At 35.8% G+C, this 72,089-nt stretch overlaps 2 protein-coding genes, 1 long non-coding RNA gene and 1 other non-coding gene across 9 annotated transcripts in view; 2 read left to right on the forward strand and 2 right to left on the reverse strand.

Annotated features, from left to right (window-relative positions):
- LOC125673676 (midasin-like) overlaps positions 1-6,082 on the reverse strand; it is a 111,545-nt gene extending 105,463 nt beyond the window's left edge. For all 3 annotated transcript variants that reach the window (XM_056159350.1, XM_056159349.1, XM_056159351.1), the window contains exons 1-6: positions 5,960-6,082; positions 4,152-4,214; positions 3,001-3,206; positions 1,865-1,931; positions 961-1,088; positions 600-839 (exon numbers count right to left, since the gene is read on the reverse strand). In XM_056159350.1, coding sequence (XP_056015325.1) covers positions 600-839; positions 961-1,088; positions 1,865-1,931; positions 3,001-3,206; positions 4,152-4,214; positions 5,960-5,971 — 716 coding nt within the window. In that variant the 5' untranslated portion in view covers positions 5,972-6,082. The remainder of the gene's footprint in view (positions 1-599; positions 840-960; positions 1,089-1,864; positions 1,932-3,000; positions 3,207-4,151; positions 4,215-5,959) is intronic.
- Positions 6,083-6,290: 208 nt separating this feature from the next.
- Trnac-gca (transfer RNA cysteine (anticodon GCA)) lies at positions 6,291-6,362 on the forward strand. The gene has a single exon. It is a non-coding gene; the product is annotated as a tRNA-Cys (tRNA).
- Positions 6,363-18,454: 12,092 nt separating this feature from the next.
- On the reverse strand, positions 18,455-34,722 carry LOC125673744 (uncharacterized). 4 transcript variants are annotated; one of them, XR_008801403.1, is made up of 9 exons: positions 34,251-34,722; positions 31,687-32,738; positions 29,447-29,573; positions 27,186-27,368; positions 26,853-26,956; positions 26,575-26,684; positions 21,152-21,281; positions 20,307-20,803; positions 18,455-18,544 (listed from the first exon to the last, which is right to left on the reverse strand). It is a non-coding gene; the product is annotated as an uncharacterized LOC125673744 (long non-coding RNA). The 4 variants fall into 4 exon arrangements; XR_008801406.1 differs by lacking the exon at positions 26,575-26,684 and having other exon boundaries at positions 27,194-27,368; positions 34,251-34,721; XR_008801404.1 differs by lacking the exon at positions 26,575-26,684 and having other exon boundaries at positions 34,251-34,720.
- LOC125673682 (E3 ubiquitin-protein ligase Midline-1-like) lies at positions 18,461-21,121 on the forward strand. Its single transcript, XM_056159352.1, has 2 exons — positions 18,461-19,041; positions 19,153-21,121. The coding sequence occupies exon 2, from the start codon at positions 19,183-19,185 to the stop codon at positions 20,842-20,844; it is 1,662 nt and encodes a 553-aa protein (XP_056015327.1). The 5' UTR covers positions 18,461-19,041; positions 19,153-19,182; the 3' UTR covers positions 20,845-21,121.
- Positions 34,723-72,089: the final 37,367 nt, after the last annotated feature.

Genomic DNA, 72,089 nt, shown 5'->3' on the forward strand with positions numbered 1-72,089 from the left:
CATACGGAGATGTCATCATTGCGGGTGAAGGGCTACAAAATTTAGGCCTATGCTCAGCACTTTGAGCAGGGAGGGATCTTTATCATGCCACACCTGCTGTGACACAAGGCCTCGATTTTTCTCATCTGAAGGACTATACAATTTAGTCACCTCTTCCGACAAGTAAGGGGAACTGAAGACCTATTCTAACCCAGATCCCCAAGGGATCAGTCCGAGCTTAACAATCAGGATAATTTGTGTCTCTTTAATAATGGGGATTACACAGGTCTTTGTTGGTATTCAGCCAACCCTTTGTTGCATCTATATAAGACATGCACTGACATACATTCCAAGTTAATTAAGTCCAATGTCCAGCAAATCAGTAAATTTAAGTCCCCAGTACAAAATTACATTTATTTGATTTAATGTCAATGCTTATTTACAAAGGGAGAATATTCTATGAAGACTTTTTGAAAACTTTCAGACAGATGGACAGATAAACAGACACACTTGCCTCCCCCATTGTACAGCTTGTATGGAGATCAATATCAAAATGAACCAACAGATTAAAATCTGAAACAGGGCAATGATTTCTTTTCACATTCTACAAATCATCATACCTAGCGAGCTCCAGGTCCTGGTCAGCGTTGTCCAGAGACCTTAGCCCCCCAATGTTCAATTGACCGTCTCCACTGTTACGGCCACCTCGGTCCTTCTTGCTGAGTTTCTTCTTCTTTGGACGGGACACTCCACTCTCTGACCCGATCTTCGTCATCTTTAATGACATCATCTTTAGTAACAGGTTCTTCTTCTGTTTCCCTGACAACCGAATTACTTCCCCCAATGCACCTATGATATTCCTACAGCAAGAACAAGGATAGTATAAATAGTGTAAGATGACATAATATAACAATATTACCACTAAAAGTAACAAAATCATGACTGAAAATGAAATTTAACACAATCATCGCTGTAATTCACCATAATATTTTTCCTTCAGGCTTGTTTGCTTCTCCTGTCATGAATTCAAGGAGCGTAAGTAGGTCAAATGGAATGCTGGGAAGACTGTGAGTTAAGGTCAAGGCTGCTTTACTCAGGTCGATGACAAACTGCAATATGTAAAAGTTGTAATAAATTTATGAGAATAGACTTTTGTTTTGTCACATTCCAAGCATTTTATATTTTTTTTTATCACAACAAAATAGATAGTATTTCAGAATTTGTGCAACACATTTGATGCAAGTATATTCACTATAGTCAAAAGTATCTTACTGGTCCTATATCAAATAAAAAAAAGTACTCATTGACACTAAAGTACTCACTGACACTACAATAAAAAAGTACTCACTAACACTACAGTAAAAAGTCCTCACTGACTCACTGACACTACTGTACAGTAAAGAGGTACTCATTGACTCACTGACACTACTGTATAGTAAAAAAGTACTCACTGACACTACTGTACAGTAAAAAAGTACTCACTGACTCACTGACACTACTGTACAGTAAAAAAGTACTCACTGACACTACTGTACAGTAAAAAAGTACTCACTGACTCACTGACACTACTGTACAGTAAAAAAGTACTCACTGACACTACTGTACAGTAAAAAAGTACTCACTGACACTACTGTACAGTAAAAAAGTACTCACTGACACTACTGTACAGTAAAAAAGTACTCACTGACACTACTGTACAGTAAAAAAGTACTCACTGATTCACTGACACTACTGTACAGTAAAAAAGTACTCACTGACACTACTGTACAGTAAAAAAGTACTCACTGACACTACTGCACAGTAAAAAAGTACTCACTGACTCACTGACACTACTGTACAGTAAAAAGTACTCACTGACACTACTGTACAGTAAAAAAGTACTCACTGACAGAGGTAAGTCATCTCCATCATGAAGGAAGTTGTCACATGACCTCACATAGCCGTCTGCAAACCTGTAACACAGTTTTTTTAAATGATTGGTTATAATATTGCAACTATTTAGTTGTTATATATCCAGAAATATCTAATTTCTACATCTATACACTACAGACACATCATAACGTACTACTACAATGGATTCTTGCAATAATTCAGACAAATTAAAAGATATCAGTCTCATGATTATTCATTATCTCCAGTTATCAGATCGTGACCCTCAATGTGATGTCATTAGATCTTAGTGTAGCATCTGTTTCTGTACCAGAATGATAATGTCAAAAAAGTACAAACAAAATTAAGTAACTAGACATATGACAGAAATAAAATTCAATGTGTAAATTTGATTTAACTTATATATGTTATAGAATCTCTGACAGTGTTTATAAGATTCTGATTTGTTTACTACTTTACCCTGTGATGTAGGGAGTGGTCAGTATTCTGATTTGTTTACTACATTAAACTGTGATGTAGGGAGTGGTCAGTATTCTGATTTGTTTACTACTTTACCCTGTGATGTAGGGAGTGGTCAGTATTCTGATTTGTTTACTACTTTACCCTGTGATGTAGGGAGTGGTCAGTATTCTGATTTGTTTACTACATTATCCTGTGATGTAGGGAGTGGTCAGTATTCTGATTTGTTTACTACTTTACCCTGTGATGTAGGGAGTGGTCAATATTCTTATTTGTTTACTACTTTACCCTGTGATGTAGGGAGTGGTCAATATTCTGATTTGTTTACTACTTTACCCTGTGATGTAGGGAGTGGTCAGTATTCTGATTTGTTTACTACATTAAACTGTGATGTAGGGAGTGGTCAATATTCTGATTTGTTTACCACTTTACCCTGTGATGTAGGGAGTGGTCAGTATTCTGATTTGTTTACTACTTTACCCTGTGATGTAGGGAGTGGTCAGTATTCTGATTTGTTTACTACTTTACCCTGTGATGTAGGGAGTGGTCAATATTCTGATTTGTTTACTATATTATCCTGTGATGTAGGGAGTGGTCAGTATTCTGATTTGTTTACTACATTACCCTGTGATGTAGGGAGTGGTAAGTATTCTGATTTGTTTACTACTTTACCCTGTGATGTAGGGACAAGTCTCCAGCACCCTAGCCAGGACCACACAGAACGTCCGCTGTTTCTTGACCCGAGAGTTCTCGTCCTGTATCTCGCTGATGACATCTCGAGCCCGATATATGAGATCTAGGATGTTCCTTCTGCACAACTGACAAATTCTCTCCACATGCTCTGGTTCTGTCAGTAACCGTCCTAATGTCTGCAGAGTCTAGAAATTCCAAAACAACACGATTCAGTGTTTGAAAGTGTTCATATCAAATAATTTGTTGTTCACCATGTCATAGAGAACTTGGTCTACTTCATTTGAAATACAGCTGAACTTTGGTATCTCAAACACCAATATATCAAATACCATGAATATGTCGAAGTGATTCGGAAGTCCTATTACCACTTATTCTTTAAATCTTTTACCCTCAATATCTTGAATCCTTGGATATCTAAAATTTGTTTCATTGAGTTTGAGATAATGAGGTTTGATCACATATCAACAACAAACGTTCCAGTAACATCTTAGAGAATCTTGGAGTGGACAAAATTTCTGTCATCTTTATTTCACTCTAGCTGTTACTTGCTGACTCATTACTAGCATTTTAGATCTGACAAGGTAGTTCAATTTCAATACTGATCTAAAATAGCTAGCCAGGAAATGATTCACAACTAGTACCTGAATATAGAGCATTTCTTAAAATAATGAAAATGTGAGCTCCACTAGACCAACTGACCAGTGACATAGAAATGTGAGCTCCATTAGAGTCCAACTGACCAGTGACATAGAAATGTGAGCTCCATTAGACCAACTGACCAGTGACATAGAAATGTGAGCTCCATTAGAGTCCAAGTGACATAGAAATGTGAGCTCCATTAGAGTCCAAGTGACATAGAAATGTGAGCTCCATTAGACCAACTGACCAGTGACATAGAAATGTGAGCTCCATTAGAGTCCAAGTGACATAGAAATGTGAGCTCCATTAGAGTCCAAGTGACATAGAAATGTGAGCTCCATTAGAGTCCAACTGACCAGTGATATAGAAATGTGAGCGCCATTAGAGTCCAACTGACCTGTGACATAGAAATGTGATTTAGACCAACTGACCAGTGAAGACTGCCTACCTGACTACATACTGATTAAATCAGAGTCTGTTGAGAATCTTACCGTGTCTGTGTCCCTGCGTTCATTTTGAGGAGTCATTTCTCTGTTACTTCTGGATTTCTTCATCTGCATTATAAAACATAATGATCACGACACCATTACTGTGATCTACATTATAAAATCACGACACCATTACTGTGATCTACATTATAAAATCACGACACCATTACCATGATCTACATTATAAAATCACGACACCATTATTGTGATATACATTATAAAATCACGACACCATTACTGTGATCTACATTATAAAATCACGACACCATTACTGTGATATACATTATAAAATCACGACACCATTACTGTGATCTACATTGACCAAATCAATAATCAGGATGAAAGGAACAAAAAATATGTCATGTGATCTACATGGACCAATCATTGATCAGGATGAGAGGAACAAACAATATGTCATGTGATCTACATGGACAGGGTTTCAAATTACCGCTCACCTACTTGCATTGGCGACTATACTTTTGCTTGTGGGCAACTCAAATTTCTGTTCTCATCACCTGTTTGGGGACTGTAATTGTCGGATCAACAATTTTCTCTCTGACTGATCCGAGTCTTAACATAAACGAAGTTTGATTACTGGTTGAGATTTTGATACTTTGCAAGCCATTCCTGGGATATCAAACCTTCCAAAATGTAAACCAAGAGAAGTTGAAGAACGCAAGGGTTACTTCAAACAAATAGAAGTGTCTGTTTTTTCAAAGTAGAAAGAAGGAAGAGAATATGACTCGAATATGGTGAAAAGGGGATATGACATGTGCTGTGTGTACAAAACATGACACGAAAGTCCAATCTTTGTGACATCTTGCCCAAGTCAGCATTGTAATTCTGAGAACTTTCGAAATCACATAAAAAAATCTAAAGAAGCGTGTGTTGAAGTTGGACGCCGCGAAGATCATGAAGTCCATGAACTGTGATATTTTTGCTAGGTTTACGAAATGAGAGTGGAAACTAAAGAGAGAGAGAAATGGTTGAAACAATTACGGAAATAGAAATAGAATTTGAATATTGATATTTTAATTCTGTAATCAAATTGCAATGTGACCTGATGTTTCTTTTTTCTTGTAAACAAAAACATGTTATTCAATTTCATATGTGTGGGCTAATAAAATTTCATGTCCCGGGCTAAAAATTTTAAATGATTTCTTATTCAGAGGTCCACTTCGCCCCACAGGTATTTAGTCGAAGTTGGAACCCTGCATGGACCAAATCAATGATTAAAACGAGAGGAACAAACAATATGTCATGTGATCTACATCAGGGATCGACACTATACAATTATTGCTGTTTTTGATTAGAGAGCTAGGAATTATTCAATCATATAATAATAACGGTTGTCTGATTGCCCGAGGTAAGTGAAAACCCAGTTCGGACAAGTGAAACTCAATACACACTTGCCCGATGGGGCAAGGGATGATTTAAGTTGGAAATGTTATTTTTATTAAATATAATAATTGTGTTAAGCTTGATTATGCATATCAAATATTAGAAAGTTCATCCCTGATATATGATTTAGTGAAGTCTAGTAATTGGAGAGAGAGCTCTATCAATATTTTACGTTTCTCCTCATACAGTACTGTAGTTACAAGCAGAAAACTCACAGGTGCTTGCTCCATAGGCTTCGTAATCTATGCTTTTTATAATATTATATAGAAATCTATTAAACAAGCGCCTGTGCCTGTGCTATACATATAACTGGATCCACAGCAACATGCATACCCCCCCCCCCCCCCCCCCCCCCCCAAGTGGCAATCCTGTTAGGCGAACTATTTGTTTTCCGTGGCTTAATCACTTACCCTGAATGTCATTTGTTTATAAAATTGCTTCTTCTCTCCTCTGTTCCTGTTGTCGTTTATCCCACTCCTGTCATACCATGAGTTTTTTGACCCACGTGTTATGGCAAAATAAAATGTAAATTCCGAAACCGGAACGGTAAGTATTACGGATATGGAAGATTACAAAATTACGAATGTACTGTCCAATCTTTCCGTTTATCAGAATCATGGATGATAATTTGACAAATATCTAAAGAAAATAATGTGGTCTTTTTAAAATATTGTATGAAAGGAGTAGTCAGATTATGCAAATCAAGAATTTGTTTTTGTTTACGTTCGAGATCCTGGATATGGGGATATAGCTCAGTGGTAGAGCATTCGACTGCAGATCGAGAGGTCCCCGGTTCGAACCCGGGTGTCCCCTAATTTTTTTTTTTTTTTTTACCAATGTCACAAATCTCGAAAGAAGTACGTTGTATCGGGCAGACTGAGTATAAATATTGACATTTTGCGCATTGTAATCCATTTAATTTAATGATAAGCTGAAAATTGTTTATAGCAAATAAATCGGAATATAACAACCCCACCACACACACACTTATACAGTACTTGGCCATAGTAAGTTCCCACAGAAAATGTTCTCTATATATTTCATGTAAATCCATCTTTAATCAAAATCTTTTCTTGGAGCCAATTTCCCCTCTATGTGGATGAAATAAAAACCATTTTGTTTAAAAATATCAAAAGTAACTGTTATATTTAAAACAATGTTACAATGAAATATTGCAAAGAGATAACATTTTATTCATAATGTAATTTTTTTTAATTCCAAAATTACACATACACATACTTATATAAAGAGTAAGTACTCTCAAATTAAACTTCGGATTAAAATTGTCATATCTTTACAATAGATTATCATATATAATTATTCTGAAATTATTAGATGATATTGTGATTCATACTTCTGAGATCAGTGCTTTTTATTTCATCAGAATTGATTGAGAAATGCGTTCAGAAAAATTGTTTGAAAATATATGGTTTTGTATGATACATAGTGAAATCTTCTTCGGGAACTTACTTATGGCCAAGTACTGTATACACACACCACCACCACCAGTGACCACTACCCACGAAACTGGTGTAAAAAGAGATTGACTACCGCCCATGCATGGGACAATTGAATGAATAGTATTCCATGATTGAGATTTAAGGTAATTCCACCCTTCTAGAATTATAGGTTCAATCCTATATTTGATTGTTAATTTTTCAAATAATATATCTTAGTTACAAATAAAAATGATAAAATTGCGGTATCGATAAATGTTTTATCAATTAACACACATAACTAGAGCGATTCACACAATTTGCCTCAAATACAAATTCGTTCATATTGACCATGAACAGCTCAGATGTGATATTCATTTTTTAAATGGACGTGGTAGATAATTTAACAAAAACAGTGTTATTGCCCTTGGATTCAATTTTTGAAAACATATAATTAATCATTCATATATAACTTAGACTTTTGAAATATCTTAGGACTAACAAGATTTTTTACAATAAATATTGAAAAAGACTCCAACAAAATTTATATTCCTGCCATGCATAAATATTGTTAAATCACTGAAATTGCGAAATCTTATGACGTCACAGGAGAGTGGAATTTCGTTAAGGATGCATGACACCTCATCATATTGGCCGGCTTCCTTTCGAGACACGTGAATGGAAACCGGCTTGAAGAACATATAGTGTGTCCTAAAACTGTCGAGGCATTCAAGACCGCCCTCGACAGTCTGTGTCAAAAAGACCGTCACACGTGTAGCTCTCTCACCGTCGTAGAAAAGCCAGAATTGGTAGCTTCGACGTACCCATACAGATACAGATGGGGGTGGGGGGGGGGGGCTCTGTGGCCGAGTGGTTAAAGCATCGCACTCAATATCACACGGCCTCTCACCTCTGTTGGCGCGGGTTCGAACCCCGCTCGCGCCGGTAAGTGAGAAAGTTTCCCAGTTTACTTTCGAAAGGTCGGTTGTCTCTTCCCAGGTACATTGTATCTGGGTTCTCTCTTCCACCAATAAAACTGGGCACAACCAGATAATTGAAAAATTCTTGAGTGTGGCGGAAAACAGCAAAACAATCAATCAGATACAGATGGACAGGTGCGTAGCCAGAAAGAAAATGAAGTGTACACAAAATCGGCCTGGGGTCGCATTGAGGTCCTGGAAACTCCTGGGTTTTACGAATAAAATCACCCTTTTTTTTCTTCTTTAGTTTGAGTGCATAATTGATAATTTGAAATTTAAAAAGATTACATTTGATTGAATGGGCATTGTGATGTTGATTAAATTATGAATCGCAACTATATAACGCAAAGTTATTTTTGAGGCATAAAAATTTTAACGACAGCCCTCTCTCTCTCTCTCTCTCTCTCTCTCTGAAATGATGTGTATGCAGCAACGCGACTGATGGAGTATAGACATTAGTAATATATATAGTGTAGTAATTTTAATCCTGACTGCCTGGCGCATAGATCAGAGATTTTTAACATGTGACAGTGTCGAGTCGATCTGCGCTGTTTGAATCTCGCAAGGATTCTGATCTTGTCTTTCAGCACTGCCGTTGTATCAACCTTTAATGTTCTCAAACAAAAGAAAAAAATCTGCTGAACAAAGAAGTCTGATTCAAGATAATATTATAGGATTAAACATTCTTTTGAAGAATTTATCGACGTGTAAACTCTGGAGATTTTACTCACAAACTGAATAAAAGTGCGAAGAACTTTTCATCCAAAGTCAATCAAAGTGCCCCAAATAGTTTCAAAAATGGATGAGAATTTTCATCACTGAAAATGAAGGAAATGTTTTAATTTCGATAGAATTAGAAAACACATACGGTAGCTCTTGAAAGAAGGGTTTATATTCTAAACACATCTGAAAGAAATCCAGTGTCATTTTGACAGTGAATTACGTTATTTCTTTAGATACTGTTTTAAATTTGATCGGATAACTTTTAAATTTGAAGACTCGAAACCAGTTGCACAGACTGTGATAGTTAAATTGTCAATAACTCTTACAGAGACTGTGATAGTTAAATTGTCAATAACTCTTACACAGACTGTGATAGTTAAATTGTCAATAACTCTTACACAGACTGTGATAGTTAAATTGTCAATAACTCTTACACAGACTGTGATAGTTAAATTGTCAATAACTCTTACACAGCCTGTGATAGTTAAATTGTCAATAACTCTTACACGGACTGTGACAGTTAAATTGTCAATAACTCTTACACATGTACAGACTGTGATAGTTAAATTGTCAATAACTCTTACACGGACTGTGATAGTTAAATTGTCAATAACTCTTACACAGACTGTGATAGTTAAATTGTCAATAACTCTTACACATGTACAGACTGTGACAGTTAAATTGTCAATAACTCTTACACAGACTGTGATAGTTAAATTGTCAATAACTCTTACACATGTACAGACTGTGATAGTTAAATTGTCAATAACTCTTACACATGTACAGACTGTGACAGTTAAATTGTCAATAACTCTTACACAGACTGTGATAGTTAAATTGTCAATAACTCTTACACAGACTGTGATAGTTAAATTGTCAATAACTCTTACACAGACTGTGATAGTTACATTGTCAATAACTCTTACACAGACTGTGATAGTTAAATTGTCAATAACTCTTACACAGACTGTGATAGTTAAATTGTCAATAACTCTTACACAGACTGTGATAGTTAAATTGTCAATAACTCTTACACATGTACAGACTGTGATAGTTAAATTGTCAATAACTCTTACACAGACTGTGATAGTTAAATTGTCAATAACTCTTACACGGACTGTGATAGTTAAATTGTCAATAACTCTTACACATGTACAGACTGTGATAGTTAAATTGTCAATAACTCTTACACAGACTGTGATAGTTAAATTGTCAATAACTCTTACACATGTACAGACTGTGATAGTTAAATTGTCAATAACTCTTACACATATACAGACTGTGATAGTTAAATTGTCAATAACTCTTACACATGTACAGACTGTGATAGTTAAATTGTCAATAACTCTTACACAGACTGTGATTGTTAAACTGTCAATAACTCTTACACAGACTGTGATAGTTAAATTGTCAATAACTCTTACACAGACTGTGATAGTTAAATTGTCAATAACTCTTACACAGACTGTGATAGTTAAATTGTCAATAACTCTTACACATGTACAGACTGTGATAGTTAAATTGTCAATAACTCTTGCACATGTACAGACTGTGACAGTTAAATTTTCAATAACTCTTACACAGACTGTGATAGTTAAACTGTCAATAATTCTTACACAGACTGTGATAGTTAAATTGTCAATAACTCTTACACAGACTATGATAGTTAAATTGTCAATAACTCTTACACATGTACAGACTGTAATAGTTAAATTGTCAATAACTCTTACACATGTACAGACTGTGACAGTTAAATTGTCAATAACTCTTACACAGACTGTGATAGTTAAATTGTCTCAATAACTCTTACACAGACTGTGATAGTTAAATTGTCAATAACTCTTACACATGTACAGACTGTGATAGTTAAATTGTCAATAACTCTTACACAGACTGTGATAGTTAAATTGTCAATAACTCTTACACAGACTGTGATAGTTAAATTGTCAATAACTCTTACACAGACTGTGATAGTTAAATTGTCAATAACTCTTACACAGACTGTGATAGTTAAATTGTCAATAACTCTTACACAGACTGTGATAGTTAAATTGTCAATAACTCTTACACAGACTGTGATAGTTAAATTGTCAATAACTCTTACACAGACTGTGATAGTTAAATTGTCAATAACTTTAACACATGTACAGACTGTGATAGTTAATTGTCAATAACTCTTACACAGACTGTGACAGTTAAATTGTCAATAACTCTTACACAGACTGTGATAGTTAAATTGTCAATAACTCTTACACAGACTGTGATACTTAAATTGTCAATAACTCTTACACAGACTGTGATAGTTAAATTGTCAATAACTCTTACACAGACTGTGATAGTTAAATTGTCAATAACTCTTACACAGACTGTGATAGTTAAATTGTCAATAGCTCTTACACATGTACAGACTGTGATAGTTAAATTGTCAATAACTCTTACACATGTACAGACTGTGACAGTTAAATTGTCAATAACTCTTACACAGACTGTGATAGTTAATTGTCAATAACTCTTATACAGACTGTGATAGTTAAATTGTCAATAACTCTTACACAGACTGTGATAGTTAATTGTCAATAAGTCTTATACAGACTGTGATAGTTAAATTGTCAATAACTCTTACACAGACTGTGATAGTTAAATTGTCAATAACTCTTACACAGACTGTGACAGTTAAATTGTCAATAACTCTTACATCTATAAACTATAGACGTTGCCATTTGAATTTTAATTCATACATTTATATAGCTTTAACTATAGACGTTCACTATAATGTAAAATTTTCACTCTTACATTTACATAACTTTAACTATAGAAGTATACTACAATTTAAATTTTCATTCTTACATTTACTATCGTTTAGAATTTAAATCAAAGTAATTTGCGCGGTTACTGGACTCTGAAATAACAAATTACGTTATTTGTCCTTCGTAATATTGATTAACTTAAACAGAAGTTTAATGAAACCATTATATTTTCAATTCTAATACAATGCAACTTTGTATTGCTAGCCGAGTATGGAGGTTGGGGATATACTTGATACACACAAAAGAAATGGATGGATAGATTGATATATACATCCCCTAAAAGTTGAAATATATAATTTATTACTCCGTTTACCTGATCAATTAAGATGTAGGACTCACGGCGAGTGTGACCGGTCGACAGGGGAGATTTACTCTTCCTAGGCACCTGATTCCACCTCTGGTATATCCAGGAGTCAGTTTTCCCCAACTCTTTATTTTGTATCCTTCGAGGAGTTATAAAATACGCAAAAAAGCTTGTTCTGCGTATGATCAGTTTTTCAATCGAGATAGGCTACTTACAAACAAGTTGATGTTAAAGGGGTTTCAACAGTCTCTATTAAAGCCAGTTTTTTGCAAATTTTATGGTCGTTGTAATGACCTAGCCTGCCAATACAACCTATCGCCGGGTCACATGCTGTCTGACGTATTTCATACTGATTGTTAGACTATTCCTGGCACACTGATTTTGACTACGGATAACTCTGTTTACCTGATCAAGACATAGGACCCACGGCTGGTGTGGTCGGTCAACGGGAGATGCTTGCTCCTCCTGGGCACCTGGTCCCATACACCTCTGGTTTGTCCCGTGGTCCGTGTTTGCCCAACTCTTTATTTTGTATTCCTTGTGGGAGTTATGAGATTGGTCACTGTTCGATATGTCACCTTTCATTACCCCATCCTATATAACTCTATATCAATCTTTTTTATTGGTTTAGAGTTACTGGAGAATTCATGGGAATAAATTACCTTCCATTGGTAAATTGTATTGATTTTACTTATAAAAACATCAGTTTTTATCATTTTTGAAAAAAAAAATGTTTGTAGAAATTATTGTTGTTAAATCAAATTGCAGGTTAAACCAACACAGGTAGAATCAAAGTACTGAAAGTACTGAGAATCGCTGGGCTTGGCTTGCAATGATGCTGTATGGATATATACAAGTTATGGTAGTACTATTAAAGGTCATAGGAGACGATTTTCAAAAAAAAAAAATGTTTTGCACGAAAATGTGTTCTTGTTTAATTACTTAACATATGTAAATAAGTCATTCAGAAAAAATCGTAAGGTAACAGACGTTACAGACCGTCAAATGTTGCCGTGGTGTGAAGTATCAAAATAGTAAGATGACTTATCTCCCTTGCTTGATGACGTCAGGAGACCAGCTGACGCAAATGTGTATTTGTTTATACTAACAACTGCGGGTTTTAGCAATCAAAATGTGCAATGTGCTTACATTCAACTGTACTGTAGCAAGTCAGGTATTTTTTTTTTTATACTTTGTTTAAATAATCCAACATTCAGAAAGACTTGGGTGTGAAATTTACACCGAGAACACAGAACTCAATGTTGTTTTGACAATGATTTTACGCGATCACGAGGGTTGATGAGGATCAGTTTCGTTATCGTATGCACTCTTACTATTTTCGACTACAGACCAACTCCAAGCACGGCGAAGACGAGAAAATCCTGCAAAACGTTGACTGTATAATGACGTACGTTAGTACAGATATTCATAATTTAGTGTAAACATGATTTGATTTGTTTAGAAATTAAATCATATGAATTCAAAGCTCTTCTGATCAGAATCTTTTTCTCTGGATATATATGAAAAGTAAATGAATAACGTTGTTGAATGGCGTCGCGAATATCTGTAACGTTATTTGTTAAATACTGTTGATTTGGTGGGTTTTATCAAACTTTGGCATCTTTTCTTTAAAAAACGAACTCGAATACCCCATAATTTTTTTTTCATAAACATTTTTCAAATTATTTTTGTTTCGCTTTGATATTAATATTATCAAGATGAACAGCACCAAATTCTGTCTATTTTAAGTTGAATTATGCAATGAATAAAGTCAATCACTATTATTTTCTATATAATTTAATGGAAAACAGTGTTGCTACCGTTAAAACAATGCTATGTTGAGACGTAATTACAAAAAACTGTGCTGTTGAATGAAAAACAATTTTCACAGAGTCGTATATACATTGTCAAGATACATAGGTCAAATTTTCAGATGGGGTTTTCGAATGAGAAAAAAAGGTCTGTAAACCCGCGACCTACGTTAATATGTCGTAAATAACCTAATATCCCATTACAGTACTAGTGTAAACTAATGCGCATTAAAATCTCCGTGTGAACGAGGCATTAATTAAAATCAATCTAATGCGCATTATTTTACTTCAAATTTGATGCGAGATAAAATTTAATGCGCATTCGTGTGAAAGATGCATTAATTTATCGTATGTCCCAGCACCTAAAGGCTTTAGTAAAATATAAACAGGCAAGGATGATAGTAAAATTTACAATGTTGTTCGTGATATTCAAATTCTAGTCGATGTGGTAGTTTTCAGTCTCCTGTGATGTCTTAGAAACTGAAGTTTAATCATTTTATTATTTTGGCAGTATAACTGTTATAAAATCTCTAGCAATATCAAAAATTGTACATTTGTTTATTTCCTTACCGAATCCATCAAAAGATACTATTGACCAGTTAAACTGTCTATTTTTTAAATTCCTGTGGAAAAGTCCTGTTCATAAAGTAAAAAAGTCTATAGTTACCCAGGAATATGAAAAGGGTGGTTTAAACATGATAAATATAGAAAATTTTATTGCAAGTATGAAAATATCTTGGGTTAAAAAATTGCGGCAGAGTTCAGCAAAATGGCAATTTGTCATAGGCGAAGATATCAATATTAGTCAGGTCATTAGATATGGCCCAACATATGCATTGAAGAATATTGAAAAATCAAAAAACAAATTTTGGCAAGATGTTTTTAATTCTTGGAAAAAACTGGAGAATTGTTTTGAAAATGAATTGACACCAGAAAAAATGGGTAAAACTGTTCTCTGGTACAATGAAAAACTTAAGGTAGATAAAAAATTAATGTCTTTAAAGGAATGGAGTAAAAACAATATTTACCTAATAAATTCGTTACTGGATGAGGAGGGGAATATAATGACTTATGCTCAATTCAAAACAATATTTGATATCAAAACTAATTTTTTGGAGTAACACAAGCAGTAAAGAAAATGATGAAAGATTTTAATATTGATCATCTGATTAAAGAACAAGAACCAACTACTCCCTTACACATTTTACCTTTACTAGATAATAAAACCAACAATAGAAAAATTTACAAAATATTGAATTCTAGCAAAGAAAAACCAACTGGACAAAAAAAATGGGATAAACAATTTGAAATATCTAGTGAAGAGTGGAGAGGAATTCAACAGGATGTTTTTATGAACACAAAAGATAGTAAATTACAATGGCTACAATATCGAGTACATCATACAATTTTAACTACAAACACTTTTTTGAAAATGATTGGGAAATCAGACAGCGATTTATGTACTTTTTGTTTAGAGGAGAGAGAACCATTGGAACACATTATGTATGATTGTGAAAAAGTCAGTATTTTTTAAAGAAATGTGCAATGTTGGTTTACTGAAACCTTTTCATTCAATATTATAACTGATAAGAAGACTTTTATCCTTGGATGTTCGAAAATTAGAATGGTAAACTTTGTAAATTACCATTTGAAACATTATATATAATATACTGTTCCAAATATACAGGAGATTATTTGTCATTGAGTAAATTTAAAGCAACTTCGACTAATGTATTACAGAGTGGAAAAACAAATTGCAAGTAAATATAATTGTACAGATCAGCTTGAAAAGAAATGGAAATTATTTGAAATATTAGCTCAAGTGTAACGGAAACTATGTTAAAACAAAAATATCCTAAAATGCTTCTTTTTTCGTATTATATACATTTGTTATAATTTTTCTTTTTCTTCGTACATGTACGAGGTGAAGTAAATGTATATTCAATCAATAGTGTGTTTAAAGTAGTATTATTTAAATAACAACCTTGGTATTACATCATATATCTGATTGTTAATTATTATAGTATGATATTTATGAACTCAGCGAGAGTACATTGTCATTTTTTTTTCTACTTTCTTTACTTCTAGCCTTCGTTTAGTATGAATGTCTGTCCGTGTGAATGTGTGAGCGAAAGAGTTAGAATTCTTAAAACCCTGTAACCCCTGGTCAGGTTGTGTTGTAAGGGTTTTGTAAAAGTCTGACTATATACCTGAATAAATGTTGTTAAAACTGAATTTTTTTAAAATTATTTTGTTTAAGGTAATATCATTACAATGATTAAGATATCGATTAACTTCGACACCAGTTGCACCTGGACAGGAGCCGAGTTTGTGAATTACTGTCGGTCTGTGTTACATTTCTATAAACAAAACGTTCAATCTTGTCCGGTTTCTCGTCTCCTGTAGAACCGCGACATGATTGAAATTGACACGTTCACTCGGAGTTGATGTTGCAGATGTCACTTTGTCTAAATTTCATTTCGAAAAATACACGAAGTCAGGAACTGCTACAATTTATGCTAGCATACTTCGTGAGCGCATTCTGTTGAGACCCCCCTCCCCGGGTCATTGTTTGAACTAATACTGAATTGAATACTACCTGAGGATGTTTGTATATCAATGATAATTTACCATTGTCCTGTTGTCCTTTTAATGTATACTCTCACGTAAAACTTTGATCAAACGTTATGGTCGAACTCTACCCCTGGGGGTCATCATTTGAACAAACTTGAATCTGCACCATCTGTTGACGATTGCAATATGAATATACGACTAATGATGACAATTTTGATTTTGAGATTATCTTAAAGAGTTACAATGTACGTTCCTATACTTTGCTGTCCTCTTGTGGATTCAACCTACCCCTTGAAGACATCAACTGAAGAAACTTTAACTTACAATACGCACAGGGCTAGTGTAGAGAACCCAAGCTATTTTCCTTGGGTGTCTTGACCTGATGTTTCCACACAAGCCCCTGTACACTACGTGGGGATGCTTGCACATTGACCTGATTAACGTCATGGCTCTGTTATTATTGAGATGAAGACTGTTAAACATTCTCTCTTAAAACTTTTATCCCCGATCGTGGTCAAACTCTACCCCCATGTGGAGCCATGATTTGAACAATTTTAAATCCCCACCCATCAAGGACGCCTTTGTATCAGTTTTGTCTGTCCAAGTCCAGTGACTTTACGATAGCATTTATTCCGTAAATGTGACTTTTAAAAATGGAATAAATAGCATGATTAGTCAGGAAAAGATCTCGTTATTACGAGATAATTATCTTGAAATAACGAGAAAAATATGTGAATATTGGTCACATGATATCTTTCTTTATATGAGCTCTCCTTTACGGAAACGTATAACCGCCTCGTGTTGTTGTGCAATACCTCAGAATGGCAAAATAAAATTAGTGTCATCTTCCAATGAAATGTTTATAACGTCAAAATTATGTCGACTTGTACAAGGAGATCAGAAAAAATCGATGTAGTTTGGATGATTTTACCGCCCTCGTCCAGCTTTGACTTTAATCATGTCATGATAACTTTTTGCGTAATAATATTTGCCGCAATAAAAAAAATGCGTAGACATTTTCTTGCAATTCTATAGCAGGAGAATTAATCATGTCGATATGATACCGTTTTTCAGGTTTTACGTCCATATTTTGATAACTTCTTGTCTGTTAATAAGGAATGTCAATTTGAGTTTGTCGTCCAAATTTTGAGGAACAATTTCACTGTATTTCAACTCTCGCATACTAGTACTCCTCTCCTCGTTCCGTCGGTGTGTTTTGGATGCTGTATATAAATATAAGAAATCACTCTCCATTTAAAGCATGTCAAGTAGACCATTAGAATTTTTTAGAAAGTGAACTTACCAAGCGAAAGTTTAATCATTCATTTAAAGTACAAAGAAAAGGACGATTTATTATTGTAGGTTTCTGCACTATCAATTGCATTTTATAAGTTTTACGATAATATTAGCTACTAATAAAGTTAAACTATCATAATACTTAGTGTAACTGTGTATAAAATTTCCGAGATTCCTGTAATTCCACCGTTAAGTGCACACTATGATGGCACATATTGTCGTTTGGAACATATCATCCTCAGCGACGATATGCACGTACCCTCACGGTACATATTGTCCGTTGGTACATAAACTACATATCGTCGCCGACAATGATATGCGCCGAGACCAGGCATATTTGTTGTATCACGGAACATACTATCGTTAAAGACAATAGTCCATTGGAATACATTGTCGCCGGCTGCGATAAATGAGAACGGGGGTGTTGGGGTGTTAAGATAACTATAGGTATCTATGTAGAGAATATTTAGCTGTGATTAGATGGTGAATTGTTTAATGCGAATAAATATTTGGAATTTTTGTACGATTCCAATACCATTTTCAATGGAGGCCGTGATCGCCTCTTTGTTAATCTCATTAAATTTTTACACGTTTGACTTGTTTCATTTTATATATTGATAAATTTCTATTTGAAATATCTATAATATGAAAGTATCATCATTTTAACAAGCCACTATCTAGCGCTTTGAGAGTACATGCATCTTTCACTGGAAGGAAGTCCTTTTTTATAATCTTTGTTGTTAGTTCACTACAGTGACGGATCCAGAGGGAGGCCTGCGAGTTGGACAACTTCCCCTTCATCAAAAGACAGTATTAAATAATGCATTTTGAGGGTGGACCCCTCCTTCCTTTGAAAACCAAAATTAATGGTAGCTAGACCCCCCCCCCCCCCAACTTTCAAAACTTCCTGGATCCGCCCCTGCACAAATTCAACAAATTCTAAAATATTAAGGAAATAAAACTCGAACACATAATATAGGACAAGCTCGCACGCACGAGTTCAACAGTTTATTCATACACCTGTACATAGATATCTGGAGGTTCATTATTCCACTCAACTCATTCTACAACTGAAAAAAGTATGTCAAAACAAAAATATGTATTTACTACCAAAAATGGAGGTCTGCTGCATGACCCCCCCCCCCCCCTTTCCAATGAATATTGCTAATCGTTTTTTAACTATAGATATGATTATATTTGTACAAAAGGCAATCTAATTAAAATTAAATGTTAGATCCGCTCGCGTATGTATGCGAGTACGTGAGCGGATCTAACATCTAATTTTAAATTTGATTGTACAAAAGGCCGAATTCAATACAAAAAGGGATATAATAAAAGATCTATACATTGTTTGCAGATTCCAATTTTTAAATGAAAGGAAATCTTTACGTCTGACGTAAATGTTAGAAAAACTACCCAACATAAACTAGGTCAAACCAAACTTTAAAACTGTATATTTACTCAAGCGATAACACGTAGATAGTGTATACAGGCTGACACGCCGCACAGGAAGGACTAGACGGAAGGTCGAAATAACAGTGCGGGCATGTTGGATTTTCAGGTGAGACTAAATTATGACGGCTGTGTTTATATCATACCATAATTCTATTTCGTTAATTGTTGTAACTTGTCAAAATCTTTAAATGAAATTCCGTTTTTATTTAATTAACAGTAAACTTCCCGTGTGACCCCGCCATCAGAAATGCATCCCCGGCGCAGTGCTCAGGAAGTCCTACTGTGTGACCTCTGTAAAACTGCCCCCCTACAGAGTCACTGTGAACTTTGTAATATAAATCTCTGTGTTAACTGTGCAGGAAAGCATGTCTCAGACTCGTCTAAAAGACACAATGTCGTGCCCTTTTTACACAGAAAGTCTACTAACTACCACAAATGTCCAGACCACGCCGATAAACATTGTGAAATTTACTGTGAAAAATGTGGCGTTCCTGTCTGTTCTACCTGCGCCTTATTTGGAAAACACAAAGGTCACGATGTGTCAGATATTCTGGAAAAACTCAGCACTAAGAAAGAAAGTTTACAAAAAGATTTAGAAGAATTCGAGACCAGAATTTACCCGCGATATGAAGAAATGGCGTCCGATGTCCAAACTGAGAAAGCCGAGTTGGAAACGAAATACAGAAAAATGACAACAGCCGCCGATCAACAAGGAGAAATCTTACACCGGGAGATTACCGCCATTGTCAACAAGAGGAAATCCGACATTGCGGAGATGAAAAACAAACACCTGGCCGCTCTCAATAAAAATACAGATGAAATTACAAACCGGATTACAGAACTCAGACAGATCATTCAGGACCTGAAGAAAATACTGGACTCCAATGACGTCTCCTTAACCTCATCTTACAAATCTAGGAATTCCGAATTTAGAACATTACCGCCTAAAGTTCGAGTCACATTACCGAGTTTCTCTCCTCAGAAAATAAACAAAGATCAGCTCAATGAAATGTTCGGTTCTCTGTCGCCATTATCCATCAACACAGAACATGGTGACACAATGAAATCAGCAGAAGCTGTATCGTCTCCTCCAGTCAAACCATTACTTGATGAACCGCGCCTCACCGCCACCATAGACACTGGGTATAGACTACTATACAGTGTTAGCTGTCTGAGTGAAGATCAAGTCTGGACACGCGGGGATAACGAAACCATGAAGCTCCTCAACCTCCGGGGTAAACTACTGACATCAATAAAAACCAAGTCAGGGAACGCACCAGAGGACATAGCAGTGACACGGGACGGAGATCTTGTTTATACTGACAATATCACTAGAACTATAAACTTAGTTAAGAATAAACAGATACAGACCGTGATCACACTACAGGGGTGGAGACCTCTCTATGTCTGCTGTACCGCCTCTAACCATCTCCTGGTTACCATGGTCAGTGATGATCTCAAACAATCCAAAGTCGTGCGTTACTCCGGCTCCATAGAGAAACAAAGCATTCAGTTTGATGATCAGGGTCGTCCTCTCTACTCATCTGGTGGTTATAATGACATTAAATACCTCAGTGAGAACAGGAACCTGGATATCTGTGTGGCTGACTGTAGAGCTAGAGCAGTAGTGGTGGTCAATCAGTCAGGAAAACTCCGATTTAGATACACTGGTCATCCCTCTAATACCGAGCTATCATTTAATCCAGTCGGCATCACTACAGACAGCCAGAGTCACATCCTGACAGCAGACTGTGACAATGACCGTATCCACATCCTAGATCAGGACGGACAGTTCCTCCGCTACATTCACTGTGGTTTATTCGGTCCATACGGTTTATGTGTGGACATCAGAGACAACCTCTTTGTGGCTAATGGAGATAATAAAGTGAAGAAAATTCAATATCTATAAACACAGTGTTAATTACACATCTCAGCACGGTGTTAATTACAGCTCTTCACAGTGTTAATTACACAGCTCAATATACTGTAATTTACAGAACTGTGTTAATTCCTTCTACTTGTTAATTACAGCCCCGTGTTAATTACAGTCCTGTGTACATTACAGTCCTCTGTTTGTGATGTGTAACATGTACTTGTGTTTGTGAGTTTAACAGAACATTATTTTGTTTGTGAATTAATTTGTGTTTGATTTTACAATGTATATATTAGATAAACATGATACAGAGTTCAGTCTTACATTATTACTGAGTACTTACTTAGATTTGTAGTACTGTAATAAAGAGTGACCCCAAACGTCCAGTCTTCATCACAGATCTTCAGATTCAAGGTCACAGTCTTCTGTTTACCATCAATAACATCACACCACTTATCTAAATCTCCACCGTCCTACAAAATAAAGTGTAATCATATCAAACTGAATTGTCAAGGAGAGTCTGTGATATGTCAATGTAATGGGAAGGAAAAGAAGATATGACTGAACTGGGAATTGAATCCAAGGTCCTTCGTTCCCATGATATAATTGGACCCGAGACCCCTGTATTGCTAGTCAGGTGCTCTAATCACTGAGCTGTCCAAACCAATATCCATCGTTTGACTGGACCGGGAATCAAACCTGACACCCCTGTATTACATATGTAATAGTCAGGTGCTCTAAACACACAAAACTATCCAGGCCAATCCAATTGAAATTTATCTGTTGTTATTGACTTTTTACATTATCATCTTCTCCACAACCACTTGAAGCCCCATCTCATGACCCTACGGTCAGTGAAAATGTAGTCAGAGGCTTATCTAAACAGATGAGTGGACAATGTCTACCAAGGTCTTAATTGCTATATCCCATGGCACTCAAAGAAATACACAGAGACAGAACATGGTGGAAATCTACCTGTCCTTGCTTTAATATACACAGGACCTGTCTCAGGAACCTTTGCAGAGTTTCTGTGGTCATAGTGTTTGGATAATGGTTGTATTCCTAAGGGTAGCTAACAAACATTCTACACCCATCCCCCCCCCCCCCCCCCTCTCTCTCTGTCATTGACTCAATAAATAATTTCTGTTATAAATATAGAGGTATCATAAATTGATGACATAAATTATTTCAATAGCTTACAAGTTTTAGAAAATATTGTGCAAATTATTGTTTGATTTCTGATTGCGTAATTTATAATATATGTACAGGTATATAGAAGGGAAAATATTACAATTATATTGAAATTGCATTGTTCAGGGGCCTTTTTAAAAACAATTGAATTACAAGAAAATAGCAGTTGTGGACAGGTCATTGCTATCAAAACTCAGGTGTACTGGGCTTCCTCAAGATCTAAAGAATGTCTGTAGATATTGGCTGTTGTTGTTATCAAAACACCTTTCTGGGGTAGCCCCAGACCACAGTGTCTACAGATGTCACTCCACCTGAGATCTATTGTTAAATGTTTGATTGACAGGCAGCTTACAATTTGGGGGTGTCAACTTAAAATTGGGTCTTTAACAAATTCCAATCAAAACTGGTACCATTCATCATTAGGTAAAGGGAATTCATGTTTGTTCAAATGATTGATTGCATCTTGTTTAACATTTAAAAGGCCTATACTCGGCACTTATGGCCATTGAGCAGTGAGGGTTCTTTAGCGTACCACACCTACTGTGACACCGGACATTCGTTTTTAAGGTCATCTCCGAGGACCTGTGACATTCACACCTGATGTCAAGCGTTTGACGATGGAACTGTCACTACCTGTTTTAATGACTTAGGTCTGTTATGGCCAGGATTCGAACCCCGGCCTTCCGCATGCGGTGCGTGTGCTCTAATCTCTAGACCACCACTGCGGTACTGTTTGTTCAAATGAAGGGTCAAAGGGAAAATAATCAAGAAACAGCAAAAATAGGGCGGGTCATTTAAAATTCCTCTCAAGAACCACTGGGCCAGAAAAAATTAGATTGATGTAAAAGTTTCCTGATATAGTATAGATACAAGTTTGTTAAAACCATGGCCTCCCTGGGTTTGGGTAGGACCTCATCAGGGGGTCAAAGTTTTACATGGGGATATAAGGAAAAAATCTTCTTCACAAGAACAAGAAGGTCATAATTAATCATATCAATATGCAAGCATCCCCAGGTAGTGAAGATTCAAGTTTGTTCACAATGTGTTCCTCGGGGAAGGATGGGGGTGAACCACAATAATGGAGACAAGTTTTTAAGGGAATGTATAGGGAACTGTTTTTGAAATTCATCTAAAAAAAACCAGCAAGGTCATGGTTAGTCATGTTAATATGCAAACACGTTTAAATAGTGCAGATAATTCACTTAAACAAATAATTTTCAAGTGTAGCAGGTGTGCGGATTCAAGTGTTTTATAGCCCTGCGACTATAGCGGGGGAGGGGGAGGCATATTGTCCTGTTCTGTATATCTGCCCCCTACTTTAACATTGCTACTAACTTTTGAATTGTGAGTCATATGGCTCTCATATTTCATATATCGGCTTCTATGTAAAAAGACCTTCCTGACATTACCAGAGATTTCAACCTTGTGACCTAAACCTTAGCGTTTGATTTTTTTTAAAGAAACCCAAACTTAGATAGTATCTCCTGAACTATTTAAAGTACGGCCTTTAGATATAGTATATAGATTCCTTCTGACAGAACCTTTCATTTTACAACATTGTCTTGACCTTGAAGTTAGACTTAATATTATATTATTATATTTCCAAACTTCAGGTGAAACTTGAACCTTGCTGCTCATCACTTTTGAATTGTAAGTGATGGGTCATTCATTTTTCATGTGTGCATTTCTTGTGACAAAACCTTTTTAGCTATCGAAGTTTTTACTTGTGACATTGGCTTTGGAGTTTGACCAACTTTTAAAAAAAACCTCATGAAGGTCATAACTCCGGAAATATTTAAGCAGGGGTTTTCATATTTTGTATATCAGATTCTTTATCACAAGACCCTTTCATAAAATGATATTTGATACTATGACCTTGACCTTGAAGATTCACTCCAGCTGCAAAACCTTTATTGGAACTTCAACTTGCTGATAACTTTTGAATGGTGAATAAGAGATCTTTTATTTTACTAAATCCAAAGGACCTTGAACAATTCTATATGACCAATCACTTATGTTGAATTCTGGAGTTGGAGAGGATATTCTAAGATTTAGGAACTTGTGCCCGATTCTTTTGTTAAAACATCTGGAAAATAATATGTGTTAAAATCGAATTTAGTTGATTAGCAGAAGAACACCCATGACATTGTTAATGAAATGTCCACACTTAATGCAGAGAGTTCATTACACATGGTCGTTAACTACACTCTTTCCTTTCTTTTTCGCAATTTTTTTAACTTCTTGAGATTCTACTGCTCACAGTTCTTCAAAGAGATAATACAGCTCTCATTTTGCCCCAAAATCACAAAAACGACAACTTTCCTAGACCTTTCTAAAATTTTGTTGCATTATTGAAGGTATGAACTTTGCAATTTTGATAGATTTCTAAAGTTGAAAATTAATACTTTCTGATGGCCCTTGCAAAAATATATTGGGCCTCCAACAATAATGTTCAGACGCATGACCACTGACAAGGAACAGTGCTGCCCTCCAGTGAGAGAAAGCGAAAATAGGTAGATCCAGTATTTTGACATACTATGCAAGAATAACGAGATACAACTCATACGCGAACTAAAATTTATGTGTGGATCAGTATGACCGTAACCAAGAGCTATGGGAAACACATGTAGGTCTTTAAAAGTAAGTCTTATGGTTTCCGTTAGGGGGATATGATTTATAATTTCTTAATTATATGAAAAGTAAGTGTGGATCCCTTAAGGGGTATTTAAATAAGTTTATACATGACAAATTAGCTGTCATTCTAAATCACGTGAGATAAAATAAATGTCCAAGTAAGCATGACGAAACCTTTGAATTCCGGATGATCTTCAAAGCGTAGCTGAGCTAGAGCACACTGATGCGTTCAATGTTATATTTAATTGACAGTATCAATATGAATTGATCATTTTATTGATACATGATTTAAAAAAAATACTTGATTAGAATATGAAAATGAGCTGTAGTGTGGATCCTTTTGACTTTTATCTCCGATAATATACTGCTTTTGAAAACAAGAGGCCCACAGGTATTTTTGGTCACTTGAATTCTTGTGAAAAAGTATCGACACTACTCCCACAGGCTATGAAATTTAGAAAAAAATTCCTGTTCTGAACATCTAAGCTAAATTCTAATGTTCAACAAGAGTATTAAAAAAGATATGTTCTTCAAACTTCACTGCCCTCAAAAGTGCATACACTGATGAAAGGCTTTAAATAATAGGTATATTAACATTAAAACATCAAAAGATATGACTAATTTGGATCCATCCTAAAATCATAACCCTGGGTTTTAAAATTCACAATTTTTTGTACATCCTTTTCTGCTATTCCTAAGTATGCATTTAGATTTGATACAGTAACAGCCAACTTACACAAAAATACTATATACTAAGTTTGGCCCACCTTGGGCTCAGAACCCCTATTCTGGGGATCATGAAATTTACAATTTTGGTAAAGGACTACCTGCTCTATCCATTTAGTTTCAATTTAGTATCAATAGCACTAAATAGGATGTTATTCAAGTGTTTTTCACATAAACACTATATACTAAGTTTGGCCCCGCCCTGGTGTCAGAACCCCTACCTCAAGGATCATGAAATGTACAATATTGGTAGACTTTCCTGCTCTACATCACTATGCATTTAGTTTTTCTTACATGTGTGCGGTTCTTGAGAAGATTTTTTGAAAATTGGTCAATTTTGGGCAGATTTTGCCCCGCCCCAAAGGCACCAGGGGTGCAGGAATCCTGCAATTACTATTTACGGTCCCTGTGTTCCAAATATGTTTCATACCAAATTTGAAAAGAATTGGAATGATAGTTATCAAGAAGTTAAAAATGTCTGTTGTTCATCACCATTTAATAACTGACCATTTTGGCCCCACCCTCATACCAAAAATCCCTACCCCTGGGATCATCAAATTTACAATTTTGGTAAAGGACTATCTGTTCTTTCTAAATATCTATTTATACTTTCAATTTAGTATCAATAGCACTAAAGATGACATTATTTATGTGTTTAACACATTTAGTTTTTTTTTTACATATGTGCAGTTCTCGAAAAAGATTTTTGAAAATGGTCAATTCTGTGCAGTTTTTGGCCCGCCCCTAATGTACCAGGGGTGCTCGAGTCCTGAAATTTATAATTTATGTCCCCCTTGTCCTAAATATGCTTCATACTAAATTTATAAAGAATTGGACAGGCAGTTATCAAGAAGTTAAAAAATGTTCAATTGTTAACGTATGACGGACGACACACAACACACAACAACCAATTTCAATAGGTTACCTGAGTAAAAAACTAGCTGTGTCGTAGCTATACAAATGCCTTTACTCAAGGTTCATCATTTTACAAAAAGAAGATTTTTCCAATATATTACTATGCAATACTTCTGATCCTCTAATATGACTCCACCATTTTAATTCCCTATTGTGGTTCCATCTTACTCCGTGGTGCCATAATTTGAACAAACTCGAATCTACACTATGTCAGGAAGCATTTATATAAATTTCAACTTTTCTGGCTTTGCAGTTCTTGAGAAGATTTTTAAATGACTCCACCCTATTTTTTTTTATTACCTTCCCTTTGGATGGAGCATGGTCCTCCATTTTGTACAAACTTGAATCAATCCTCTTTACCCATGCATGCTTTGAGGCAAATTTGGCTGAGTAATATTAGCCCTGTGGAGCTTGAGAAGAAGTTAAAAATGTTAAAAGTTTATGAAGAGACGAAAAGACTGATGCTGGACAAACTGTGATTGGAATTAGCTCATGTGAGCTAAAAAGGGTTAATACTATATGCCCCAGCCATTGTCTGAATGAGGCATAAAACATTTTACATAATTTCAATAACAAACCTGACATTTTCTACAGCAATAGAGCTATCCAAGTCCTACAAAATGTTAGAGTCTCAGGAAAATTATCCTCATCAATCAGCCAGACATCTCAAGTAACTGCTACCCTGTAAAATTGATTTCAACATTAAGTACTAGGTAACCAAAATGATTTCTTCCCACCATTATATTATGCTATTAGAACAAGAATGTCTACAAAAAATCCATGTAATCATTCTGAATGTACCAAATTGAGAACAAACGTCAATTTAAAAACACTCATAACACAATATCTAATCTCTGTACACCAAAAAATGTACATTAAGTCGTATACGACATCAATGAAAAGTTTCTCACCCCCTCACCTCCCAGCGTAAAGTTGAGAAAATAGTTCTTCATCCCCTCTTGTTTCAATGTAAAGCTCAGAAAATAATTCTCATCCCTGTCACCTCACTACAGAAAGTTCAGAAAATAGTTCTCCAATCCATCACGTCTCAACGTCAAGTTCAGAAAATAGTTCTCCATCCCTCAACTCCCAACCTAAAGTTCAGAAAATAGTTCACGACCCCATCACTTCCCAACGTAAATTTCAGAAATCAATTCTCACTCCCTCACCACTCAAGGTAAAGTTCAGAAAACAGTTCTCCAACCCATCATGTCTCAACATAAAGTTCAGAAAATAGTTCTCCATCCCTCAACTCCCAACCTAAAGTTCAGAAAATAGTTCACGACCCCATCACTTCCCAACGTAAATTTCAGAAATCAATTCTCACTCCCTCACCACTCAAGGTAAAGTTCAGAAAACAGTTCTCCAACCCATCATGTCTCAACATAAAGTTCAGAAAATAGTTCTCCATCCCTCAACTCCCAACCTAAAGTTCAGAAAATAGTTCACGACCCCATCACTTCCCAACGTAAATTTCAGAAATCAATTCTCACTCCCTCACCACCCAAGGTAAAGTTCAGAAAACAGTTCTCTATTGATCACTGTTCGTTATCTTCACCTTTCTCCTATCCTAAGGATATAAAGATTTTCCCCATACATGTATGTTCACATGTAAAACTTTGATCCCTATTGTGGCCCCATCCTACCTTCAGGGTCCATGGATTTTATAAATTTGAATCTGCACTATGTCAGAAAGCATTCGTGTAAATGTAAATTTCTTTGGCCCAATGGTTATTGAGAAGAGGATTTTTAAAGATTTTCCCTTTATTTTTGTACATAAAACTTTGATCCCTTACTGTGACTCCACCCTTCTCCAGACGTCTCCACATGAGTGAAATTTTCTTGAGAGGGACGTTAAACAATATACAATCAATCAATGAATCCACCCTTCTCCTGTGGGCATAATTTAAAAAACTTGAATTTGCACTATGTCAGGAAGCTTTCTGGTAAATGCAAACTTTTTTGGCTCAGTGATTTTTCAGAAGACGATTTTTAAAAGATTTTCCCGATACATGTATATTCATCTGTAAAACTTTAATCCCCTATTATGGCCCTATCCTACACTCGGGCACTATAATTTTAACAAACTTGAATCTGCACTATGTCAGGAAGCTTTCATGAAAATTTGTATTTTCCTGGCACAGTGGTTCTTGAGAAGAAGATTTTCAAAGATTTTACCTATACATTTGAATGTAAAAGTTTGATCCCCTATTGTGGTCATAATGAATCCCCGGGGGTCATGGTTTTAACAAACTTAAATATGTACTATGTCAGGAAGCTTTCATGTAAATTTCAGCTCTTCTGGCCCAGTTGTTCCTGATAAGATCATTTTTAAACATCCCCACCCTATTTTTGTGATTATCTTCCCTTTGAAGGGGGCATGTCCCTTCATTTGAACAAACTTGAATCCCTTTTACCCAAAAATGTTTTGTGCCATGATTGGCTGAAATTGGCCAATTGTTTCTGCAGAAGAAGATTTTCAAAAGTCGTCTATGTATTTTCACTATAAAATTTCGCTATTAACCCCCCTTGGAAAGAGACATGGCCCTTCATTTGGAAAAACTTGAATCCCTTTGTGTCAGGTTTGGTTGAAAATGGCCTAGTGGTTCTGGAGAAGATTTTTTAAAGATATTTATGTAGTTTCACTATTTTGCTATTATCTCCCCTTGGAGAAGGGTGTGACCCTTCATTTGAACAAACTTGAATTTCCTTTACCCAAGGATGTTTTGTGCCAAGCTTGGTTGAAATTGGCCCACTGGTTCTGGAGAAGAAGATGAACATGTGAAAAGTTTATGATGACTCCTACGACAAAGATAATGGACAATGGACACATTTTGGTATTAGAGAAAAAATGGCCCCAATGTACATTATTTCAGCCCAATAAATTTCAGAATGTCCCCACCGTTTTACCATAAATGGGGTCATTGGCATGTTGTGTTTGTCCTTCCCAGGAACCGGTGACCGTAATCCTATCCCCTTGAAGGATATGAAGGTCCTTCATTTAAATGATTTCTAATCCTGTAACAATACTAAGTTTGGTTGAAATTGGGCTATGTTACTGTAGAGAAGTTGAAAATAAATTTACAGACAGATGTACAACAGACAATGGGTGATCAGAAAAGCCCACTTGAGCTTTTAGCTCAAACAAGATAAAAAAAGTTAGAAATTTTACCAGCTCCATACAAAAGTTTGTCTCCTGAATTGGATCAGATGCTAAGAAAATCTCTGTCTGCTTCTAAGAGATACCGGTAGGAACTGTTCCTACTGTACAGTGTCACAATCTCATGAGACCCAGGTAGCTGAAAAACCAAAGTAACAATGAGTGCTGGAATGAGTGGAAATCAGACAGGTACATACTAGTAAATGAAAGTTTGAGCAAATTAAAATCCTCATGAATTTTGTCAAAAGAAGCCAGCTAGTTATCCTCGCGGTGGCCGAAAGGTTAGAGCGTTCGCCCAGCATGCGGAAGGCCAGGGTTCGAATCCCGGCCGCAACAGACCTAAGTCATTAAAATAGGTAGTGACAGTTCCATCGCCAAACGCTCGGCATCAGGTGTGAATGTCACGGGTCCTTGGAGATGACCTTAAAAACAGATATCTCCTGTCACAGTAGGTGTGGCACGCTAAAGAACCCTCACTGCTCAATGGCCATAAGCGCCGAGCATATAGGCCTTATAAATTTAAAGCCCTTCACCGGTCTTGGTGACGTCTCCATATGAGTGAAAAATTCTCGAGCGAGACATTAAGCAAGATACAATCAATCAATCTAAACAAGAGACTCACTGGCCTTATCGGTCACCTGAGCATTGGTTAGATATGTAGCAATAAGGATACAAAGGCAATAATATTTTTTTTATATTGACCCTGTTTTGGGGCCTGACCCTGACAGAGGGGCAATGGATTTTACATTTTAAGTTCTGGTTTTTATTTTAAGGTCTTCATTTGAACGGCCTGGGCCTTTCCAATTGGGAAAAATAATGGCATTTGTTTGAACTTGGGAGAAATGTTTCACACAAAGAAGTAGGGAGAAAACCAATCCATACTGAATTAAGGTAGAACTGGAATCTTCCTGACTTTCAATTTGGTCAAAGCTTACCTCATTCAAATAAGCGGAGGCCAAAATATTATGTTTACATAACAATTTTTTAGGCAAAAATTGTAATCTATGGGCCAGTGAAGATTCATGAACAATTAGGCTATCTTGCTTTGATTTGTTTTCATTGCTTGGGAATTTCAAAGTACAAAATGGGAAAATATTGGTTTTATATAGTGTTTTTTCCAGCTACTTAAAGCACTCTACAATACATTATTACCCTGGCAGACCTTATATCAATCTAGAACTTTCTCAGCTTCCTGGGAAGCATACAGTGCAAGCTGCCATTACAGGCACTAGAGCACTAACATTCTAACATTATCTTTCACTGTCTATAGCCAGGTACCCCTTTTACACTTGGGTGGAGTGAGGAAATTCATGTAAAGTGCCTTTCCCAGGGACACAACGTTGGCTCTGCCGCGGCCAGGACTCGAACCCAAGACCTTTCGGTCGAGAGTCTGACAGCCTAACCATTAGGCCACTGATAGTGGACAATGCATCCCATCTTAAGACATACATACATACATTGCTGTACAATAATACGTCCCACCTACAAACAGACTTACAGACATTGATATACCATAATACGTCCCACCTACAGACATTGTTTCATAATACACCCCATCTACAGACGTATATACAGGCATTTCTGTACCATAACACTGCCCATCTACAGACAGACATACAGACATCATTGTACCATAATACATCCCATCTACAGACAGACATACAGACATTACTGTACTATGATACGTCTCATCTAGAGACAGACATATAGATATTGCTGGACTATGATATGTCTCATCTACAGACAGACATACAGACATTGTTTCATAATACATCCCATCTACAGACGTATATACAGACATTGCTGTACCATAATACATCCTATCTACAGACAGACAGACAGACAGACATTGCTGTACCATAATACGTCCCATCTACAGACAGACATTGCTGTACCATAATATGACGAGTATATAACATGTACAATTGGTAATGCATGACAGACGTAACACAATGATGGATGCAGACCAACAGCAATAATCACTCAGGTAAAATGCATTCCTGGAGAGCCAGGTACATGTAATCTACTGTTAATTCTATAGCTAACTGTATGTAAACTGGTACAATACAGGCAGCTATAACTCATGTCTTTGACTACGAACCAAATTGACAACATTCAAACAACATTTAATATGTAAAATAACATCATTAGCAAGTGCTGTATTATAATTTACATAGTCTAAGGGAGGTAACTGTAATATCTGCCATCATGCTCTTTACATGAACTAAACTTTTTACAATAAAAATGAATACTTCTCTGAATCTTCTCAGGGCAAATAAGGACACCCACTGATTGCTACACCCCAGCAATTTTCAATAAAGTGTTCAGTCTCCAACAGCAGGCAGTGATGGGATAGTCAGTTAAGAAAATTTCTTCTGCCCTGGATCCATAAAAGTCCCTAAAAATTTTAATGATAATTTATTACCAAAATTGAGAATGTAAATGAGGCTGAGCTGATTGAGTCACATATGTTGCCAGCTGGTGAATGTCAAGACACTTGGGAGAAATGAGTCCCTACATGAAATCCCTGTTTAGAGTGAGTGGTACCTACTATAACCCCCTGTACACATTATCTACTCGAGGGTGGCCGGGCGAGTCGTTCTTGCAGCCAGCAACACAAACTGTGTACTCCTTCCTTAAAAGTGTCACCTCAAAGCATGAAATAATTAAAACGGTGACAAAAAATGAACTTTGCTGAATACATGGTCACTTACTAGATGACAATGAGAAAACGAAGATGATGTCGACTATTGTGCTAAGCTTTATGTGACAAACAAAACCAGCTAGCTCAGACTCATTTTTAAATATAATCTATAAATCAAGTAACAACAAGACTTGATTTATTTCTTCAAGAGATTATAAATACAGTGTATATATTTTTTTCTTTTCTTAATTATTTGCTAGCAGTTAACATGGTTATTAGGTACAATATATATACTATGTGTTACTAAGTTTAACAATGAATGTTTGAAATCTAAGAACTTGTTTTCAATCAAAATGTTTTATTATATTCATGAATAATGATATTTTAGCCAGCCATTTTCATATCCATTGGGCCCAAGGGGCGTTAAAAGTTTTCAAATGATTATTCAAAAAAATAAGTTGATAGCCGGCTAAGTGACCAGGAAGTAAAACTAATTTAAAATATAAATGTAGCTCTGTATCTTGTAATGCTTCTCGAGACACTTCTCTGACGGGACGAACAGTCCTGGTCACTCTTCTGATAATGGACTAGGCAGATCCATTCCATGTCTGTGTGCAGGGTAGTGTTACGATCCCCACCATTAGCTTAATGGACAACATTCTAGATAAAATAAACAATAGAAATTAAATAAAAAACATAAACAAATATCTCAGTACAAAAACAAAACAAGCGAGACACAAAGTAGACAGGATTACGAGCCCGAGACAAAAAAGAAGACATACTGAGCTGCGTTCAGATCCAAATCATTAGTTTTTCATTTATTCTTTGATATTAATATTCTTTTAATTATTACACTAAATGATGCATTTTTGATGCTGTGCCCCACAACAAAACCCCACAGGTGGATATAGTGCATCTTCCCGTATCTGGGCTCAGGAGTTGCTATGTTAACTATGAATCTACAAAACATGGAGATGCTAGTACACATAATTAAAAAAAAAATAGAATTCATCATGATTTGGTCCTTTAAAAGATTTTCATTAAAAATGTCTACTTTATTCATACGTAATCATTACAACTCTTTTGTGACTCCATCCTAATCCCAGAGGTCATCTTAACATGAAATAACTGTAATCTACAGTGAATGAGGATGCCAATCTGAGTTGCAGCATTATCTCTTTTAAAACAAAAATCTCAGTTCTGTGTATTCCTCCTTAGTGACCTCATCTTCAACACAAGTCGTGTTGTGTACAAATTAAAGTACATGATGATGCTTGCATATATACTTATTTGTAAAATGATTTTAAATTTGTGGTTCCTAAAAAGAAAATTTATTTTGGAAGAAAAAACTTTTTTCCTCTTGTGACCTCAGTAGTCATTGTGTGAACAAACTTGAATGTATATTAATTCAACTTATTTTTATATATTCCAATAACCATTATGGTTCTTAAGATATACGACAGAGACTTGATGGGCCTTACTGCTCACACAAGTTTTTGTATGTCTGTAGCCGTTGTCCGAGATCATTGTGTCTACAAACTAGAATCTACGTACACTACATGAGGGTGTGGGCATTACAACATAAAGAATTGTATATATATCATTGTGGATTTTAAATGCATTTTGAAAGAATTATTTTCAAATACATTTCTATATAAAACTTTAGACTCCTAGGCTGTCCCATACTAATGGTCGGGTGGTGGTCACATTGGTGTGCATAAATTAAATTTTTCTAAAGTCCTTATTCCCAACACAGAGGTCACAATATTAAACAACTTAAACCTTTACATCAAATGTCATATTGTATCTTGTGGTTCTTCGAACATCTTTTAATACCCCATTTTTGTCCCAAGAGGCAGCTGTGACCCAAACCAGTGGCGGATCTACAGGGAGTAACCCCCCCCCCCCCCCCGCCCCTACATTCGGTTGAATAATTTTTTAAAAAGAAAGAGATTTTTGTCCTTTTATGGTCTTGGATAGAAAAAGTACACATTTAGGTTGCACCCCTTTTAAAATTGCCTAGATCCGCCACTGGTGTAAGCAAACATAAAGTTACGTGTTAGGCCTAGGTTGACAATCTAGATATTTCTTTTATGCAACTCACATGTATGGACGATATATTCAGTGTATTACCTAATAGCACTGTACCCGACAGTCATTTTTACTAAGTACCTGCAAAGATCACTAAAATAAGCTTTTCTTCAGAATTCGCCATTCATTTCCGTTTTCACAGCAAGTGTCTTCTGCTTCTTAAAGAACGACAACTCTTGTAGATTTTTAGTGGTATAAATGAACATAGAATGAGTTGTATTTCTTGGTACCAAATCAGTGGCGGATTCAGAAAATTCTTTCAAAAAGGGATCTAGTGAATTGAAGACCGCAAAAGAGCAAATGCTTATAATTTTTGGTTGTTAACGTTCAAATAAACTCACCCACTAGATCAGCTACTGTAAATTATGTAGTGCTCAGCTAAAATTATCATTTCAAAATAGCAGCACATAATCTTCCCACTCCACATACTTATTGAATTGTCAAAATATTGTAGATCCCGCCACATTTTTTATTTACGCTTTGGCGTTGATTTAAAAAAACTTTTCTCGCAATATTCAGATACGAAATAAGCAACAGGAAGACAAGCAGTCATTTCAACCCCCCCCCCCCCCCCCCCCCCCCCGATCTGTAAATGACAAATGATATATCATATGACACATCTATAAATAGGCTAGCTGTCTCGAATACTTGTGGTACAAGACTGCCAGTCTGATTGACTTGGCAACGGCACCGTCCCTTGGTACCCCCTGTATTCGTGACAACATTTTATAATATTGCTTCATTTTCCTACCCATGTAACATCCTTGTTGTACATCGCATTTTCAATCAGTACTATAAGCCAACTCAAGACCAACATCAATGTAGAAATGGTATACATTCTGTTTATCGTATTGTGTAGTTCTATTTAATTGTATACAATACTCATGTAAGCTGTCTTGAATATATAACATCTGTATATGGTGTACATATTGTGGTATCATGTTTTATTTTTGTGTATGTAAGTTGTCTTAAACACTTAGGGTACAAGACTGCCAGTCTGATAGACTTGGCTCAGGCACCGTCCCTTGGTACCCTCTGTGTTTGTGACAACATTTTATAATATTGTTTTACTTTACTTCTCATATAGCACACTTATTGTACAGTACATATCCAATCAGTATTGTTATGAGAATTCAATACCTATGTCAATGTAAAAACCTTTAACGTGTATATGGTACACATGTGTAAATTGTATCATGTAGTTATAATATTTAATTGTTAATTTGTATATGCCCCCTGAGGGCCCTTGATTGGTGAATAAATAAATATTATTATTATTATTATTATTATATATATATATATATATATATATATATATATATATATATATATATATATATGTATGTATGTATGTATGTGTAGTAGTTGGACATTCTGCCACTACTATTGATATGTTCTTTTTACTTCGCGTTGTGTGTTTTTTTTAATGATGATAGGTGTTATATAAAGTATTCAACCCTTTAGATATTTCCAGGTAAGTTTGAGTCCGCCTAGAGTGAGGCTAGTAATAAAATAATAAATAAATAAAAGTTTTAAACCTTTAATGAAATTCGACAATTGTATGATAAATACCAAAACAATAATCCCGGGGAATGAATGTGGCTTGAGAGAAAACTATAACTAAACAGGAAAAATAAAGAAACACTAATCAAACATACGGGGTGAGGCAACTCCTGATATTTACCTTGTTGCAAGGTTTGGCTCAGAAGAAGCCCCGAGCACGGTTGTGCTCGGGTTGAAATACTATTCTTAACAAAAGAATGAAAGTAAAAGTTACCTGTAATGTGATTTGATAATAAATCTAGAAGTAACCAATGAGAAGTTTTGTAATAAAATACGTTTGAAAATAAAAGATAACTCTCTTCCTGTTTCATGAAATAAACAACTCGAATACGAAGATAGGAATTTACGTAGACAAGTAAGTAGAAAATAATGAAATGGAGATAATATAGACCGATACTATCACATTCTTCCCCCCTTAGACAATTACTATATTTTTATTTATAAAAATATATAATTGAATATAATAGTATTTCTGACAATAGATAATAACAATATACAGTATATAAATTTTAAAGTCCATGTAAATCATAACAGAAAATAATTATAGACACTGAGTTCAAAAATCTGGAATGGTGCACGTTTCGTCCATTATTGTGCACGCATCTTCCTGTTCTCCTTATCTAACAAACTTTTAATCACGAGTGTACTATCACTGGTTTTGCCAGGAAAAATATCTATCACCTCATCTCTGCAGTTGGTCCTATTTTCCCCTGCTAACGGAAATGGCGCGAATATGTTCTTGGTTTGTGCCCTCCTCTTCCTTTGTGCTTCCAATTTTTCCTCTTCCAAACGTCGTATGCGTTCCTCTTTCGATCCTAGTCTATATGGAGCACAGGTTCCTGGGTTTATGTAGAAGCGATTAGGGACGTCCTTAACTTCTAGAACCCCGTTTTGTCCTCCATGGGTTCTAAGATGACCTTTTCCTTTGGAGTGGATGGCAAACTGTTTGCCACATAAGGTGCATTTATATAGCGGAACGTATTTCCGATGGACCATATACTTCCGAAAATTTGAGAATTTCCCCAGTGGTTGACATTCCGGAACCTGACACTCCATTCCCAGGGCACACCACTGCTTCCTAGAATCATGTTCTTCTGGGAACTGTGACAGTTCCTTATGATCTCTATCTGCGGAGTCAAGTTCATGGAACTGTTGCAGCTCCCGACTGTCCACCTCTATTTCCAGGACGTCCATCTACAAAAACTATTTATATTGAAATAAAATAAGTTACATAAATTCATAAACATTAACTGTTTTGACATATAAAGTCAAGAGCATGTTGACATGCCTCACAACTAAAAATGAATTGGAGTATTGTACTCCACGTGCCGATCAATACCGCGTCGTAGCGGATCTACAAAACCATTGTTATCATTGAAAAATATTCATAAGTTTGTCTGGGAGTGTTGCACTCCTCGTGCCGAGTTCTATCCGAAATAATACCGCGTCGTGGCGGATCTACAAAACGGCTATTGTCATCAAAACGATGGCGATCAGACTGACTAACAAACCTGTTTGACAGGTCTCTATTCTCGGACGCGTTCGAAGGCGTCTTTTCAATTTTCGGTCTAACAGTGCTGACTGAATTGTAATCGGTGTCAAAAGGGGATTTCCTGTCGATTTTGTCTTTTAATTGTTTTAATATGTCGTCAACATACTTATCAAAATCGCGATTTGATTCATCATGTTTGCCCTTACCCGAAGGACCAAATGTTGCCATTTTCAAACAAATTAGACATTCACTTTAAGTTTAATATTCATTCAACATTCAAATTTGACTCAAATCCTGGTCACGGCACCACTGTAGTAGTTGGACATTCTGCCACTACTATTGATATGTTCTTTTTACTTCGCGTTGTGTTTTTTTTTTAATGATGATAGGTGTTATATAAAGTATTCAATCCTTTAGATATTTCCAGGTAAGTTTGAGTCCGCCTAGAGTGAGGCTAGTAATAAAATAATAAATAAATAAAAGTTTTAAACCTTTAATGAAGTTCGACAATTGTATGATAAATACCAAAACAATAATCCCGGGGAATGAATGTGGCTTGAGAGAAAACTATAACTAAACAGGAAAAATAAAGAAACACTAATCAAACATACGGGGTGAGGCAACTCCTGATATTTACCTTGTTGCAAGGTTTGGCTCAGAAGAAGCCCCGAGCACGGTTGTGCTCGGGTTGAAATACTATTCTTAACAAAAGAATGAAAGTAAAAGTTACCTGTAATGTGATTTGATAATAAATCTAGAAGTAACCAATGAGAAGTTTTGTAATAAAATACGTTTGAAAATAAAAGATAACTCTCTTCCTGTTTCATGAAATAAACAACTCGAATACGAAGATAGGAATTTACGTAGACAAGTAAGTAGAAAATAATGAAATGGAGATAATATAGACCGATACTACCACATATGTATGTATGTATGTATGTATGTATGTATGTATGTATGTATGTATGTGTGTGTGTGTAAAGAAAATTCTTTTTAGGCTAATCACAATCAAATAAAAAAAAAAAAATCAAAAGTGATAAACAAAAGTTTTTGCAATATAACAGTGAAAAACCTTGTGTGTTAATTTTTTTTAGTAGTACATGTATTTTAGACTACCTATGCATATAGTTCTGTTATTTCAATCAGCGCCGGTTCGCTTTAGTGCAAACAGATCTCAGGTAGATTAGATTAATAACCCCAGGTAGTTTGGGCCTTCAGAAAATCGATAATAATGCAATGTGTATATAAGATGGGTGGTTGACATTTAAAGATAGTATTATCGTCTCCATATCGTATACATCGAGTAGAAATCTCACGTGTTTTCTTTGAACACGTGGTTGACTATTGAGTTAACTTACGCGTATTCATTTTGAGCTTTTCACACGATAGATTACAGCCACCCACCCTCAGCTTCTGCATTGACATTTTTTTTTTTGGTTCTTTAAAAGATTTGAATTTATATTACAAAGTATGCGTATCGTTGTAAATATCAAGACGACGAGGCTGATACTCACGTGGTCTATGTACTTTAAATATGATGACGGATTTACGGAGTGGCCTCGCCACCCTCTCCTCCTAAAATCTTGTTAAGAAATAATGTAAACGATAAAAGAAGCACTAATTTCCTACACTCTCGAAAAAGTAAACGACAAAATCTTTTGATTTTGGTATAACTGCAGACTTTTAAGGTGGTATATTTAGGACATGCAAATATTTTTCCAACATAAGAAGGAAAAAAAATATTTACATGTCATAAATATACCACCGTAGAATTTATTGAAAATGAGATAAAATGTATGTCTGCATCAAAGGCAACAGGTTTGGATGGTATCTCTGTCAAACTTCTAAACCTTTCATCAAACAGTGTATGTGATATTCTTGCATATATTTTCAACTATTCTATATCTTCATGTACTTGTGCAGATGACTGGAAAAAGGCACGAGTTGTACCACTTTTTAAATCGGGGGATGAATGTCTAGTTAAAAATTATCGGCCTGTATCCATTTTACCCTGTGTTAGCAAAATTTTAGAAAGGCATGTTTTTAATTCATTTTAAGAGTATTTGTCAGTAAATTCTCTAATTACAGATTGTCAGTGTGGTTTTAGGCCAAAACACTCATGTGAAAGTACTCTTATTTCTCCAGTAGATAGATGGCTTAAAAATATTGATGAAGGTAAACTTACTGGTGTACTTTTTATAGACTTACGGAAAGCATTTGACACTGTCAATCACAAGGTTTTATTACACAAACTCAAGTCATTTGGCATATGCAATGATACTTTTGAATGGTTTAAATCATATCTAACAAATCGTACAGAGAGAGTTATTTGGAAAGGCAATTTATCGGATGAAAAAATGTAACCATTGGAGTTCCGCAAGGCTTTGTTTTAGGCCCATTGTTTTTTATCCTGTATATTAATGACTATCCACAAGCACTGAAACGTTCTCATGTAAATATGTATGCAGATGATACTTCACAAGATGTAACAGATAACTCAGTGGAAAATATTGAGTTAAAGATCTGTGAAGATCTTCAGCGCAGTATAATGTGGATTAAGGAAAATAAATTAAGCTTAAACCTGTCTAAAACTCAATGTATGCTTATTGGATCGGCACAAAAACTATCAAAGTATCGAAAATTAAATTTAGTGATAACTAACCATGTCATAGAATGTGTTCAGGAGTCAAAATTACTTGGTATTATTATTGATGAAACTTTGTCCTGGAAAAGTCATATAGAATCACTTATGAACAAGATTTCCAAGAGAATTGGCATTTTAAGAAGAATGAGATATTTTATGTCAAACGATGCGCTGCTGAAGATTTTTAATACTATGATTTTTCCACATTTTACATATTGTTGTACTATATGGAGCAATCCAAGAAATGCTGAAAATGTGAATAAGCTTTTTATATTGTAAAAACGAGCTGCAAGGATAATTCCTGACATCAGAAATTTTGAAACACCATCTAATGTCATGTTTACAGAACTTATCAGATTACTTTGTCTATAGAAAAGTCATTTTAGTGTATAAAGTTTTACATGGTTAAATGCCAGATTATTTAAACGTTTTTAAATATGTATCAGAAGTCAGTCAGAAGCAAACTAGAAATTCTTATTCAAATATATTGTATATATCCAGGGCAAAAACAGAATATTATAGAAGATCTTTCAGCATTTCAGGGAGCACAGTGTGGAATGCCTTGAGTCAAAATATAAGAAACTCAACAAGTGTTGCATTATCACCATACTTTTAAAGCTTTATTTTGTTCCTATTTATCTTACATTCATAATTATTTCTTAAGTTTATATGTATTCTACTTCTTTTAAACTGTGTTTATTTTAATAATATCTGTATGTATGTATGTATGTTATATGCAGGACCATATTGAAAACTAGCGTTATCGCTAAATATGTAATCCTGGATAAATAAAGGCTTTATTATTAAGGTCTTCCGTAACAACGGAAGACCTTCTACTGATTGTGCTGGTTAAGATTATTCTTATTATTCTTTTTTTCTTTCTTTTTCCTAGACGCTAACTTTGAAGCTTCAAATCTCGCTCATTTCTGCATGGATTTTCCTCAAATTTTCAGGGTTTATAAACTTTACAGAACAATTTTAAAATCATGTACTACATTTCAGAAATTTCCTTCTGTTCACTAGTTATTCCCCTTTGAATGAAATTTTAGGGGCTTTGGTTTCCAGACAAAGGCTCCGAGACTGTATAAGCTTGAGCAGAAAATGCATTGAAAATGAAAAGTAGGAGCATTGTAGTTGTGCACATCGTTTTTTTTTATTACAGCGTTCGAAATAGTGGTTGACAGGATTAAAAAAATAGGACGCCTAAAGGAGCAAAAATTTACACATATTTTCCTTTGTATCTTTTCAACTAAAAATATTTTGTTAAGACGTGTAGAACAAAAGTTGTGCAAAATGTTAAGAGCTTTCTTTTGATATCCATAAAAAGGGGCTGGCCCCTTAAATTAGAGATCTGAGGATCTTCAAAGTTTTCGCTTTATAACTCAAAAACGGTAAATATTTCGATATGGCTTTTGCTGGAAAAGTTTTTCTCTAACATCTTATTGATCTCATAAACATAATATTTTGCTCGAGTATTGTGTTATATATGAGTAAAAAGCTTGACCTGCAAACAGGTAACCGTATCATTAGGTAGGTGAAGGGGGGGGGGGGTATGCGTATAACTTAAATAAACTTGCTTTAATTGATAAATCTGACTTCATGAAATGCTAATATTCTTTTAAAATAAGGTTTTAACGTGATCTACGGTTCCTTTAAAAATCATCTATCGACAACTTTTTTTTGTTATTATTTAGTAGCTTTAATATAAGCAATCGTTCCAAAGAAAAAAAGAGGAAAAGGTTATCTCTTCTACGTTTGTTGCGGGGTTTGTTTTTGTTTACAATTACGTAACCGCCTCGAGGAACCATCGCATGTGAACCAGGGCATGAACACAAGTAAACATTGTCGTCCTAAGTATAACACAGAATGTTATGTTTTTGATCATATTGGATTTTTCGAATAATTCAGTCTTTCCGGGGATGTATATACTTGTTTATACGTCCCTAGTCTTACGTTTGATTTGTTTTAAATTCAAAACTCTAGAGCATTGAGTCAGGCATCAATTTTAAAATCTGCAATTTAATATACAGTTCATTTGTCAATCATGTCTAATTGAATGTGTGTTTAATATCGGAGATTCATCGCTGCTGGACTAGCGATCTGTGATTTCACACTACTTTAACTGAACACACAAGCTTTACTCAAATTGGCGTGAAATTCATACGCGACTTCTGTGTGCACTGTGTTCATGATATACCTACATGTATTTACGCAGATAGATATTAAAGTTTAATAAAATATTCAAGATTTGAGAGCAATTTATTTGATTTGTATGTATAAATAATTCAAACTCGATGAATTATTCTCTTCAGTCTGAATATCATGCTATCATAATTTTGTTGTATGATAAAATATTGGTAACAGCTAGTTCAAGGTTTTTATGTCATACAGCTCCGACGGAAGACCTCTCGTTGCTTTGTAGTTATTATTATATTTATTGAATTACCTTTATTTGGAGAACTTACATTTTCTTCCCTCAACCCCTTAAGATTTGAGTCATTTTATTAATGTCACCATGTTAAATTGACATATTTCAAGCCCTATAAAATTTTTAAAATCCAGGAGGTTCCAGGGACTTTGTTCGAATCCCGGCTGCGACAGACCTTTAAGTCGTCAAAACATGTATTTATTAAAGGTTCTAATAACATGTGTTCGTGTTTATTTATACCGAGTACTTTGATTTATCATTAAAATTTGTTTTATTTTGAAGAAAGAAAGAGAATACCGTGTGAAGAATTGTTTATGTATATCAGTGTTTTTGCAATAAGTAAACTGCACGTTCAGAGCGCTTCATATCCGAAATAAGTAAACTATACGTTCAGAGCGCTTCATATCCGAAATAAGTAAACTGCACGTTCAGAGCGCTTCATATCCGAAATAAGTAAACTGCACGTTCAGAGCGCTTCATATCCGAAATAAGTAAACTGCACGTTCAGAGCGCTTCATATCCGAAATAAGTAAACTGCACGTTCAGAGCGCTTCATATCCGAAATAAGTAAACTGCACGTTCAGAGCGCTTCATATCCGAAATAAGTAAACTGCACGTTCAGAGCGCTTCATATCCGAAATAAGTAAACTGCACGTTCAGAGCGCTTCATATCCTAACCTACGTGTTTGTGTTTATTTTATAAATGATTTATGTTCGTTTGAGTAGAGCGAATAAGAACATAAGTAATATTATAGCTATTGTATATTTATTTCGGTGTATCTTGATCTCCAGTTATTGTACACTTTTTATAATAGGAAAAACAGCACAGCCACGATACAAAGGTAGTGACAGTTCCATCGACAAACGCTCGACATCAGGTGTGAATGTCACGGGTCCTCGGATATGACCTTAAAAACGGATGTCCCGTGTCACAGTAGGTGTGACACACTAAAGAACCTTCATTGCTCATTGGCGGTAAGCGCCGAGCAAAGGCCTATTTAAAGAAGCCCTTCTCCGGTCTTGGTGACGTCTCCATATGAGTGAAAAATTATCAAGAGGAACGTTAAACAAGATACAATCAATCAATCATAAAGATGCACCCCACCCTCACCGCAATTACTATGTATATATATAACTGTTTCCCAAAGACCACCAAGGGCGGATCCAGGAATTGTGGTTAATGGGGGGGGGGGGGGGGCGCCATGCACTTTATGAGGCAGGGGGTCTGGGGCCACTTTGAGACCATGTAGCAAGTGACAACGTGGCGAGAATTCAGTCGTCATCGAAAGCACGGGTTTTGACTTACCTAGATCACGCTGGTATTCGGACACTAAGTACCGGATGCGCATCCGTGTGAACGAGACATAAGCGTAATCAATTTATGATGCAGAATATTTTTAGAAGAAATGTTTTTACCGCTTGTAAAGAAATTCCTGAAATTTTGATTTTGATGAAATTAATGCATTTGTTCGATAAAAAATAAAAAATCTAAATCCCCGTTTATCTAGTGTAAAACAAATCATTGGTTGACTTTTGAAGGATTTAATTAACGGTTTACAATAGTCTTGTAACCCAGCGTTGACACAGGCATTAGCGAGCAGCTACACACATGTACATATTGAGTTTTTCACCCCCACCCACCGTCCTTCAAAAAGACAAGAACAAAAGTAAGAAACGAAAAAATAAATATTAAATAAAAAAATGATCCGATCCATTAACGGACTGGTGACATTTAATACTAGTGATTGAGTGCTGTGAGTAATTTGGAAATTTTGTTCAAATGAATACCGACTGTTCACTGCGTCGTATATCGTTATATTTCTTTCAAAAATTAGAATGTTAGATATCAAATCAGGAAAACTTTCTTTAAAAATATATAATCATGCAGAACACGAAACAATGTTTCAAGTTTGTCTTTTAAGAAATCATACGACTTCGCTGCATTTGTCATTTCTTTTCATCCATTTCAGTGGCGTAGCTTCCATTGAGGCAACCGAGTCAGCTGCCTCGGTAAAAAACCCACCTTTTACGTTGTTAAAATGTCGATAGCTTCCAGCCCCCAGACCCCCTGCCGCGGTAATATTCGAACCCAAGCTACGCCTATGCATTTTGACTAGATTAATATCAGCTTTCTCTGATCGTGAAATTTTATGAAGGAAGAAAAAATAAGCATCCTTTTATCCCTTGATGGCAGTGTCCTTTTGAAACGTTGACCCCCCCCCCCCGCACCTTACCCCCCCCCCTTTTTAAAAAAAAAAATTCAATAATGATGATATGCAAGTTTGGTACTTAAACAAAAAGTATACATGTACTAGCATTGTGTAACCATATTTTTAAAATGCGATTTCTACAGTATTGAAAGTTGTTTAAAACCCAGTAAGTCTTTGAGCTCGCCTTAAACATTCATTTAAATATTTATATAATTTTATTCATACCAATGCTATTCTTACGTCACATCAATCTGGCTTTAGGCCTAACGACTCTACAGTCAATCAATTATTAAGTATTACTAGTGACTTCTATAAGGCACTCGATCAGGGAAAAGAAGTTAGAGTTATATTTTTCGATATAAGTAAAGCCTTTGACAAAGTATGGCATAAGGGGTTATTATACAAGCTTGAAAAAAAATGGAATTCGTGGTGAATTACTCGCTTGGTTTAGAAGTTACTTAAATGATAGGAAACAGTACGTCGTTATTAATGGTAGTAAATCAGACATAGGATACATTAGGTCTGGGGTGCCCCAAGGGAGTATACCTTGGTCCTCTACTTTTTCTTATTTATATAAATGACTTGGTCATAGATATTGTATGTGTGGTCAAACTGTTTGCTGATGATACATCACTTTATATTGTTGTCGATAATGCAGACACTTCAGCATCTTTGCTTAATGAAGATCTCGAAAAAATCAACAAATGGTCAAAACAATGGCTTGTATCTTTTAATCCCACTAAAACAGAATGTCTAACTATATCTAATAAGGTCAAGAAACCTTTCCATTCTTCATTGATATTTAACGATGTTCATCTAAAAGAAGTCGAATCGAATAAACATTTAGGGGTCATTTTCAGTAGTAATTTATCTTGGCAAGTCCATATAGACGAAATAGTGAAAAAAGCCTATTCACGCCTGAGTATGTTATTTGCAAGACCCGTCCTAGAATATGCTGACATTATATGGGACAATATACCAGAATATTTAGTTAATAAAATTGAAAACATACAGTTAGAAGCAGCCAGAATAGTTACGGGAGGTAATAAACTAGCATCCAGGCATCTTCTATATAAGGAAACGGGATGGGATCCATTGTCAAAGCGTAGAGAAAATCATCGACTTATTCAACTCCACAAGATATACCATAACATGACTCCCAATTATCTAAACAATATAATTCAGTCTCTGAGAAATCAAGGTCACAACTACAACACAAGAGCAACTAATTCACTGCAAGAAATCAACTCTAGAACCAAGCTATACTTTAATTCATTTTTTCCATCTACAATAAGGAAATGGAATGCACTTCCTCGAAATGTCCAATTAAATCCCTCTCTAGCTAGCTTTAAGAAATATCTTAACATAAGAGTAATTAATATTCCAAACTATCTTTATTTAGGAACAAGAATCGGACAAACTCTTCATGCAAAATTGAGATTAGAATGCAGTGCTCTTAATCTTCATATGTTTCAAAGAAAATTATTTAATTCACCCCTTTGCATTTGTGGAGAAGTAGAAAGTATTGATCATTTTCTTTTACGCTGTAATATGTACTCAAGAGTTAGGACCAATACAATTTTGACACTGCCATATCCACTTAATGTAGAATTATTGTTATACGGTAATGAAAATTTATCTGAAAGTGAGAACAACAGCATATTTTATTTAGCCCAAAAATTTCTTGTTGAAAGTAAAAGGTTCTGAAAGCTGTTCTACTACATTTACATGTGATACTGTCATATTGTGTATAAAATATACTCATGTGCACCAAGGTTGTAATAAGTGGAAAACCTGTGTTTATTACTTATTGTTTATATGGCACAACTCTACAATTTATTATTTCAACTTTGTCTATAGTTTATATGCATTTGATCTGTATCGACACTTATCATACATATAAACGTGTGTTATTTTTTTCTCCCAATACTCAATTCCAGCTTTTCTCTCTTATTCCTATTTCTTTTTGCATGTATTGTAATAATTAGTATACGACTTATTTTACTTAGAATTTTCATTCACCTCTTACTTGTAAGATATTTAGAGCGAGATTAATATAAGCCTTTTGGCTTGTTTCTCAATTTATTTCATGTATAAGACATTGTTTGTAAACATTATCGAATTATTTACGAATAAATATTGTTTAAACTAAACATTCATTCATTCTTTTGTTCAGTATGAGAAGTCCATGTTTATATACACTCAGTTGTGTAACAATGGAGTTAAGGGAAGAACGGAGAAAGTGTGTTCGATTTTCCAAACAAGAAGTGTTACCACCCTCCCCCCCCCTCTCTCGCACCACCTAACATCCTCTCTCTCACATACACACTTCGCACACATTTTCTCTCTATCTCTCTCTCACACACCCCCTCCATCTTCTTACAGACATATATTCTCTCCCTCTCTCTCACCACGCAGATACCCCCTCTCATACAACACGCACACGTCCTCTATCTCATACAACACGCACACGTCCTCTATCTCAAACAACACGCACACATCCTCTATCTCATACAACACGCACACGTCCTCTATCTCAAACAACACGCACACATCCTCTATCTCAAACAACACGCACACATCCTCTATCTCATACAACACGCACACGTCCTCTATCTCAAACAACACGCACACGTCCTCTATCTCATACAACACGCACACGTCCTCTATCTCAAACAACACGCACACGTCCTGATCTATCTCATACAACACGCACACGTCCTCTATCTCATACAACACGCACACGTCCTCTCTTCCACACACCACGCACATCGTCTCTCTCACACCACGCACCCATTCTCTTTTTTCACCACACACACATTTTTTTCCTTTTTACATCGTCTTTTGCTGATGATATTAGATATTTTCAGACAGTGCCTTGAAGAAATACGGATCATGGAGAGACGCCATGTCTTCTCAAGCACATCCATCCCATGTAACTAGGTCATGGTCGCCTGAAAATCCGGACCCTGCCTATTCATGTGTGCTTTTGTGCCTGGTTGGCAGTTCGAAGAACAAAATGATTTTTGTATAGCGTTGATTTAGGATAACGAACATTTATAAGACTTATATCAGTAACTTCATACTAATCTATTAGCTAACAAAATCTAAAAGGCAGATCGCTAAATAAAAAATTGGAATATCATCCATTTATTTACAATTTCAGGGGATTAAACTTTTTTTTAATGTTTTAAGCATCGAGATCGGGATGCACTAGTTTCATATTCATTTAATCTTCATGTTCATCTTAGTCAGGTTCCCGAGACCCCTCTGTATTTACTAAAATAAATGCAGAGGGGTCTCGGGAACCCGACTATTCATCTTCGATTCATGTTCAGAAACATTTCTATTAATTAGAAAATGGAAACAGTGATGAGGCCTGTGGACTATGTTGTGTATTAAACTTTCGTTCAAAGTGTGGTTCTGGTATAGCAATTTTACTGGTATTATGCTATGATACTAAGCACATATATTTAGACCCTAACTTTTAATTTAGAGACAACGTTATGTGATATTCAAATTTGATACAATTATCCTACAAAACCACCCCGCGGGGATCCGGGTTAGAATAGGTCCCCAGTACCCCTTGCTTGTCGTTCCTTCAAATGAGGCCGCAAAAACCGAGGTCCCCTGTCACAGCAGGTGTGGCACGATAAAGACCCCTCCCTGCTCAATGGCCATAAGCGCCGAGCATAGGCTTAAATTTTGCAGCCCTTCACCGGCAGTGGTGACGTCTCCATATGAGTGAAATATTCTCGAGAGGGACGTTAAACAATATTCAATCAATCAATCATATAACATATATAGGCATTCATAATGTACAGTGGATGCGAAAAGGGGTTAAATCCTCACCTAGGGCGCCATGGATTGAATACATTTATATAATAGGCCTACAAGTTCTAGGCATAGCTAAGAAAGCGTTTGAGAAAAGGAAATTTACTTTCACATGTTTTAAGAAGTGTGATACTAGCAGATTAAAAATCATAATCAGTTTTAAAAATACCAAGATGCACTATGTAAAAATCTAAGTAGGATTAATTCGAATGAACATTTCTTTAGAATGTGGGGTATATTGAAATTATACACTTAGATTTGATTTAGGTAATGAGGTGTATATACTTTTGAGATTTCATCAGGCGAATGAAAATACCTTCGGAATCATTTGTGAACATTGGAATGCTATGAGGCAAATATGTGAGACTTTATCAAATGATTTAGAATTGTTTTCGAATTATTTGAGAACATTTTTGAGATTGTCGAGAAATACAATTACATTTGATCGAGATGAAATGCTGAGACATATTTCTAACATTTTATCAGAGGAATGAAAATTCTTTCGGGTTAATGGTTTTTAATGTTTTTCTGAGTGATATTATGTGGTCACATTGTGTTGAGGAAAAACCAAATATTCGTCTTATTAGATGTCATTTAATAAAACGGGACACTTTTCACATATAAAAACGAGTTTCTTCCGTCGAAAGTTTACATCGATGTTAATCTTGTGTGGCCACTCTGTTTTTCTCTGACTCCGACACACTTGGGCTTTTATATATGGAGAAATATAGTTCTATGAAACTGGAATTATTAGCACTCAAGTGGTCAGTTGGCGAAATATCTCGAGACTACCTTCTTGAATCGAAATTTATTGCGTATATTGACAATAATCCGTTAAGTTATATCCACAAAGCCAAGCAGCGTGTTGACGCAAGTACAATGCGCTGGATCGGAGAATTGGCTCAGTTCAACTTCTCGGTGAAATACCGTTCTGGAAGGGTCAATCGGAATGCGGATGCGCTGAGTCGACGACCTATTTCATCGGAGAAAGAAAGTGTTGTGGATACTCTAAACAGGATTACGCAGAGTACATCGTTGGAGGTGTTAAAGGGAAGCGTGAACTATATTGGTGAAGAAGCAGCTAACGTTCAGTTGCGTTCCGTGTGTGCGACAGCTACATTACCTGAATTTATCCCAACAGACATTGTGGCACTTCAGGAACATAATCCGGTCTTAAGTAGAGTGCGTTATTGGATGGATCGAGACGATAAACCGTCAGTTTCTGACTTGAAACAGGAGCACAAAAGTGTCAGGATACTACTTAATCAAAGAGACAGACTATTTATTGAGAATTCTGTGATATGCAGGAAAATTCAAGATGAAACAGGGAAACAGAATCAGCTTTTGCTTCCGGAAGTTCTAAAACAAAAAGTTCTACAGAGTGTTCACAATCATGCGGGACACCAAGGCATTGAAAGGACATATTCATTGCTAAAGAAAAGATGTTTCTGGCCAAGCATGCTACAAGATGTTCAAAAATGGTGTAAGTCCTGTGAGAGATGTTTGATAGGGAAGGCTACCCTTCCTGCTATCAACCCCCCAGTCAGCAATCTTATGGCATACAAACCCTTAGAAATTCTCGCTATTGATTTCACAGTGTTGGAAAGGTCGTCGGATGGACGTGAAAACGTGTTAATCATGACGAAAAATCACGCACAACGCCTTATCACCCCGAAGGCAATGGGCAATGTGAGCGATTCAATCGCACCATGCATGCTTGCTTAAAAACGTTACTACCAGAAAGAAAACAGAGATGGCCGGAATATCTTCCAGAGTTGATTTACATATACAACTCCACAGTGCACTCATCTACGGGATACTCTCCACATTTCTTGTTCTTTGGTCGAGAACCTGTCTTGCCGGTGGACTTCCTCCTTGGAACTAGGGATTCGTCAAGTAGTGATGCTAACGTACCTGTATCCTTTGATGATTGGTTAGAGAGCCACAAAAAGAGGATGTGTGAAGTCTACGAGTGTTCATCCGCTAACTTGAGGAAATCGGCTAAACAAAGGAACAAACAGAGGAACACAAAGGCTACAGATTCATTTATTCCGATAGGAACCCGAGTTCTAACGAAGAACAGAGTTCTTGGACGCAACAAGATACAAGACACGTGGTGTTCTACTCCGTATAAAGTTGTGAAATATCTTGGTGATAATATGTATTCTATTGAACTCGCGGATGGATCTGGTCCAATCAAAAACGTCACTAGGAAGGAAATTTTAGACACCAGTGAAAAAGTGACCGCTAGTAGTGATGATTCTGAGACGGAGGATTCAGATAGTGATTACATTCCAGAACAAATACAAGAAGTAATCCAGGCTGAGGAGTCGTCGAGTCATCGCAAAACAGACGAAGAGTTCGTTGAACCAGAACACCGCGCCGTAGTAAACGAACGACGGCTGGAAAACATTCCAATCCGTTTAAATTACCGCAAAGTGTCGTGTCGTCAAATTCTTGTTATCAGATTTCGGTCCAGAATTCGAACTTTAAGGAACTTTGTGAATCTTGGTGTTGCATTAAGTGCAACCCTTAGTGATTCTTGGACTAAACAAAGTCAGATTAGAGACAGAGTTTAGAGTGTCTTGTACAGAAAGAAATATTGTATATATGTCACAGGGTGACAATTGCGTATTTTAATTATCAAATGTTATATGCATTTTATTCATTTCAGATTGTTCAATACACTTTCATTCATTCATTCCCCTGTTTACTAATTCATTCATGCATTGTCATCGTATTCGTGTTGTGTTCTTGTGTACGTGGTGTCACGTGATTGTTTTGTGAATAGGGTTTTGCTGAGTTAGGTATTTGTAGAGCAAGTGAGTATTTTATTAGAAGTTGCAGAACAAGTTTTTTTAGATAGTGGTAGTAGTGTGCGCATGTGTGTGAGCTTGTATAAAAGGATGAACACGGATTAATTTAGAGATTAACAAGACTTTAACGCAGTACATCAGGGTAAGTCTCACACCGAGATACCCTATACGGATATATTCCTTAAGGGATATAAAGATATATAACTGGTAAGAAATAAATTCATTTAAATCGTTTTAATCTATTTAATAATAATTTGTTGCTCAAATTATCGTATGTGAGAGATGTATGTGTGAATGTTTCATTTTCATTTTAGGTCATCGTCAAAAATATTATTGCAGTATCGGATATGTTGGATAAAAATAAAAATTAATTGAAACCTGCACCAAGAGTTCTTCTTGTTGTAAGACCCCGTGACAATGGCGCCCAACGTGCATTACCAACGACATGACGGTGACCAGTGGCAGTGATAATTATGTGAGTAATAATAGAAACTGCAGAGAGTTCGTGCGGTACCTAAAAAAAAAAAATGTGTGCATACAACTGTGTAAAAACATATTTACGTATGTAACAGTACCTAGTGTTTATTAATTTAACGATAAACGGAGCTCTGTCGAAATCGAAACATCTATTGGAATCCAGCTGGAAAAACACGAATTTCCCGTGTCTGCATTTACGGGCGACGAGGGAATGAACTTAATTATATTACACATTGCGATAGATTAGTGACGTCACCAAACAACTTTCGTGGAGTCATAGGAGACTAGCAGTTCCTGGCATCCGTGAATTCCGTGTTTGTGTCCGCAGAACTTGTGTATATCTGTGAATTACTGTGAAGTCTATTTTACACTAATTACCATACATCTTATCTATATTTTCGCTTTGTTTTGTATTTAATGTCTGTATTTTATATATGTTCAACTTGTCAACTGTTTGTATATATGCCATTTGTTCGTATCATTCATCGTATGCAAGTGTGTAGTGTGTCTGAGAATGTTGAAAATTAAACTTAAATTCAGATTTTCAATAGGTCCGTGTCAAAACTGGGTTCTACTGGATGTACATTTTGACATGTTTGACTATTCTAATTTCTACTAACACTATTGCACAGTGTGAAAGAATATAGAGTTTACGGGTTCAGTTCGAGTTTCTTGGGTTTAGATTTCGGGAAGTTTTGTTCCGATTGTTGGAAAAAAAAACAAACTAAAAACTTAAGCATTCCTCATTGGTCTCATTGATTTCATCATCATAACCTAAATTTTGTTTTCAGAATTTTTTTGCAGCATTTATTGGAAAACTGTTTCAGATTCCAAAGATTGTCAAGAAAATTACTTAGGCTGTACACTATTTACTTAAATACTATCATTTGTTGGTTTGAATTCTATGATTTTGCTAGACATATTTTAGCTGAGTTGCATACTCATAATAGCTGAAGGCAGAGATAACGGAGTGAAGGAGAAAGAAAGGACAAGTATGTCAGAGCAAGAGAAGCTGCAACTATTGGCAGGTAAGTCAGATCTTACACCTAAGTATAAGTTAATTACAAAGGAAGAATATGATAATTTGATGGCTTTAAAAGCCAGTACTCCAGCAGTTGATGCTGGGGGAACTTTTTCATTTTCGTCAGTTTCTCCAGTTAGTAGAGTGCAACAAGGTCTAAATCAAACTGCGAATTTTTAGAATTTCAGTTCCACTTCAAAGTTGCCCACATTTAGTGGGAATGAAGAGCCTCAAAAAGGGGAGGTAACTTATGAAGTCTGGAGTTTTGAGGCCAAGTGTATGAGAAACTCGAAGGTTGTGCCAGAGGCAATTTTGCTCCAAATTATTAGAATTTCACTAAAGGGAAATGCAAGGTCATTGTTAGTATCCCTAGGGGAGCAAGCTACTGTTTCACAGGTCTTGGAAAAGCTAGATGGTTTTTATGGCATGGTTAGCAGTAGTGAAACTTTAATGCAAGAATTTTATAATGACAGTCAAAGAGAAAATGAGTCTATTGTTCAGTATGGATCACGTTTAGAGCCTGTAGTGACTAAAGCAGTGAAATTAGCTCATATTGATAATGCAGCAAAAGATGCTATGTTGCGTAGTAAATTTTGGACAGGACTCAGAAGCAAGTCTCTCAGAAATGCTACGAGATATTTGTTTGATAGTATTAAAGATTTTCAAAGTCTTTTTAAGGAAATAAGAAAAGTAGAACAAGAGGAAATGTGTAGTAATAAGTCAACTACAAGGAAATCAACTACACAAATGAACGTAGCAACAGCCAAAGTAGACAAAGAAACAGACAAGCAAGAAATTCTAGATGCATTGAGGAACATAGAAAGGAGACTGGAAAGAGTGGAGTCACAGCAGGCTCAAGATAGCGTAAATGCTTACAGATTGGCCAATAGAGGTAGATCCTTTCAAAGAGGAAATTACAGGGGGCGAAGAGGATGGTTTCCAAGTAGGGTAACCAATTCGAGAAATCTTCACAGAACACGTAATCCAGAACAGAACAGAACAGGTAACCCAAAAGAGGATTCTTTTCTATCGCAGGGCAGATAGAAGAGAACGTAACCTCAAACTTAAGCCCTACATTACAAGAGAGGATGGTTGGTCCCTCAAATGAATCCCAAATTAAAGTGTGTGGCAAAGAAACTGTTTGTTTGATAGATAGTGGTTCCATGGTAACAACTGTTTCAGAAATTTTTTACAATTCTCTGCAAAACAAACCAGATTTACATGATATTACTGAATTTCAGTTAGATGTCTATGGAGCAAATGGTGGTACTTTGCCATACGTAGGTTACATAGAAGCAAGTATCGAGGTTCCACATATGAATGAAACACTCTTTATTCCAGCTTTGGTAACAAAGGTTTCTGACATCAATGCCAGAATACCTGTTATCATTGGAACAAATGTTCTAAGGTTTTGTAAAGATTTAACAAATGTTGGGGATGAAGCTTGGCAAAATGCAATACGAAGTATGTGTATGAACAATTGTGTGCCTGTAAAATCCACTAACAGATTTCCTATTACAGTAGGCTCAAATGAAGTCAAGTATGTCAAAGGCATTGTCAGGAATGTTTCTACGATTCAACCAGTACTGACAGAACAAGCTGAGAATGGCCAGCAATGTTTAGTTGTCTGTCCTAGACTGCTATCACTGAAGACTATAGGTAGAACAAAGACGGTAACTGTTAAGGTTTGTAACATTTCAGCGAGTACAGTTAAGATTCTTCCAAAGACAAACATTTGTAATGTAAGTCAGGTACAGGTAGTTGATTCTTGGGATCCACAGCCATTATCACCTAAGAAAGAAACCAATTTGACAGCCTTAGGAGTGAAGATTAATACAGATAAATTGTCAGATCAAGAGACTAGAAAAGCTCACAAGATATTGGAGAAATGGCGGTATTTGTTTTCTACATCGCCTACAGATTTAGGTAAGACGGATGTGGTTAAACACGAGATCCATCTTACAACGGATGTTCCATTTAGGGAGCCATATAGGCGAATTCCTCCAGGGATGATTGAGGAGGTAAGGCAGACACTGAAAGAGATGTTAGAGGCAGGGGCGATCCGCAAGTCCAGTAGTCCATATTGTTCCAATATAGTGTTATGTAGGAAAGCAGATGGGTCTTTAAGGTTTTGCACAGATCTTCGAAAACTTAACAACAAAACAATCACGTGACACCACGTACACAAGAACACAACACGAATACGATGACAATGCACGAATGAATTAGTAAACAGGGGAATGAATGAATGAAAGTGTATTGAACAATCTGAAATGAATAAAATGCATATAACATTTGATAATGAAAATACGCAATTGTCAACCTAGATATTTTTAAATTTATTTTTGATGTCTATGTTTACATATTTTTAGAGTTGAAATAAATTTTCCCATTGCTGTGGTAAGCAATGATAAAAAGTGGGGATATTTGTAAGAGGAGAACATTTTTTTTTATATAAAAAAATATAAATTGTATAAGATGGGATTCGAACCGGGTGACGAGATGCGGTCGCGTGTTATGGACGATAGGCGTTAACCTCTGCGCCATTGAGACTTTGCAACTACGTAGCTATTTTTGGTATTTTGTGTGTCTGATTATTATTGCAAAATTAATTATAATTGACTTTTAAAAGTATTATATTTTATTGAGTTTGGTAAAAATATCTCTTGTTGAGTTAAAATAATTTCGTGTAATATTTTTCACACTTACTGACTTATGAAGACGGTCAGTGATTGGTCAGTGTGTGTAATAATAGAACCTGCTATTGGCGGTATTTTTGCACGAGATACAGAACAACGAAGACGTGTCTGATGTTGTGTAAGTTTTTGGTGATATAATTGTCATTTTCAAGTACACAATAATTTGTCAGTGAATATTTTGAGTGCATAGATTCACTATATCGTGTGTAAGGTATTATAGGTATGATAGGAGAGTCTTTGCTAAACAATGCTGTTAGGAAGCGGAATTCGATATTTAGCATTTTCTTTAATAAGACGTATAGAATTGAAAACTAGGTTATAGCTTAATGTTTTCTATTTATACTATATGGGAGAATATAATTGAGTTTTACATACATGTACTTCGGTGACACAACGGTGTTCAAGTTATATGTGTGTTTCAGTATATTTACAGTGTTTATTTTATTAATAGGTCTTTATGTAGGTGATCAGTGTATTGCGTTGACCTTGACCTGTCGCGGTGGCCATTTTTTGGGCCGGATATTGCGTGCCTTGTTTGGGTTTGCGAACTTTGCGTATTCGCAACCTTTTTCTATTTTGAATTGCTATTTGTTCATGTTGCTAATTATGCATGTTTATAATACATGTACTACATATGAATCCTTGCATAGGAAATATGTTTGTATATATGATTGAGGTCAAGCAAATCTTATACATTGGGTAAGTCACTAGCACAAATTGTAATGTGTTTTTATTTATTTATATTTATAGGAGCACTGTCATTGATTGATTACATTACACTACAACTGTGAATAAACGATGAAAAGAACTTGTGTGTTACATATATGTATATTTTCACGTTCTTGTGTATATAATTTAACGTAATCCTTTATGAACGCAACAGCCCTTTGTTTTTGACAGTGACGATGTATCGAACATGTATGATACAGAAAACTCGTCTGAGATGTCCTTAAACGACACGATCCGCGCCATGTTGTTTATGCGTCGAATGTCGGGCTAGTTACCGTCGTCATGGTGGGCGGGGTTTACTCGAGAATCGGCGATCCGCCAATTGTAGGGCAAAGTTGACATCGATACAACTGGTGTTTCGCTAACAGAGAGTCCGTTAAGAACTATGCTCAGTCCCACGATGACGGTCCAAGTCACTAATGGTGCTTAGTACCTGGGTGTAAATCAGATAGAAGGAAAAGGGCGCATTTAAACGCGTATCATTGGATGCAAGGTGTAAAGTTGTACGATATCCTCAAGATATTCCATTTATTTGTTTTCCTCGCTAACTCACATGATTTAATCAAATGCATTTTCTTATAAATGGTTGTAGCGATTCCTTTCTTTGAAAAATAGCATTTTGATAGAGTAATTTGATAGCAATTGAAGAATTTCATGCTTGTTTACTTAGTTGTTATTGTAATCTGAAAGTGACATGCCCTACAAATAAAACTCCGAGTGGATCCGTATCTCGAAAGTCCTGTATTGCACGAGATGCACTTTTTAATGTCTACCCAGAGTTATTGTTTCTTACACTATTTGTTCTGAATACTTTGTAAATTTGCCGATAGGTGCCATTGAGTTTCAAACTGTAATGAAATTCAGCATTACAAAACCCAGTGAACAGTGGGTGGTTATGAAAATTGAATTGACGATGACGTAGAGGAAGCATTGATTTCATAGGTCGATTTCCGTGGAACATTGGATTGGATTGATATCAGTATCTAGTTAGACTGTGTTGACAACTGAAATGGAGTCAGTGCTTTAATGCCCTCGGCTACCTTCATGAGTCGCTACCTATCATAAAGTACCAATGTTGAAGTGTTAACCGGTATAACTGATAAAAAAGATTGCAAAGATAGTGCGTTTACAACTAGGCTACTACGACTGGTAAGAGTCATTTAAAGTGTTTGTATTTCTTGCGGCTTTGTAAACATAGATGATACATCAACAACTGTACTATATCCAAGGTATCTAGTAACTATGTATATATCTTGCTTGCTTTCAATGTCGCCCTGTATTGACAGATACAAATTTCAATGTCGCCCTGTATTTACAGAATTAAATTTCAATGTCGCTCTGTATTGACAGAATCAAATTTCAATGTCGCCCTGTATTGACAGAATCAATTTTCAATGTCTCCCTGTATTGACAGAATTAAATTTCAATATCGCCCTGTATTGACAGAATCAAATTTCAATGTCGCCCTGTATTGACAGAATCAAATTTCAATGTCGCCCTGTATTGACAGAATTAAATTTCAATGTCGCCCTGTATTGACAGAATTAAATTTCAATGTCGCCCTGTATTGACAGAATCAAATTTCAATGTCGCCCTGTATTGACAGAATTAAATTTCAATGTCGCCCTGTATTGACAGAATCAAATTTCAATGTCGCCCTGTATTGACAGATACAAATGTAAATGTCGCCCTGTGTGTGTAGAATCTTTTATTCTTGCGCGAGAAGATGTTTGAAAAAGTCTACACATAATTTGATGTTTAGCTGATCTGGTTTTTGTTTCGTCACAATTGAATTTTATCTTATTCTTACCTTTTTACGGTCACAAGCTTATTTAGGAAGTTTACAGCATTTCTACGATACATGTACACCCCTATAAAATGACAAAAAACAAAAACAAAACAAAAACACGCCACTGTCCGCGGTCATTTTGGACTCGCATGTACCAAACATGTAAATGTTATTTTTGTCGACTTTATGCACTAATCTTACATGTATCTTGACTACAATAAAATAGATCTTCAAATTTCTCCCTTGCAGAATAGTCATGCTCTTCAGTATCCATGTACAATTGAGATACTTTTATTCTGAGCAGTTTATTTACTCCGTTTCACTAACGAAACTATATTGATTTATCGCCTTCATCACCGGTAGTAAAATTGCTTATATAATATCAAATCCAATAATAATTTATTCAAAGAGCAGGGTCCTTGCTTATTACGACGCTGTCATCTCATGGATAGTTATGAATTGAGAAATGTACCACAAGGTCAGTAATTAAATCATGCACATCTAATTTTTGAAAACAAGAACAACTAAAATTTCTGAATCTTTTTTCCTATAACATTCTGCCACTACGATCCCCGTGTATAATTCACGCCCACAGGCCTACAAAACCTCTGTAAGAAACTAGGGGCAGTGCACACCGATGTAATGGGGCCAGAATGGTGTAGCGAGGGGTCAAAACAGTCAAGATCTCCACTAACATACAATAGTTTCTTTACTTTTAAAAGTCAAAAGATGTACTTGTCGCTCGATATATGTTCCTTCATGAATGTAAACAATAACGAAACAAATGTACGTCGGTAAACATTTCTCGAGCACCAATTTATTTGGTGTCGAGCGAAGCGAGGGACCAAATCGAGTGGCAAGAGAAAAGTTTAACAACATACCTAGTACATGTTCCACATGAGAAATGAAAACTCTTTGTGGTCTCTATTTAATGTATTATAACCCTTCCATATTTTTTATCCTTTAATCAAGATCATCAGCGTTTATCTTGATTAGTGCAATTTTGTATGGGCTGAGTTTGATAATTTGTGCCATCAAGTGGAGTTTACCTGTATTCAACAGCCAGGTGAGTGTGCACAGTGAGTAGTTTTCAACTATTATGAGTGGTTGTTTTTTTTTTTTTTTTTTTTTTTTTTTTTTACACATTCAATATATCTTGCTTATAAAAATATTAAAAGCTGTGTAGGAGAAACTTCAAAAATAGTTTGCGACTACAAATACCAGAACTGGTGCAAATCAAATGTGTATTCTAAAGAATTCTAAAGAGCTTTTAGTAAATTTGAAATCGCAAAACGTTTCTCAAATTAACAACATCATAATGTATGACTTTCTAACACTTTACACGACCATTCTTCACTATAAATTAAAGGCTAGACTTTTTGACATCATAGACAGTTGCTTCCTCAACAAATACCGAAAACGGAAATATTCATATCTAGTGATCAGTCATCCAAAAACTTACTTTGTTAAACACCACTCTAATTCCACGTGTAAGTACTCTGAAGTTGAAATAACAATTATGATGGAGTTCTTCATTGTCAACATTTTCGTGGTCTTTGGTGATCAGGTCTTCCAGCACTCTGTTGGAATTTCCATGGGCACGAATTGTGGTCCTTTGTTAGCTGACCTGTTTATGTATTCTTATGAAGCAGAATGTATTCAAAAACTTCTACACGAGAAGAAATCTTTTGTTCTGGCCTTCAATTCGACAGTTAGATATATGGACGACGTATTATCTATTACGGTAACAATAATGATGTTCGTTCATATATCGATTCGATATATCCATGTGAACTCGAACTCAAAACTCCACAGGGTTGTCCACTTCTGCTTCATATTTAGATATTTTATTGAAAGTAGACATTAACGGCAAAGAGACAATTCAACTTGATGACAAACGGGATGATATCAGCTTCCCCATCGCCAGCTTCCCGTATTGATGTGGTAGTATTCCATTATCATCTGCATATGGTGTTTATATCAAGACCTTGTTCTGCGTCTGATCAGTTTTTAAATCGAGGCAAACTACTGACAAACAAGTTGATGGTACATGGGTTTAAACAGTCAACATTTCGCAAATTCCATGGTCGTTATAACGATCTAGTTTGTCAATACAACATATCATAGGATTAAATGTTGTCTAAGTGTTTCCTACCGATTGTTAGGTCGTTCGTGGCACACTGATTTTGACTACAGATAACTCCGTTTGCCTGATCGGGATGTTGGGCTCATGGCGGGCGTGACCGGTCGACAGGGGATGCTTGCTCCTCCTAGGCACTTGATCCCGCCTCTGGTGTGTCCAGGGGTCCGTGTTTTCCCAACTATCTATTATGTATTGCTTATGGGATTTATGAGATTGATCACTGATCGCTATCTTCACCTTTCATACAGATGAACTCAATATTGTTGAAAGTTTGTACAGCAGGATACCTTAATAGCTTGATTCATTACACACCAATGCTAACGATGCTAACAAACACGATATTATTTTGGTTTAATAAATCTTTGTGATTTCAATATATTATATGTACTGTCCATTTCGATAGATTGGCAAGAGAATTTGTTGAGCCACCAATGGTGTCCTTCAGACGACCCAGGAATATTAAAGATTTGGTGGTAAGGGTCAGATTAGACAACCTCCCACCCAATGGAGGCTTTTCAACTTGCTCTGACAAGCGCTGTTTGCTTTGCAAATTTAGCCATGATTCGGAAACCTTCCAAAGCTTCACTACAGGCAAAACGTATAAAAGATTGGATCAACTCTCCTGTAAAACCAACAACTACATATACCTCATCAATTGTAAACAATGTGGACAACAATATGTTGGGGAAACTACAAACATCAGATTTAGGACCACCGATCAACCATCAAATCCAAACGCATGACCGAACCCGTATGGGAACACTTCAACAAAGAAGCTCACATTTGGCAAGACATGCAAGTGGTTGTTATTGATCACAACCCAATATGGACCGATGCAGAGAGAAAGAGCACAGAAAAATCCTGGACGCATCGTTTGAAATCATTCTGTCCAGGTGGATGAATAATTTGAATGATTTCACGCGGATGAGTCCAGGATAAATCCTTAGTTAAAATCAATTTCCACAGCGTAATCGCCAAAATTCACCCGATAAGATATCTTATTCTGTATGATTAATATAAATACAATTCGTTTCCCTCGTTTCAAGTCTCTGACCTTGAGTTCCTTAATTTAGCCATAACGAGGATTCCCAAAATTGCGATTATTGTTTGACCTTCAATACTTCCTAATTATTTTAGAACATCATAAGAAATCATTACAATTATGAATTTATATAGCTCTCGCTCTTCCTTTCATATTCTAGTCTCGACATTGCGGCTTTTATTCTCTTTTGTTTTTAAAATAAGGGGGGGGGGGGCTTGATAATAAGAAAAATATGTATTGACCTTGAAGACTAGTATATCATTAACATATCATCTTGAGGCCTCTAAACTATGGTAAAACATTATTCTAAATCAACATATGTTCCGATTCGCATAGCTCTTTATGTTACGATATCAGAATTTCTTGAATGCGGCTTTAGTTTGTCTGACCTTAAAAAATATATTAGCTTGAAATATAATACCGTATCTTTTTCCTTAGACTTCTCTCCCATTCACCTCTTGAATTGTTGATTTTAATGCCAGATCTGTGTCTTTTAATTGACATTGTTGTTTAATCGTGTTCTGGCAATCATATTATTTTTCGTTGTCAGCACTGTTTACCAAATCCGAATCATCAATGGTACGGACTACCAAATATTGTTTTGAACTTAATCACTCCATATCACATTCTCTCACCAGAGGGCGCGTTACGCAAGCTTCACATACACCTCTGTCAACGCTTGGAATCACGTGACAATATAATCACATGATATAAACAATCATTCTCGGTTTCCTTTCCCTTTAAAAGTTCAGGCAACAGGCAAAGTTTCAGGCAACAGGTAATACATTAGGCTCTTTTCATAGCCAACTGACACTTTAGTAAGTGCATATTTACCGTTTAGCTGTTTGTCTCTTATTTGACAAGTTTTATCGTATTTTTACAGCCTTTCTTACTTTTGATTTCATGTTTACAATTAAATCTCCACCACGTGTATATCCTACATTCATACGCATATTACGAAGTAGTTCCAAATTTATGATCAGAAAACGGCGATTTTAAACAATTTACAGTAAGCATCAACTTAATTGCACCAAAAACATGTCATAATATGACTAAATATTTAGTCCAAAACATAAATGTTGGATCAAAGAAACTTTTACAAGATATCTGTAAAAAGCCGTTGACAGAGGTGTAGTGCGAAGAACGCACGGAACTCTGGGTAGAGTGTGTCCATATCATTATCTTCCCACCATTTTATTCCATTTTTACGTATATTTATATTATATATTTTAATATATTCCAAATTGTTTGGGATCAGCTCTTTGGACGAATAAGGCATGTCCTAATTCGCTGCACTTTTAACATTGATTGGCAAGGCTAAAGACCAAATAACATGTAGTCTGCGTTGTAAATACGTTTGTAGATTAGTGTAGTTGTATTGCTAGATGCAAGGTGAAGATAACGAACAGTGATCAATCTCATAACTCCTACAAGCAATACAAAATAGATAGTTGGGCAAACATTTATTTAGATGTAGTGTTTGTTATTATGTTCTGTTGATACTGACCACATTATGTAATTCATTTCGTTTGTCCTGAAGAAGGGACGGGTCGTCCCGAAAATGTGACAATCTGGTTGTTCGTGTCGTTGGTCATTTTAGTGCTTTGTAAGGTGAAGAAAACGAACAGTGATCAATCTCATAACTCCTACAAGCAATACAAAATAGATAGTTGGGGAAACACGGACCCCTGGACACACCAGAGGTGGGATCAGGTGCCTAGGAGGAGTAAGCATCCCCTGTTGACCGGTCACACCCGCCGTGAGCCCCATATCCTGATCAGGTAAACGGAGTTATCCGCAGTCAAATCAGTGTGCCAAGAACGGCTTAACAATCGGTATGAAACACGTCAGACAGCATTTGACCCAATGCGAGGTTGTATTGACGAACTAGATCGTTATAACGACCATAGAATTTGCGAAATGCTGACTTCAATCGAGACTGTTGAAATCCCTGTACCATCAACTTGTTTGTCAGTAGCTTACCTCGATTTAAAAACTGACTATACCCAGAACAAGCTCTTTTTATGTTCCCCAAACAAAGTTCGGGAACATATTGTTTTTACTCTGTTTCTTATTATTATTATTATTATTATTATTAAGGTCTTCCGTCTCCTGCGGAAGACCTTACTATTATTGTTCGCGTTCTTCTTCTTCATTATTATTATTAGGGTCTTCCGTCTTCAGCGGAAGACCCTTCTATTATTCTATTGTTGATTTTTCACTTTTCTTATTATTAGGGTCTTCCGTCTTCAGCGGAAGACCCTTCTATTATTCTATTGTTGATTTTTCACTTTTCTTATTATTATTATTATTCTTTTTTTTTCTCCTTACCGATTTTTGTGCAGAAGATTTCTCGGAGATGGATGGATCAATTTGCTTCAAATTTTCAGGATTGATGCGTTGCCATTTGAAGTTTGTACCGCCGTTTCAATTTTTGAAAAATCACATCCGGTTGGAAGTTATCCCCCTTTTATCGATTTTCAGATGACCATTTTGTCCAGACAAAAACTCAAAAACGATAAAAGCTAGAGAGCTGAAATTTTCAGTGATGTTAGACGACATGTTGTAGTTGTGCACCTGGGTTTTCAAAATTTCCGGAAGTGCCTAGTATGGAAGCTCGGTAGGGGTCGAAAATGGAGTTTAAAAAAGTGTCTCATTTTTCTCCACGTTTTAAATCATAACTATTTACTCGTAAATATTTTGCTTAGACATATATAACAAAAGTTGTACAGTTTATTGAGATCTTTCGTGTCATATCAAGAAATGGGCCCATAGGCCTCATGGCTCGCCTGAACCATTGAATTTCTGTTACAATGATTAACTTTTTTCTCACGAAACTTTTGATAAGACATGTAGAATAAAAGTTGGTCAGGTTTGCAAGATCTATCTAATGATATCAAAAACTAGGCCTCAGGGCGTCATGGCTCGCCCGAACAGTCGAATTTGTATCACAATTAATAACATTAATAACTTTTTTCTCGAGAAACTTTTGACAAGACATGTAGAACAAAAGTTGTTCAGTTTCGCAAGGGTTAACTAACGATGTTAATAAATAGGCCTGCGGGTCTCATGGCTCACCTGAACAGTTGGGTTATTGTTGTAATCTATAACATTTTTGTCAAGAAACTTTTAAAAAGACATCTTGAACAAAAGTTGTTCAGTTTTGCAAGATCTTTCGAACAACATCATGAAAAAGGGCAACGGGCCTCATGGCTCGCCTGAACAGTTTGATCAGTGTCACAATTACTAACTTTTTTCTCGAGAATCTTTTGATACGACATGTAGAACAAAAGTTGTTCAGTTTTGCAAGATCTTTCAAACGATATCAAGAAAAAGGCCCACGGGCCTTATGACTCGCCTTAACAGTGATAAATGTCGCATAACGTTATACTCGTAAATATTTTTTTTAGACATATATGACAAAAGTTGTACAGTTTATTGAGATCTTTCGTGCCGTATCAAGAAATGGGCCCATGGGCCTCATGGCTCGCCTGAACCATTGAATTTCTGTTACAATGATTAACTTTTTCCTCACGAAACTTTGATGAAACATGTAGAATAAAAGTTGTTCAGTTTTGCAAGATCTATCTAATGATATCAAAAAATAGTCCTGCGGGCGTCATGGCTCGCCTGAACAGTCGAATTTGTATCACAATTAATAACATTAATAACTTTTTTCTCGAGAAACTTTTGATAAGACATGTAGAACAAAAGTTGTTCAGATTTGCAAGCGTTACTAACGATGTTAAGAATAAGGCCTGCGGGTCTCATGGTTCACCTGAACAGTTGGGTTATTGTTGTAATCTATAACATTTTAGTCAAGAAACTTTTAATGAGACATCTAGAGCAAAAGTTGTTCAGTTTTGCAAGATCTTTCGAACAACATCATGAAAAAGGCCAACGGGCCTCATGGCTCGCCTGAACAGTTTGATTAGTGTCATAATCAATAGCTTTTTTCTGGAGAAACTTTTGATAAAACATGTAGACCAAAAGTTGTTCAGGTTTGCAAGATCTTTCAAACGATATCAAGAAAAAGGCCCACGGGCCTTATGACTCGCCTTAACAGTCTGATAAATGTCGCAATCAATAACTTTTTTCTTAAGAAAATTTCCATAGGACATGTAGAACAAAATTTGTTCAGTTTTGCGAGATATATCTAGAATGATATAAAAAAAAAAATAGGCCTCCGGGCGGCATGACTCGCCTGATCAGTCGAATCTGTATCGCAGTAAATAACATTATTAACTTTTTTCTCGAAAAAAAGCTGACCCCTTTAATTAGTTGCCGAGAGGTAGAGAGAATCTTTAATTTATAACATTTAAATGATCAATATTTGTAAAACATTACCAAAGCTAAATTGTACGTCTAGACAATATATTTGTATCATTATTTATGAACGAAAATGTCAGTCAAATTCTTATCTAATCACATCTAAATTTGGACGGAAGACCCACTCGTTGCTCGCAACGAGATCGAATCTAGTTATTCTTCTTCTTCTTTTTTTTTTCTCCTTACCGATTTTTGTGCAGAAGATTTCTCGGAGATGGATGGATCAATTTGCTTCAAATTTTCAGGATTGATGCGTTGCCATTTGAAGTTTGTACCGCCGTTTCAATTTTTGAAAAATCACTTCCGGTTGGAAGTTATCCCCCTTTTATCGATTTTCAGATGACCATTTTGTCCAGACAAAAACTCAAAAACGATAAAAGCTAGAGTGCTGAAATTTTCAGTGATGTTAGACGACATGTTGTAGTTGTGCACCTGGGTTTTCAAAATTTCCGGAAGTGCCTAGTATGGAAGCTCGGTAGGGGTCGAAAATGGAGTTTAAAAAAGTGTCTCATTTTTCTCCACGTTTTAAATCATAACTTTTTACTCGTAAATATTTTGCTTAGACATATATAACAAAAGTTGTACAGTTTATTGAGATCTTTCGTGTCATATCAAAAAATGGGCCCATAGGCCTCATGGCTCGCCTGAACCATTGAGTTTCTGTTACAATGATTAACTTTTTTCTCACGAATCTTTTGATAAGACATGTAGAACAAAAGTTGTTCAGTTTTGCAAGATCTTTCAAACGATATCAAGAAAAAGGCCTACAGGCCTTATGACTCGCCTTAACAGTGATAAATGTCGCATAACGTTATACTCGTAAATATTTTGTTTAGACATATATAACAAAAGTTGTACAGTTTATTGAGATCTTTCGTGCCGTATCAAGAAATGGGCCCATGGGCCTCATGGATCGCCTGAACCATTGAGTTTCTGTTACAATGATTAACTTTTTCCTCACGAAACTCTGATAAAACATGTAGAATAAAAGTTGTTCAGTTTTGCAAGATCTATCTAATGATATCAAAAAATAGTCCTGCGGGCGTCATGGCTCGCCTGAACAGTCGAATTTGTATCACAATTAATAACATTAATAACTTTTTTCTCGAGAAACTTTTGATAAGACATGTAGAACAAAAGTTGTTCAGATTTGCAAGCGTTACTAACGATGTTAAGAATAAGGCCTGCGGGTCTCATGGCTCACCTGAACAGTTGGGTTATTGTTGTAATCTATAACATTTTTGTCAAGAAACTTTTAATGAGACATCTAGAGCAAAAGTTGTTCAGTTTTGCAAGATGTTTCAAACAACATCATGAAAAAGGCGAACAGGCCTCATGGCTCGCCTGAAGAGTTTGATTAGTGTCACAATCAATAGCTTTTTTCTGGAGAAACTTTTGATAAAACATGTAGACCAAAAGTTGTTCAGGTTTGCAAGATCTTTCAAACGATATCAAGAAAAAGGCCCACGGGCCTTATGACTCGCCTTAACAGTCTGATAAATGTCGCAATCAATAACTTTTTTCTTAAGAAAATTTCCATAGGACATGTAGAACAAAATTTGTTCAGTTTTGCGAGATATATCTAGAATGATATAAAAAAAAAATAGGCCTCCGGGCGGCATGACTCGCCTGATCAGTCGAATCTGTATCGCAGTAAATAACATTATTAACTTTTTTCTCGAAAAAAAGCTGACCCCTTTAATTAGTTGCCGAGAGGTAGAGAGAGTCTTTAATTTATAACATTTAAATGATCAATATTTGTAAAACATTACCAAAGCTAAATTGTACGTCTAGACAATATATTTGTATCATTATTTATGAACGAAAATGTCAGTCAAATTCTTATCTAATCACATCTAAATTTGGACGGAAGACCCACTCGTTGCTCGCAACGAGATCGAATCTAGTTATTATTATTTTCCTTGGTAGTACACGCGTTTTTGTCAGCCATTTCTCGATCGATTTTCACGAAATTTTCAGGAAAGATGTCTTTTGGTGACGAGACTTTGGTTGCAAAATTTCGTGCTTGACGTCACTTCCGGTCAGGAGTTATCTCTCTTTTAGTGACTTTTTGAAGGGCCTTGTTGTCCACACATCTCCTCCGTTAGTTTAGAAGCTAGAGTCTTGAAATTTCTACACAAGATAGAATAAACATTTTAGAAGATTTGTGGGGGATTCGATTTTACCGGAGGCGATTTGCCTAAAAGCTCGCCTGAACCTGAAAAAATGGATGCCAAACTTTTTCGCCGATTTCGGCGATTTTTGACCTTTGATCTCCAATATCTTTTTTCTTGCAAATATTTTGTTAAGACATGTAGAACAAAAGTTGTGCACATTTACGAGATCTTTTCGAAAATATCAAGATTTAGGGGCTAGCCCCTTAAATTAGGGATCTAGAAGGGCTCAAAGTCTAGATCAAATATCTCAAAAATCGTTAATATTTTGGTATAAGTCAAAGAACAAAAAATGTTCATCTCAACAATCCAAATCTATTCATATAAAAATTTAAGTCATATGTTACGTAATAAGGGATTTTAAGGGCCAAAACCATAAATTTTTTACCCCTTGTATCTCGAAAACGACAAATATTTTGAAAAGCAATAAAGAACAAAAGTTGTTCAGAATGATGATCTGAACAATATGCATATTTCGTTTTTACCCTATGTGGCCCCGTTAGGGAGCTACAGTTTGGCCCCTAAAAATTACTTCTAGAAATAACTCGAGAACGGTAAAGAATTTCTAAATACTTGTTGAACAAAAAATGTTTGAAATGTCATGACCTTTCTTACGATATCAAGCAAAAGGGGCTGACCCTTTAAATTAGGGGCCCAGAAGGGTCCAAAGGTTTATGAGAATATCTCAGAAACTATTAATATTTTGTAATAAGTCATTGAAGCGGAAATGTTCATCTAAACGAGCTTGTTCTTATCAAATCAAAAAGTAGGTCATATGTTACGTAATAAGAGATTTTAAGGGCCAAAATCATAAATGATTGACGCCTTATATCTTGAAAACGACAAATATTTTGAAAAGCATTATTGAACAAAAGTTGTTCAGAATGATAATCTAAACAATATGTACATTTCGTTTTTTCCCTATGTGGCCCCGTTAGGGAGCTACAGTTTGGCCCCTAAATATTTCTCGTAGAGATAACTCGAGAACGGTAAAGAATTTCTAAATACTTGTTGAGCAAAAAATGTTTAAAATGACAAGGCCTTTCTTACGATATCAAGCAAAACGGGCTGGCCCTTTATATTAGGGGTTCAGAAGGGTCCAAATGTTTTTGAGAATATCTCAGAAACTATTAATATTTTATAATAAGTTGTAGAAGCGGAAATGTTCATCTCAACGAGCTTGATCTTATCAAATCAAAAAATAGGTCATATGTTACGTAATTAGAGATTTTAAGGGCCAAAATCGTAAATATTTGACGCCTCATATCTTTAAAACGACATATTTTTTGAAAAGCATTATTGAACAAAAGTTGTTCAATGTGTCATAACCTATCGATCAATATCAAAAAATGGGTCTGTGGGCCTCATGGCTCGCCTGTAGAGTCGATTTTTGTCGATATCAGTCGATTTCAAAAACTTGTAACTGGTAAATATTTTGTAAGGACATATTGAACAAAAGTTGTTCAGTTTATCGAGATCTATCGATTGATATCAAGAAATAGGCCTATGGTCCTAATGGCTCGCCTGTACAGTCGATTTTTTGTCGATATCGGTCGATCTCAATAACTTTTTACAGGTAAATATTTTGTAAAGACATATAGAACTAAAGTTGTTGAGTCTATAGAGGGCTAACAAATGACATCAAGAAATAGGCCCGCGGGCCTTATGGCTCGCCTGGAGAGTCGAATTTCAAACGAATTTCACCGCAACTTTGCTTCAGAAGCTTATGATATGAAAAATTGATTATATCTAAAGTGTCTTAAAGTCTGAAACTAAATTGGGACTCATTTGTCTTCTTTTTTTTTTTTTTTTAACTCCGAGTGCATCAACAAATCGGACGGAAGACCTACTCGTTGCTCGCAACGATATCGTGTCTAGTTATTATTATTATTAGGGTCTTCCGTCTTCAGCGGAAGACCCTTCTATTATTCTATTGTTGATTTTTCACTTTTCTTATTAGGGTCTTCCGTCTTCAGCGGAAGACCCTTCTATTATTCTATTGTTGATTTTTCACTTTTCTTATTAGGGTCTTCCGTCTTCAGCGGAAGACCCTTCTATTATTCTATTGTTGATTTTTCACTTTTCTTATTAAGGTCTTCCGTCTCCTGCGGAAGACCTTACTATTATTGTTCGCGTTCTTCTTCTTCATTATTATTATTATTATTTTCCTTGGTAGTACACGCGTTTTTCTCAGCCATTTCTCGATCGATTTTCACGAAATTTTCAGGAAAGATGTCTTTTGGTGACGAGACTTTGCTTGCAAAATTTTGTGCTTGACGTCACTTCCGGTCAGGAGTTATCTCTCTTTTAGTGACTTTTTGAAGGGCCTTGTTGTCCACACATCTCCTCCGTTAGTTTTGAAGCTAGAGTCTTGAAATTTCTACACAAGATAGAGTAAACATTTTAGAAGATTTGTGGGGGATTCGATTTTACCGGAGGCGATTTGCCTAAAGGCTCGCCTGGACCTGAAAAAATGGATGCCAAAATTTTTCGCCGATTTCGGCGATTTTTGACCTTTGATCTCCAATATCTTTTTTCTTGCAAATATTTTGTTAAGACATGTAGAACAAAAGTTGTGCACATTTACGAGATCTTTTCGCAAATATCAAGATTTAGGGACTAGCCCCTTAAATGAGGGATCTAGAAGGGCTCAAAGTCTAGATCAAATATCTCAAAAATCGTTAATATTTTGGTATAAGTCAAAGAACAAAAAATGTTCATCTCAACAATCCAAATCTATTCATATAAAAATGTAGGTCATATGTTACGTAATAAGGGATTTTAAGGGCCAAAACCATAAATTTTTTACCCCTTGTATCTCGAAAACGACAAATATTTTGAAAAGCAATAAAGAACAAAAGTTGTTCAGAATGATGATCTGAACAATATGCATATTTCGTTTTTACCCTATGTGGCCCCGTTAGGGAGCTACAGTTTGGCCCCTAAAAATTACTTCTAGAAATAACTCGAGAACGGTAAAGAATTTCTAAATACTTGTTGAACAAAAAATGTTTGAAATGTCATGACCTTTCTTTCGATATCAAGCAAAAGGGGCTGACCCTTTAAATTAGGGGCCCAGAAGGGTCCAAAGGTTTATGAGAATATCTCAGAAACTATTAATATTTTGTAATAAGTCATAGAAGCGGAAATGTTCATCTAAACGAGCTTGTTCTTATCAAATCAAAAAGTAGGTCATATGTTACGTAATAAGGGATTTTAAGGGCCAAAATCATAAATAATTGACGCCTCATATCTTTAAAACGACAAATATTTTGAAAAGCATTATTGAACAAAAGTTGTTCAGAATGATAATCTAAACAATATGTACATTTCGTTTTTTCCCTATGTGGCCCCGTTAGGGAGCTACAGTTTGGCCCCTAAATATTTCTTGTAGAGATAACTCGAGAACGGTAAAGAATTTCTAAATACTTGTTGAGCAAAAAATGTTTAAAATGACAAGGCCTTTCTTACGATATCAAGCAAAACGGGCTGGCCCTTTAAATTAGGGGTTCAGAAGGGTCCAAATGTTTTTGAGAATATCTCAGAAACTATTAATATTTTATAATAAGTTGTAGAAGTGGAAATGTTCATCTCAACGAGCTTGATCTTATCAAATCAAAAAGTAGGTCATATGTTACGTAATTAGAGATTTTAAGGGCCAAAATCGTAAATATTTGACGCCTCATATCTTTAAAACGACATATTTTTTGAAAAGCATTATTGAACAAAAGTTGTTCAATGTGTCATAACCTATCGATCAATATCAAAAAATGGGTCTGTGGGCCTCATGGCTCGCCTGTAGAGTCGATTTTTGTCGATATCAGTCGATTTCAAAAACTTGTAACTGGTAAATATTTTGTAAGGACATATTGAACAAAAGTTGTTCAGTTTATCGAGATCTATCGATTGATATCAAGAAATAGGCCTATGGTCCTAATGGCTCGCCTGTACAGTCGATTTTTTGTCAATATCGGTCGATCTCAATAACTTTTTACAGGTAAATATTTTGTAAAGACATATAGAACTAAAGTTGTTGAGTCTATAGAGGGCTAACAAATGACATCAAGAAATAGGCCTGCAGGCCTTATCGCTCGCCTGGAGAGTCGAATTTCAAACGAATTTCACCGCAACTTTGCTTCAGAAGCTTATGATATGAAAAATTGATTATATCTAAAGTGTCTTAAAGTCGGAAACTAAATTGGGACTCATTTGTCTTTTTTTTTTTTTTTTTTTTTTTAACTCCGAGTGCATCAACAAATCGGACGGAAGACCTACTCGTTGCTCGCAACGAGATCGTGTCTAGTTATTATTCTTTTTCTCCGGTACTTTTTTGTCCGGTAGTGTTCTCAGAAACTACAAAAGGGATCGATATGAAACTTTCCAGGATGATAGTATAGCGTTTGTAGATGTGCATAGTGATAGTCATTTTGTTTGCACGTGCATGCACGCGCGCGCACGTGCATTGCAATTTTGGTACAAAAAATGGAAAATCAGAATATTGAAGGAAGCGATATAATACCTAAATAGGAT

The sequence above is a fragment of the Ostrea edulis genome, chromosome 3, assembly GCF_947568905.1.
Source record: "Ostrea edulis chromosome 3, xbOstEdul1.1, whole genome shotgun sequence".
Taxonomy (NCBI): Eukaryota; Metazoa; Mollusca; class Bivalvia; order Ostreida; family Ostreidae; genus Ostrea; species Ostrea edulis.

Coding starts and splice junctions, on each gene's coding strand:
- LOC125673682 (XM_056159352.1), top strand. CDS start 19,183: ATGCATCCCCGGCGCAGTGCTCAGGAAGTCCTACTGTGTGACCTCTGT.